Source organism: Lactuca sativa, chromosome 8 (genome assembly GCF_002870075.4).
Source record: "Lactuca sativa cultivar Salinas chromosome 8, Lsat_Salinas_v11, whole genome shotgun sequence".
Lineage (NCBI taxonomy): Eukaryota > Viridiplantae > Streptophyta > Magnoliopsida > Asterales > Asteraceae > Lactuca > Lactuca sativa.
Window position 1 is genome coordinate 130,369,521 of NC_056630.2, and position 72,089 is coordinate 130,441,609.

The window sequence follows — 72,089 nt, forward strand, 5'->3', positions numbered from 1 at the left end:
AATAATTAATCTTATAATATCATAATTGTATAAGGGTGTATTTTAAAGCATTTCAAAATACTAGTATCTTAATGTGTATTTAAAATTTTCGAAAATTAAGGCTATTTAATTTAAAATTTTAAACACCAAAAAAAAAAAACTTTGATTTAATAATTATCAAAATCAAACAATTAATTTGAACTATTAAATCTTTAAGGTTTATCATAAAATCAAACTATTAATTTATTTAATCCTTTTATCCCCTATATTTTTTTAAATATATATGAAAGGATAATACAAGATCTTCAATTATCCAGTTTAAACAATTAAATTGATAATCACAAAGATAGCAATATCCAAATCCCTAAAATCTTGGGATCTTATCTTGGGGGGGGCAAGGGATTTTCGAAATCCCTAGGGTTTCCTAACCCTAATTTCGAAATTTGGAGGCTAGGCAAAAAAGTTTAAGAACCCTATCAAAAATCGCCAACTAGGGTTTTGCAACCCTAATTTGCGAAAATCACCATGCCTTAGGGTTTACTTGCCATAAACCCTAATTTGTCAAATTCATAATATGTATCAAATCCAATTGAAAACAAAAAACCAATGGCTCTGATACCACTGATAGGTTTAATACAAACAATCCTATGTGTGCATGCAACCCTAGTTGGATCTATGTTTTCACTATAAGACATACAACTTTATGAACACAAAATAAAACCTAGCATGCTTCTATGATTTTCGAAATTTACATAGAAGTGTAGTAGACATACCTTTGTTGTTATATAGCAATAACAACTAGTTTCCTTGATCTCTTGAACTCTCTTGAACTCTTGAAAGCAAGCACCACAATTGTAGTGCCTCTAATGGCTTACAAACACCCTGAAGCAAGAAGGCAACTAAGAGAGAGAAGGGAATGATGCTAATTTCGGCCCTAGGGTTCCCTTGGAATCAAGTGGCCTAAAATTGAAGCATAGGGCATGTATTTATACTGTAGGGTGCTAGGGTTTTTAGTCTAAACCCTAATGGACAGCTTAGCCACCAAGCAACCCAAGGAACCTTATGGAATGATGCCTTGGACGAAAATATGATGATCCTTCATCATAATTTCGTCCCCCCTTAGTCCATTAGGTTTCCTAGCCCAAAACTCAACTATCACACATTTGACAGTTTATACCCCTTTATTTGTTCCCTTAAAAGACACAAAAATAACTTAAGGAACTGAATGAGCAAATATGTAATATATAGTAGGGCTAATGTGTCATTTCCCATATATATATATATATATATATATATATATATATATATATATATATATATATATATATATATATATATATATATATATAGGCTTATATCATGGAAGCGGTGGTCGGAGGTGGCTGTCACCACCGTTACGGTGGTGGTGGTTGCGGTTTTTGGTTAGAAAGAAGGAAGAAATCAAAGGAATATCGAAATTAAGGTACCTTTAATGAAGGATCCAATCTCAATCAGAGGGTTGAACAATCGACGGTGTTGTGATCGCCATTGAGGACGCATGATGATGGGTCTCTGGTGTGTGGTTCAACGATTGTGCAAAAATAACAACCATTCTTCCCCTTTTTTATTTGCAGGTTCGGGATTATGAATGATGACGATGATAATCTTGGGTATGAAGAAGATCGTTGATGGGGATCGGTGGAAGTGGTGAGGCGTTGTTGTAAACCGAGGGGGTGGTCGTCGATGGAAGTTTTTTATGGGGGAATAGGGTTTTTGATAGTGAACGATCGTATATAAGAATGAGAAGAAATTAGGTCAAAGTCAAAATAACTAGCATAATTATAGGAAGTATTTGTAGAAGTTATTTATAAAATTACTTTATTACCCTTATTTATTTATTTAATTATTTAATTTTTTATTTAATTTTGATTGACCCACATTTATGCATACAATCACACAATAATTACTTTGAACACCTGAATCTAGTTTTATATATATATATATATATATATATATATATATATATATATATATATATATATATATATATCAGTTTTTAGGGTTTTTTGTTATTTTATTTGAAAGATTATTTGATTTTAAGGGGTTTTTTAAAAATTTATACAAATCAAGCCAATTTCAACATGTTTATTTAATATGTTGAATTCGAAAAACAACAAACATGTTCCATTTACCAAAATAATTGGGTTGGATTTTTAGTTCTCAAATTAATTAGGGGTTTTTTGAAAATTTAAACAAATCAATCAAAGTTCAACAAATTTATTTAATAGGTTGAAACATGTCCTATTTACCAAAAAAGTTGGGTTAGGTTTGTAATTCTTAAAATATTTACTTAATTTGTTGAGTTATATATAAATTTTCAATCTATTGAATTAAACATGTCAATCCATTTATGACCTAAACCTAATATCCTGTTAATGTAAATAAAATAGAAGTTATTTGATAAGTACATGTTTTATTGAAGTATATAACGACTAATTGATGTGTTTTTGTAAGAGTTTATAGTTTGGTTATTAAAAAATTATGCAAAAATTCAACATGTAGGACGTATGAGTTATGACGTACATGGCTATAATTCTACCATCTACGTAGCTTTGTGCCATCCGCTAACTTAAGATATTGGACAGAACGAATGGGTAACGAAAAAGGAGCCCAGGTGCCTCATCCCTCTTTAATTTTGTAGTTAATATTATGAACTTTTTTTTAATATAAAATCGTAAATGAAAAAGATAAATCCCCGTTAAAATAGAATTGACACCAATGTATAATATTTTACAAAATTTGTTCAAAGACACAAGAACTTGTTACATTATTATTAAAGAAAAAAAAAAAAAAAGACGACAATACCAGCTGAAACCAACATAGACATAGTCACATAAACATAGCAGCCTAATGAAAATGAGATGAAGGTGCACATAATTTGAAATGCTTTTGTTACTTGTCATACTGACTTGGAGTATTCCTAAAAGATGTATCTTCAGTAGACTGAATAAAGCCACAAACAATAATCGTCCATTTAACAGACCAAAACCTTGGTCGTTAAACTAAATCCGATTTTATTATATGAACAAAAACATATATAGAAATTATGCTACGGCTACAGACAAATAAATATACATCAATCATGTAATATGCAAGTTGATAAAGTGAGATATACATTATACCTGGGCTTTGCTTTGGCCATTTAACCTGAGATTTCTATTATGGACTGTTATACGTGTGGAGTCAAAACTGCAAGAACAACTTGCTTAAGAACAAGTTGTTATTGACTTAAGTAAATCGCATACTTATGTTGTAAAAAGATCCATCTCATCTCATATTGTCATGATGTGGCTCGCTGCACAACTTCCTTTAACATGATGATGTCATCACGTGGATGAGCTTCTTCCACCCTAACCTCCACCTCATCCCCAACATGTGACCCTATTGACACCCATGTAGATGCCTGAAACCCAACCTGCATAATAATAGTATGCAACCAAATAAATTATTATTTGTGAATTGAAACAATGATACTTGATTAAATGTTTGGTTGCTTTACCTCCAAAAGCAGTAAAGTTGCATTCCGATCTTTGACAAATTTAAGGATCAAGGCGCGATACTTTCTTTGTTTGGGTTGCTGTCTCAGATACTCTAGAATCCAATAGCGTAAGCTGCTACCAAACAACTTCTTTGCTATTCTAGCATTCATGTTCACAGATGCAGCCATCCCTTCCAGTTGTCCAGCTGTAAACGGAATACCATCGCCTCTCAGAAACGCCTTCACCTACAAACAAATTTTTAAAAATTAGTGACACAAAAAATATCCTTAATTAGTTTTTTTATTTACCTGATAATGAGCAAGAAGGTCCATATATCTACGAATGGGAGACGTAAACTGGACATAACCAGGGATCCCTAAAATCCCATGGCGTATGGCCTTTCTGTAATCCATTTCAGCAGCACGCATGATTTTGATGATAGCAGAGTTTCGGACCGGGCCTTCCGGAAGATGATCAAATGCTGACGTGTCGATATTTGATTGGGGCTGGCCTCTGTAGGGTAAAGGGATCTTGTTAGAGGAACCAAATCTGGCTAAAGCTTCCCCACACAGTATCATCATCTCAGAAACAAGCCTCATTGCGGGGTCCGTTTGGTCTTCCACATATAATCGAATCGATGGTTCTGGATCATCTGGATTTTCCACTTTTATTCTAGGTTCCAATGACCCCGTCTCGAATGCACCCTATTAATCGTTTATAATTTTCATAATTATAAAAAAAAAATAAAACTATACTTAAATGACCAACCTGTCCTCGTCGCCATTGAAGACGTAGACTTGCGGCTTCAGAAAGAGTCCTGAGTTCCAACTCTTCTTCAAGATTTAAATGAAGAAGCTCGGATGCACTCTCGTATGTTAACATATAAGTTGGTCGAATAATTGAATTATTTACTGTGTATTCTGCAATGCTGTTACCAAGTATTGACATTGTAGTAAGCTCACAAAAATATATTTGTAGTAAGGAACTGAAATTCATATTGTTTTATTACCTGCCATCGGAATGCAAAACAACTGATACAGAAACAGCCCTGCAATTTGTTCCTTGTTTCAAGCTCATTCCTTCCATGGCGAGTTTCTCAGGGAACATCGGATACGTGGCAATTGGTAAAAAAACTGATGTTCCTCTTTGTAATGCTTCTCTACAGTTTAACAAACAATATCTAACATTAGAGTTTAAATCCTTTTTATGTAGACAATTAAATGTACCTGTCGATCATGCTTCCTGGCTGAACAAAGCTAGATGCATCAGCAACATGTATCCAGACGTTGATACGCCCATCTTGTAACTTTGTTGCACTCAGTGCATCATCAAGCTGTAAATTTTTTGTCATTTCAGATACTGGTGGTAGATTTTAATTAGATTAAAATGATGAAAGCATCTTAACCTCATCTGCTTCGTCCACGTCTATTGCGTATACTTTCAGATGTGTCAGATCTATCCTATCGTCCTACCATCAACATGCAGCAGTTAATATCTTAGATTCATGATCATGATGTTCAACATTATAGCTTGAAATAAGAAGCAAATGTACACCTTGTCTGGATCAGGTGATTCTAGAAGAAGCTTTTCAGCAGCTGACAATATCTTATCTGGAAAATCAGTACGTATGCTGAATTTCAGGAGATCAAGATTAACGTGTACTGGGAAATATCCAATATGTATGAGGAGATTTACTGCTGCAGCAGCTGTCTTTGCTAATCCCATTGCCTTCAGGATCTGATAGATGTAAACATAAAAAACACAAGACTCAACATTGCCTTTTTTTGTCTATGTAACACCCAAACTTTTAACAATTTATTATTCTGTATAATAAGTTGTTGGATTTTTATGTCATTTTGTGTACAGGTACTGAGAGATATGTAATGATTCAATTAAATTAAAAGTCTAAAAGTACAATGCCTTAATGAGAAAAAGTAGAGTATGTGTGATGCTGGTTGTCTGAAATGGTGTTCTTCAATTAGTTAAAGACATTCAAAGATGGGTAAGCAGGTAGTTGGGTTTAGGTGATTAAAACACTAAACCCACTATGAGATGATTCATGAAAGTGATACCTTGAGTCTTTAACCCCATTAAGGGGATGTGACTGAATACTAACACAACACTGATATGAAATAAAAATATGCTAGAAAATTACCATTCCCGCAATATTCCTTTGGCCATCATCTTTACAAGCATCTATAGCAAAAGCCTCAAGAGACTCGATTCTGTGCCAAATTCTCTCATCAACTTTCCAAGAACATTTGGAAGGTTTGCCACGTGGAGGCATTGCTTTTGCAGATTTTAGTAACTCTAGAAACTCATCAAATTCCTTATCGGCTGCCTCCTTGGCAACCAATCTACGCCTAATTTCTTCTACCTACATTTTTTACCCAATCATATTTAGTTTCAATCAGTCAATATAATTAAACAGACATCAGAAGAAATAACAATATCATTATATATATACAATGGGAATCGATCAGAAGGCATACCTGAGCAGTTGTCCGAGGACCATAAACAGAATAAGAGCCTCTACTGTCAAGCACAGTGAAATAAATTTCATCTCTTGATAGCAACAGATGTGCACAATAGCTCTCAACAGGTGCAGCACTGCCAAAAATCATCTGTAAGAATGTGAAATGGTCAACGAATAGACTTTAAAAGTCAAACATCACATTTAAGCACACATACCTCAGCCAATTCTTCAACTGTTACCGACTTGTTTGTTTCAAGAAGCTCAATCCATGCAAATTCAAGGAGTGCAGGATCCTGCAACAAATTACATAATATCCATAAGACATAGGGGCGTACATCATAGTCGTTGTATACTTGTATCAAATTCAGCAAGATCCAACCAAGTTATTCTGAGCTCTCTGATTGAAGTCTGATATCTCTGTGGTGCTGACATTATCAACACCTGGAACTATATAAGTGATCTGTTGTGGTTTAATGGAAGTTGTAACACCATTCTGCATGTTATAAACCAGAAAACAAGTCTTAACTCTTAACACCTAATATTCAACATGTTGCAGTAACTGTTTGTCTGTTTCTATACATACCTGATCAGAGACTATCCAGTTCTTCCTTCCATCAGGTTTCTGAGTTACTGCGAGCAATATCCTTTCAGAATCTTTCTTAAACTCTAGCAGCAGTCCTTTCTGCAGTACTTGCTTCCGCAATTTATCATCAACAAGCTCTTTACTGCTTGTTAATACTGATCTGAAAAGTGATTGGATAATGCACATGATAGACCAACATGTATTCAAGTCAATTTCAGTAATGTAAACTCCCAGATGACTATGTAGGGATTTCACAAATCACAAGGTAGAAATGATCACCATGCCAAATGAAGTTTGTAGATATTTTGACTTGAAGGCATGGACATGGACCAAAAAAGTTTGCTCCATGCCTATCAAAGCCACACAAATTATATACATTAATCTAACTATAGCATTTTGTAAATTGCATCGCAATAGTGGACATGGTACATTAATCATATGCTTGACCAACTTGTTTTAGATAATATTAACAATTGATATGACTGGATTGCTAATCTAGACATTAGCAACAAAAATGCTACTGATGGTTTGATGTGGAAAATGGTTAAGATGCCTTCCAAGTTCTAACTTGACGACAAGGATGAAAATTGATCTGGTACCTTGGCAGCAAGATAGATTGAAAAAAAAAAAAAAAAAAAAAAAAAAAACATTTTTCGAAGATGACTCTTTCATGGCTCAATGATGTGGATGATGAAATATATATTTGTGATTGGTGAATGATATGATACCTTTTTTATATATATATATTTACTTATTATCTTTAATACTATCATTGTCTGTACATTTGGAAAATGGCATGGTATGGCTCATGCTCCGCGCACAGTCACTGCTATGGATCAAAGCACAAAACGATTTAGCTAACCTATAGGTTTTGAGAAGGAAGAAGAAAATGTCATCAATTATAGGGGAAAGGAGGAGTAAGCAAGTAAAGCATATATGGCAACAATTTGCAAGACATGTGACTACTCGGTATGCATCATACCAAAACACACTCAATTGACGACAAATTGAAATTCATAATGATATAAGAGAGGAGATGTACTTGTTACTGGCACGAACTGTCCTCCGCCGGCGTAAGGCTTCAAACTCTTCAAGCACGGTATCTACGAAACTTTGGGCGGAATAGCTTCTACTGCGACCGCCTTTTATGTTATGACACCCGAACACTAGCGGCTTACAAATTGAAAAACGAGAGAATTGCATATACTGAAAAGCTCGAATTTGGTGGTATCGGAACGCTACCAATGGCAGGGGCGATGGCGAAGAGGAGGATATGAGAAGTGAAATTGAATTCGCCGTTCGGACCACCATGTTTGAGCATGGAAGGTTGACAACGAGGAGCAGAGCCTGGAGTGTTGGTTCCGGTTTTCGTCTTGTTGATAAAGCTTGAATGGGTATGGGGCAAACCGGAAAGAGCCGAAGGAGCGAGTTGGACCTTTCAGCAACGTCCGAAAATAAACCCGACGACGGACCGGGTCGCAGATAAAATAATCATATTAGAGGTTGGATTATTTGCGTGTTCAACGTCATTATCAATTTTTATAGATACATTTACCGTAATTTATTTTTTATCTAAAGGGTAGTAATTATATATTCTTTCATAATTTATAATAATTTAATACGAAGCATGGTTATCAGTTTTCATTTATATATAATTGTCAAGTTGAATGCTTAGGACATAACATTTATTAGAAATTAGATATAATATTGGACTTTAATATAAAGTAGTAAAGTAGTGTTGTAGGTATTTTTTTTTTCACAATTGATCGATAAAAATAAACTATCTTATAAGTTAATTTATTGTTGCTTGGTAAAGTCATAAAAGTAATTTATTAGAGCTCATAAGATAGTTTTTTTAATAAGCTATTTTCAATAATTTTTGAAAACTTATCAAGTTCTTATAATTTCCAATATATCTTTACTTATTTATAATGCTAGTTTTTACTTTTTAATTATATATCTAAATTTCTATTTGTATTATTTTACATGTACATTATTGTTTATCAACTATATTTCTTATCAATATTATTATTTTATAAACTAGTTTATTAGTAGTTAGTTTTCCAACTGAAAACTAAGGTGTAAGTGTTTATATTTTTAGTGTTAACACCATAATTTGAGTTTTAATGGAAAAAATAATCTTAAAGCATCGATATCTTTTTTCCATAGACTACGATTATTTATTTGAAGTTTAGTGCATGAAAAATTATCAAAAAATAAACGGAATATAATGTTTTCTTGAAATTAACCATTAATTTTATTAAAGAATGTCCATAAGTTTTGGGATATTTTATATTTGGTTTGATTTTAATTTTCTACATCTTCAATAATTTGATTTTAAGGTCATTTCCAATGTATTGAATTTATATGAGTTCAATGGATTGATACATGTATATTCCATTTATTATACAATTTTATCTATTAAACTCTAATCTCCATTAAACTCTATACAATATAATAGATTGCAACATCATTTATCATTTTCTTTTTTACTTATTGATATTTTTTAAATAATTAAATAGCATAAAATAAAAAATAAAAAACTACAATTAAAATTAACATTAATTAAAATTTTGAATAAAAAATAATTTTAAGATATATATATATATATATATATATATATATATATATATATATATATATGTGTGTGTGTGTGTGTGTGTGTGTGTATGTGTGTCTGTATGTGGAGAGAGAGAGTATAAAGCCCCGTTCTATTGAATCATAGTCGAGGGTTTAAGTATCGTCGTAGATATAAATAAATTTAAGTGTTAATTTAGGAGTAGATTATATGTTATATGTTAGGTGCATTTCATGTACCCATTTTGTAGTTTTATTTTATAAAAGTACATTGCATATAGGCTTGAACTCATGCATTTTGCACGTTTTCGGGATTTTTCATGAGGCAATTTCATTCAAATATTTTTGTGATATTTCAGGGACTTTTGGAGGAAGGATATTGTTGGAGGAGGTAAATAAAAGTTGCGGACAAAATTTCAGGACCTGCGGAGCACTGAGGAGCAATATATCAAAGAAACGAAGATTTTGGCTTTACAGACGTTTACACGGCCGTGTAAATGGAAGCCTTGCGTTTACACGGGCCGTGTAAACGTAGATTTCTACGCAATATATTTTTGCGTTTACGCGGGCCGTGTAAATGACAGTGTTAATTTACACGGGCCGTGTAAACATAAACATGGGTTTTAAAGCAGTTTTTCACCATTCTTAAAGGGGGGAACCAACTTTTTAATGGGTTTTGGTCATAAGACATCCTATGTGCTCATACAAACCCTAAAGCTCGGATCTAGGTTTCTCTATTGTACATACTTTGAATCCAAGACTTGAACCCTAATTCTAGCATATGGAAATCAGAATTCACATGTAAATAGGTTTAAGAACATACCTTGATTGTTATATAGCAATAACAATCCAATTCCTCCTCGAATTGACCTTGGAAAGCAGAGAGTCACAAGTGTCACTCCTCTAATGGCTCACAAACACCATAAGCAAGTGGAGAAGGTATAAGGAGAGAGGAGGGAGGTTAGAATTCGTGTTTGGGACTTCTTGGGAAGGGATACACGAATTCATAACCCTAGGGGTGTTTATATAGGTGTAGAGATAGGGTTTCAGTCATTATCCTTATCTAGTTGATTATCCATTAAGCAACCAATAAGATAATCCTTGAATCCTTATCATACTCAAATTCTAAGGCTTTCCATCCTTAAATTCGTCCACCATACTTATAAGATAATTCTTACCTTATTTTGTAACTATCTCATAATTACAAATCAGCCCCTCTAGTTTAATTAATTACATTTGATCACAAAACTAATTCTTAATTAATTATTGACCAATATTAATTAAACAAATATGATTTCTCCTTTAATATATTATCCTTATAACATATTAATAAATCATATTATCCTCTCTTTCTATTTATTTCTCCAATCAAGTTGCTTTGGTGAAGGCAACCCAAAAGGACCATGCACCATCGGGTCAAGTACATACCAAAATAGTTATGGACTTAGACACTAATCCAACAGTCTCCCACTTGGATAAGTCTAATAACTATTCTGCGTATGACTTCGGATCCCGATCTGCAATCGTAGCTTTCCAAAGCCGCTGTCAACTCTGATCATATCAAATACGCGTGTCCTTAGATAAGGGATCATATATTCCTCCATTCTAGATATCATATGAGATGGATTTTAAATCATTCTCTTTGTACTATATCTCGATTTTCCGATTTATGACGACTGACTAATTGAACAAATCAAATTAGCCCTAGCCCGGCCGAGCATTTACGTTTGTCATCACTAAACCATCGAGGGGCCCAAAGATATCGCTTTTATCCTACTTTGGATAAAAGGAACGGATAAACTTTGATACAATGCTCGCTTGCACTCACGCACCGAATCACACACAACAATATGTTTTATAACACCAAGTTACTGGTGCGTTTACATATTATCAATGTGCAACCGATTTGCAAGATACAACTCACACATCTCGGTTTCAAGAATATAAGATGTTATCGTCTCACTAATCACTCGTGATACAATCCATGGAGTGATCCAAGTGAGCGTGGGTCTAATCCAATGCTCAAATCACATTCATAAGCACTCATGAACGTTGCAGCAAACATTTGCTTATGTCTAATACTTTTCTAGACATTCCACACACCAATTCACGACAGTCTTTATTCATATCTACTTCCAACATATGAACGACTGTGGCCCGTTTGAATGATTCGATTATTCTTAATAACCTCAATTATTCTGGAAGTCAAAACATGCAAATGTGAAACACAAGAATAATACTAATCCCATATGGCCTCAACCTTTGAGTATAAATAAAACTCCTTTTATTTATCACCATATCGATTACTCATTATTTGTCGTTTCGGGTAATCAACTTCTTACTTGAATTACACACTTATCCCATGCTCCTAGCATGCACACAATGTTTACCTATGGTTCTTACTTTGTGAAATAGATCATATTGAACACATTTCCAATCCTTCTCATTTCACAACTCCAAATCCGTTTTTCATAAGTTAAAGAATATCAAATTCTTGTTACTTATAGAATATGCTAGATTCTATCATTCTATGCAACTATCCTTTCGTAATGTCGCTGTAGCAAAGTCACAAAGACTATTGCCAATTACAAAGTCTTCTATCGGAGATTGTTACAAGACAATTCCATAGATGTGATGTCTCTCACTCAAGGTACATTCTTTGAACATCCTTTTGCATAGAAGTTTCTAATCTAATCATAGATTTCTCAATATTCAATTCCCAATATGGATACACTTCCATATGTTCCATATGACAACTCATTCTTAATAGAATCTTATCTATTCGTAATGATGTCGATATGGTCCATCCAATATGGAAACATTTCCATATTTTCCAATACTATACTTCCAACTACTCACAAGCGACCAATCTTCGTCGAACTTGGATTGTCCTTTGATAGTTGTTTGATTATTATAGTCAAAACCAATTCTAGTCCCTTTTCCCTCTAGATGCGCTCGACATTTGGAAAATTTTAGAATGGTCAAACATTAAAGCATTTGCAATCGATCCTATACCCGAAGCGTATGGGACACGACGCATAGTGTTTTATTTGCTATGTTCTCAAAATTCGAATTGTGAAGAAGGATGCCGTAATCATAATCGAAATTTTAAGAACACACTTTGTACCTTTGACTAATTTTATCAACATTTCTCAACCTAAACCTTTAGATTTGAAATGAAGCATAATATTCTCTCCCTTAATTATAGCAAAACAACTCTTCAACTATTGCGACTTTGCAAAGTATGACTCTTGTTTTCTATAATTAATATTGCTAACCTTGCAATACTTTCCTTAATAATCATACAATCATAATTTTTATGCTCCCACTATCTTGATGATTATTATAAAACATAACACTTATGCTCCCACTAGCTTCGACATGTATTCATGAACATCTTAACTTTCAGAAACAATGCTTATTGAATTTCTTAAGTTCATGTTTCTAATACTTAGTGCTTTGATAATCTTTTATCAAGGATTCTTTATACACCTTTGCCTTCGATAGTTCATATGTGTGTCTAAACAATTAAGACTAATTGCCAAACCTCACAATTCAAATTATGGAAAGGGATGCCGTAACCATAGTTGAATTCGAGAATGCAATTTCACTATCTTCTTAAAATCTTTCTTAGTGAAAGCATTTCCTCACAATCATTTTCATGAAGGAGGAAATCTTATGACACTTAGATTTTAAACGGTGTAAATGTTCCTATCCATGTGAATTTGTCAAAATCAACGTTTACGACAAATTCAAACTCATATGGATCGAACTTTCTTAATCTTGATTTCTTGCCTCATGGTAGCACAGCTGCCCACCACGTCTTCCAAGTAGTTAAGCATCTCACCTTTTCTTATCAATGTACCTTTCATTGATTAAGGTGCCTTGCCTTTTATGCATTCAAGATGAGAACCCATAGAACTCATATGCATAATTAACTCAATTGGAACAGCACATAATCAAAATAATGTCAATACGATAGGTTGTCAACCTCAACTCGTGTGCTAGTGATGATCGATGAGGTTTATTTGATTTGTTCTTGAAACCTTTCAAGACCATTAAGACTCCCACTGACTCCTTGACATATAAGATTCTCTTGTCAAAAACCATTTCTTGACAAACAAATATTCAAGAGTTAGTGTAGCTTTTATCAAAACACTTCATAAATTGGTCCTAGTTGGTCTTTGTCTTATCTAAGACATCACAACTTACCACATTTAATGAATGTTTTAAACCTTCTTAATACTTTTCACTCATTGTCACAATCTTAACTTTAAGACTTGTCATTGGAACGAAGTATGATTGACTTCTTGATTTAACCATTTCTTCAATTCTTGATTCCTCTTCTTAGACATACAATTGTATTAAGACTCACTTAGAGGATCAATTGAGATATGGTTCTTAATCATTAATACCTATCATAAAGCATAAAAGGTACTCTCCCATCTTCTTAGAATGGAGAAACTTTTATCTTTCTGCCTACTTGATTCTTCTTATTCGTTCTGCTATTGATCTAAACCCTTTAATCAATTCAAAATTACACTTAATCTTGTAAGTATAATCATATTTACTAAATCTTTAGTAAATCATGACGAATATAATTGTTACTCTTATGGTGGTCTTGATCAACACGCAACTTTGTGTATTCGATCTCCTAGTCCTTCACTTGACACTTTGTCAACGAATTGGTCTAATTTCCAAATATGAATTTCTCATTCATCATGCAACCAAGTTGCATGATTCCAAATTTCTGTCCAATTGAAACTTTGGGCGATGAGAAACTCTCCCTATTTGGTAAATTCTTGACATTTCCATAAACACCATAAATAAGAATCATATCCATTTGTTGTAGAAATATGCAAACACCAATTTTCATAACGATTTCATTGCAAGGAAATAAATAAATAAGTCAAACAAAAATTTTATTTTATTTATAAAAGCAGCGGAAAAACATTTGTCCTTACAATGCAAAATCCATTGAAAACTATGTATTTCAAAAGAAAATTTTCTAACAACTCTATCATAACTTTCTAAGATCAAAATCTAATCTTCAAGTCCATGCGATCAAGATCCATTCCTTGTGATTAGATTCATCTTGCTCTTTCACCAAGTCTCCTTTCTTTTCACCGATCCTGTAAAACATTCAAATGCAATCTTATTACATTATGTATTAAGAATTAATGAATAGGAACTTAATGGAGTTAGATAGTGGATTTTACCTGAAGCGCAGCCATACTCTTTGACTCTCCCAGCTTCTGGACTCTTCAGGCTTTTTGGGCAGACTTGTATCCAACGCCCTTTCTTTTGGCAGCAAACGCAGGTCGGTTCACCTAGAACGTCCTCGGAAGTATGGTCGGTTGACTCTCCCAACAAATACGCTCCATTGCTTCGCCAAATCATTTCTGATTTAGTAGCAATGAGCATGTAAGTTAGGTCAATGAGGTTGTCATCATGATTCATCATATAATACTTTCTTTTGAACTCATTATATGATTCTGGAAGTGACTGCAAAACCCAATTCACAGCCAACTCATTCGGGAATGACACACCCAACATTTTCAACCTATCAATGTGTGATTTCATTCCTAGAACGTGGGCACACACGGGTTTACCATCTTCATGTGGAAAGCTTGTTCCACGGGATTTGGGAAAACCATAGTTGTCGAACTTTGACATCTACAAAACGGGAGAAAACGAATTCAAGTTAGTTGATTGATTGAGTCCTTAGTAAATCACCCAAATGAGATACTAAGGCTAGGACCCAACACAATACGCTACAACCTAGAAAAGGGATGCCGTAATCTAGTTGCAGAATATTTGAAGGTAAGTGAATGACGATTCACTAATTTCCACCATGAAAAAAACGAAAAAGAAATTTAAGTTTTAAATCTATGAAAACTCCTAGATCCTTTGAGATACAATGAACTTTCAATGGCATGTTTAAATCTCGATATGCCCCTCTTGTTTGTGACTGGGATGCCGAGGATCACAAAGCGGGTGTGAATAACCATGCAAACTTACATGGTGCCCTCACATGTTACGGTCGCCTATTCGATGTGCCGGTAAACCACACACGCTCCACCGAACTATGACAAACATTGAGTCACCCTTTGCTACCTTTGCTTAGACCCATTTAGTGTGCCGGTTAACCACACACGCTCCACTAACGTCTTCGCAAGGGCACAAAGTGTAATTTCATGGAATTGCATCAATTCACTTTTGCCTAAGTAACTAAGATTGGGAATTTTATAAAAACATTTAGTTACTTTAGTAATTCATTATACTTATAATGGAAGGTTTCGTCCTATCCTACCCGTTCGGCTAACGACCCTCCACTAGTCAAGAGTGCGGTGGGTAAGAGTGGATACCCATTCAATCGCCATTTTATAGGCAATTTCCTTAAACACCCCTTATAGACCAGCTTCGTGAATGAGGCCTACTAACGGTAAGACTGACTTTTACTCATACATATATATAATGTTAGACTTTTAATGTTATATATAGTATAGGGTGTATTTTTCACTTTTAAAATATTAGGTGGTTCAATTTAACAATTATACTTTTAATTTACTTAAATTGTAAACCTAAACTTTTATGGATTTATTAAACCTCTTTTAATTATACACCTTAATTAATTAATAAAACCATAAGGGTGTATTTGAACCTTTTCAAAACTATACTTGAGTTTTAGAATTTAACATTCCTAATTAAACTTTTAATCAACTTTTAAATTCCAAAACTTGAGGGCAAGTTTTGAAACCTTTTTTCAAAACATTAGGGTTTCAACTATTTAAATTTCAAAACAACAAAACTTTTGGGGTTCAAATTTAAACTATAAAACCTAAAGGGCCAAATATGAAACTTTTCACAACAACAAGGATCAAATAACAAATAATTCAAATTAACATTTAATCACATAATTATCCATATTTGATGATTTCTTGCAAAACAATTTATCAATTTACTTAAAATAATTAATCAATTATCTTATAAGGAAACAATTATCCTATTAATTGATAAATATATTCAATTAGATTAAAATTATAGTCAAATATATCATATAATCGGATTAATATTAATCTAAGATGATAAGGTAATTATCCCAATGCAAAAACAGCAAGAAATCCCGAGATAAGCACTGTCTGACGCATCGACTCGCCGAGTCACCCTCTGGAACTCGCCGAGTAGGGGCAACTCGCCGAGTCCACAGTGGGACTCGCCGAGTCCATCAAGCAGAACACCAAAAATCGAATTTTTTAAACATATCAAGCATCAATACAATAGAAACCAGTCAAGGCTCTGATACCACTAATGGGTTTTGGTCATAAGACATCCTATGTGCTCATACAAACCCTAAAGCTCGGATCTAGGTTTCTCTATTGTACATACTTTGAATCCAAGACTTGAACCCTAATTCTAGCATATGGAAATCAGAATTCACATGTAAATAGGTTTAAGAACATACCTTGATTGTTATATAGCAATAACAATCCAATTCCTCCTCGAATTGACCTTGGAAAGCAGAGAGTCACAAGTGTCACTCCTCTAATGGCTCACAAACACCATAAGCAAGTGGAGAAGGTATAAGGAGAGAGGAGGGAGGTTAGAATTCATGTTTGGGACTTCTTGGGAAGGGATACACGAATTCATAACCCTAGGGGTGTTTATATAGGTGTAGAGATAGGGTTTCAGTCATTATCCTTATCTAGTTGATTATCCATTAAGCAACCAATAAGATAATCCTTGAATCCTTATCATACTCAAATTCTAAGGCTTTCCATCCTTAAATTCGTCCACCATACTTATAAGATAATTCTTACCTTATTTTGTAACTATCTCATAATTACAAATCAGCCCCTCTAGTTTAATTAATTACATTTGATCACAAAACTAATTCTTAATTAATTATTGACCAATATTAATTAAACAAATATGATTTCTCCTTTAATATATTATCCTTATAACATATTAATAAATCATATTATCCTCTCTTTCTATTTATTTCTCCAATCAAGTTGCTTTGGTGAAGGCAACCCAAAAGGACCATGCACCATCGGGTCAAGTACATACCAAAATAGTTATGGACTTAGACACTAATCCAACACTTTTTACCAAGGTGTCGACTTTTGGAGTGGAGAAGGCGAATTTCTTGAGGATTTTGAAGTTGATTAACACTTGGGAACATTTGATTTCATTTTGTAAGAACTTTAATTTCATTTTCTAGATTTGTGATCTTGTTCTAGCCATGAGTGGCTAGAACCCTAGTTTCTCCAACTTCATGTCTTGATTTTTTAGTTGTGATTTCAATCATGTGATTTGATGTTTGCTTCTAATTCCTACCTAGTGAATTTGAGTTTGTTTCAATTGAATGTTTGATTCTAATTGTGATTCTTATTGGCCATTTGAATTAGGGTTAGGTCATTCAAGTTATCAAATTGCAAAATCCGTAATTGTTTTGTGAATTGAACTAAGTAACAAATACTAAATTGATTTCCATTGAATGGATTTAGTGTAAATCTTATTCACATACACTTTTACACTCCCGAGCTTATGAGGAGTATTGGGTGTTGTTGGGAACATTCACATAAAGCTTCATGCAATCTTCCAATCTAATTCAAAGAGCTTGTTTAGATTAGGTTAGTAAAGTTAGGATTAATCAAAGAGCTTGTTTTGGTTAATTATTGTGGTGAATGGAAAGTGTTAGAGCTTGTTAACACTTTCAAGTACCAACTTAGGTGTAATTGAGTAGATATCATTTCATCCTTGGAATCACATTGTTAAATTGTCTTGCATAGAGTTGGAGTTCTCACAAATCCTGAATTTGTTTCATTTAATTGATCATTTAGTTATTGCTTTATCCTCTTGTTTAAATCCTTGCATACCAACCCCCCATTTATGTGACAATTATTGTACCTTCCGCAAAAAGGTATAAACACTTGTCCCGTGTCTCTGTGGATCGATCCTGCTTACCTTGTACTACATTATTAGTTCATAGTAGTAGTGTTTAAGGAGTCATTTGTACCCTTTATTTGTTGGGTTTGACACGCCTAACATTATATCCGCCGATTAAAAAAAATGAATCCTAGTCATTTTCCTAGAACGAAGGTTTTGAGTTTATTAAGATTAAACTCCTCGTTAACACCCTTATTAAACTCTCATTCGAGATGGTTAATGGACAATTAAAACTTCAATTTGTTTCATTATGGTTGATTAAGACAAAAATAAATATGAAAAAAAAAAAACAAATTTTCGATTAGTTTATTTTAGAATACTTTCAAAGTATTTTTATTATGTTTATTGTATTAAAATATATTTTTCGAACTAAAAACTAAATGAAAATATTGTTGCTTTTATTGCAATTTACAGAGTAAGAATGGTAATTGTGTTGAGTCTTTGTTGAAAAAGAGGGTGTTTGAAAATTAAAATGGCCAATGGGTAATGGTCATGGCGTTTGGGAAAGTGTTCTTCCAAGTTGTCCTTTTTACCAGCACCGCCCCACGAAACTCCATGACCTTTCCAATTCAACACTGATATGATTTGCCCTGCTGCCTTGCCTAGCTGTGAATTCATTCCCAAAAAGAAGAAAGTGAATTCCGACACAACTTCTTTCTTCGTGCTTTTTTTAGAAACTTAATTCTTCTTGCACACGATTTTGGTTCTTCAGAAAACATTGATCCCCATCTTTCCGATCGTTTCCCAACTTCATTTTTCACTAAAAGTGAATCCCGACACAGGGATCTAAATACTATCTTTCACTTTATAGGCACTAATCCTTTGATCATCGTGTTTTTGTTGTTGTTGCTCTACTGATTGGTCTATTATTACCAATCTTGTTCATGAGCAGATCATATAAAGTTGAAATGGGGGCTGAATTGTTCAAAAAGTATGCTAGCAGTTCAATGAAAATTTTCTACAGATCACTTCTTAGGCATCCGTTTCTTGTGGGTATGGTTTTTATTTTGATTTGGATGCACCGGTTGTTTCCTTTATTCTTTTCGTTTCTATTATCTTCTTCTCCTGTTATTGTCTCTACCGCTGTTCTGCTTGGAACTCTGTTAAGTTTTGGTCAGCCGAATATACCAGAAATCGAAAAGGAACCCAAATCTGGACAATATGAGATTCAGAAATTGGAAAGTAAGGTTATGAGTCAAACTGAAACTGTCGAGAGAGATGGAAACTTTGCTTCAGAGGAAACTAACATCAGTAGAATTGAAGTCGGAGAGAAGTCATTGTTTAATTCAGTTAACGATGATAATTCTTGTGTAGAAGTGAACAAACCTCTTTATTTGGTTGATGATGGTGAGTTTGTGACCGAGGAACAATTTGAGGAAGAACATTTAGTAGACGAAGCAAAGAATGAAATAGATGAAGTGAAGGTTGTTTTGGGAAGTCATTATTCTCCACTTAAGCAGTCAGAGGATGAACACATCGTCTTGGAAAGTGATGATAAATTATGGGAGGGTTCTGCTGATCCGTTGAATTCTGATCCTGCTTTGCTGTGGAAGCGTGTAGAAGGAGACGGCTATGATGAAGATGAAGACGAAGATGATGATGATGATGATGATGATGATGATGATGATGGTGAATCAGACTCGGGATCTGATCTTGCAGAGAGCTCATCACCAGATGCGTCAATGGCTGATATCATTCCAATGCTTGATGAGCTTCATCCACTTCTTTCCGAAGAACAAGAAATCCGTCAAGAGCATAATGATGATGAAGATGGAATTATAGACCACGAAGATTCAGAACATTCCCTTGAATCGAGTGAAAGTAGCAGCGAGTCTAATGATGAAGATGGTGATGAAAACCATGAAGACGAACAAGTTGGACAAGAAGAAGAAGATGAAGAAGATGAAGAAGAAGATAAAGAATCTAAACACACTGACAAAGAAGATGAGCCCAGATCCGCGATTACATGGACAGAAGATGACCAAAAGAATCTCATGAATCTTGGAACATCAGAAATGGAAAGAAACCGGCGTTTGGAGAATCTCATTGCCAGAAGAAGGGCACGAAAAACCATGAGAATGCAAGCTGAAAAGAATTTGATAGATTTAGAAAGTGCTGATCTTCCATGGAGCATTCCTCCAATTTCAACTACAAGAAGCAATCCTTTTGATTACGATTCCCAAGATAACATTCCAGGGTCTGCACCTTCTGTTTTGTTGAAAAGAAGGAATCCATTTGATCTTCCATATGATCCGAATGAAGAGAAACCTGATCTTGTGGGAGACACTTTCCAGCAAGAATTTTCAGGTTTTCAACCAAAGGAGCCGTTTTTTCGCAGGCATGAAAGCTTCAATGTGGGTCCCTCAAATTTTGGGGCTTTGAGAAGTGAAAGGCAGGAAACTAAGCTAAGACCTTACTTTGTACCTGAGCGTACTTTTCAGAGACAATTCAGTGGGATTAGTGACTCTAAGGTCAGCTCTGTACCTGATACTGAATCTGTATCTTCAGCTGATGATCTTGAAAACAAGGATCATGAAGATGAACAGTCTCTAGAACAAGAACTGGTTTCTGAAAAAGATCAAGAACATGAACATCCAGAGTTGATTTCTGAAAGCCATGAAAGACCTTACTTTGTACCTGAACATGTTGCTTCATTAGCCTATGAAAGACAATTAAGTGGAGTCAGTGACTCCAAGTTGAGCTCTATACCTGATACAGAATCGGTATCTTCAGCTAGTGATCTTGAAAATAAGGATCATATAGAAGATGACCACCATTCTCTAGAACACGAACTGGTTTCTGAAAAAGATCAAGAACATGAACATGAAGAGTTGATTTCTGAAAGCCATGAAAGACCTTACTTTGTACCTGAACATGTTGATTCGGTGGCTTTTGAAAGACAATCAAGTGAAGTTGGTGACTCCAAGTTGAGCTCTACATCTGATACAGAATCTGTTTCTTCAGCTGATGATCTTGAAAATAAGGACCATATTGACCTTTCTCAAGAACCAGAACTTATTTCTTTTGAAGATGATATCGATGGCAATGTGGAATCTGTTCAAGTGAGGGAAGGAGATGAAAGACTTCATGAGGATGAAATACGTGTTGGGAATGTGACGAATCAACAAGAAGTAGTGAATGTGGTCTCTTCTATGGAGATTATGGCAGAAGCAGTTCATAGCAGGGCATCAAGTCTGTCATCATCTGATGAAGTAAGTGAACAGGTATATAATGAGAAAGACGGCGATGAGGTGGCAACATCAGTTTCAGAAACAAGTTCTTATTTTGAAGAACATGACAGCTTAATAGAAAGGTCTGAGATTGATGTCACAAGTTTATCAGTGGAAGAGAGTCACCCAAAAGAACCTGTATATGATACGAGTCCTCGATCTGTTACTAGGAATCTCTCATCTTCCTCAATTTCTAATGATCTGCAAGCAATTTCTGAGAGACATGGTTCTTTTTCTGGTCAAGATTCTCAAGAAACTGCTCCAAAAACTGAGACGGATTGCCATGGTAATGATGTAGAGTTGATAGATTCATCAGGAGCAGATGAAGTTGGATCAAGGAGCATAACAAATGTAAGGGAATTCAATATCCAAACACATGGTATGTTATGATTTTATCAGAATACTGATGATGTTAATACTTTGACTGTTCAGCGTGATCTTAATGACTTGGAGCCCTCTGTGGTGGATGATCATCTGCATAAAGATGAAAGCTTTCAGCACACAGATGATCAACATCAATCATTGAGTTCTGCAGATGTTGGATTGGACATGGATGCATCTCATCAGCCAGAACAGGTGGAAGTTTCCTCATCAAATTCTAATGGAAGATCCCATGAAAACACTCAACAGGAAGAAGTTATATCTCAACCAGAGGAGAAGGATCCTGAAGAACTGCAGGTAACAATATATGAATATGTCCTTTTTGGTCCTTTTTTTTTTTTTTTTTTTATAAATCTATTAGTTTATTACTTTATTGAAATACAGAAATTATCAAAATTTACCAAACACTCAAACAACTGATTATCTAATTGTTATAATCTTGAATAATAGAAGCACGATTAATATCCGTTTGGTGGTGCTATCATAGAAGTTGTTATTTAATAGCTTACAAGTTCTGTTTCTAGACAAAGTTCTAATAGAAAACAGTAATCCAGGAATATCAATATAGTAACAATGTAACATGGGTAGAAAAATTCAACTTCAACTCCCCTGATCTTTCTAAGTGACAGGTTCAAGAACTTAAACAAGGTGAAGTCAATGGTGAAACATATGAAAGCCCTAACCCTACCCATCACCAATTTGTATCTGAAGAAGAAGAAGCTACATCACAGCCACAGGAAGAGTTCCCCTTGTTAGACACATCTGCAAACGAGCAATCAGAAGACAATCCTGAATTAGTGCAGGTAAGATTTTGATACTCCAAATTTATTGAATAACATTTCCAGTTTGTTCTTTTTTTTTTCAACCGATACATGCATCATGATATCTTTTGTCATTGGATGAATATGAGACTGACAATCATAAGAATAACTTTCATTCCAGGTGCACATCACTAGCAACAACTTGGATAATTTGCAGATCGAAGAACCACAGATTGACATTTCACGAAGCTTTGATTCTGTATTGAATGCTAAATTTGATGTGGTTGAAACTGAAGAACCAGGAAACCGAGTGGGTCCTAGTATTGAATGTAATGATGTGCCTGATAACATTGAGGATGTAGATGAGATTCATGGGATTGATGAAAATTTTCTTGTGGAACTGGATGCTGTAGGCGATTTCAGTGTCAATGATTTGGTATCAACTTCAAATGAGATGGAACAGGATCCACATGCCTATGATCATGTTCTTGAGACTAAGCTTTCTGCAGATGAAGATTCTTATTCCAAGGATCTAGGATCGGTTTTGAATGTGAGGGAACAGCTCCCACATGCTTTGGATCATGATCTTGAAACTAAACATTCTGGAGATGAAAATTCTTATCCCAAGGATCTAAAATCAACTTTGAATGAGATGAAAGAGGACTCACATGATCTTGAGACCAAGTGTTCTGCAGATGAAGATTCTTATTCCAAGGATTTAGGATTGGAACAGAACCCACATTCCTTGGAACGTGATCTTGAAACTAAACATTCTGAAGATTTAGGAGCAACTTTGAATGAGATGAAACAGGACCCACATGATCTTGAAACCAAGCTTTCTGGAGATGAAGTGTTGGGATCCACTTTAAAGGAGATGAAACAGGACCCAGATGCCTCTGAGCATGATATTGAAACCAAACATTCTGGAGATGAGGATTCTTACTCCAAGGATCTGGGATTAAGTTTGGATGATGAGATGAAACAGGGCCCACATGATCCTGAAACCAAGCTTTCTGAAGATGAAGAATCTTACTCAGAGGCTATAGGATCAACTTTGAATGAGATGAGAGTACAGGACCCAGAGGCCTCGGGGCATGCTCTTGAAACTTTCTATTCTGTAGATGAATACGCTTTCACCAAGTTTGTAGAATCTGCTTTGAATGAGATGAAACAGGAACCACAGGCCTTGGAACATGTTCTTGAAACTAACCCTTCTGCTGATGAAGATCTTTACCCCATTAATCTTTCCAAGACAAAACTTAAAATGGATGAAGAACAAGTAATGGAGTCCCAGAATGAGAAGGAAAGTAACAACATCGAGGTTGCAGTTGCCTCTGAAGGTGAAGCATTCAAGACAAAGTTGACCAATGAATTAGTGGTGGCATTGCCCCAAGAAATCGAGTCTAATTCTACTAGTGCCTCAATGGTTAACCATGGAACAGAGAATGCATCAAGCACAAGTAATACGGATAAAGAATGACAAGGAAAGAAGCAGCTCATATATAATATGGTTTGGGGTTTTGATTGGAGATGATGTACTAAGCTACTCTATATTAGTTTCAGTTTTGCTCATTGAGGCTTTCTGCAGTTGGGTTTTGAAATTATGGATTTTTTGGTGGAAAATTTTTGTGTTCTTTTGAGTGTTTTTGGTCTGATGTATTCATTTTTGGTTGAATGTAAAGTTTGCTTGATTAAGGTTAGGGGTGGTTCTGGGGGTCTATGGACCATTGGTGTGTATGTGTTGTATTGCGAGTGTAAAGTTATGTAGTTGAAAGATTTATATACCGTGGCTTGTGTTTTCTCCTTTTTTTTTTTTTTTTTTTTTTTTTTTTTTGTCATCTTGCATGAATGAGGTAATGTCATGGAATGAAGACGAGTTATTACCAATTTACTCTTTCGGTCCTTAAAGTTTTAAAAATGACGCCATGACAATTAAACAGTGAATTTCAAACTATCTAGATCAGCAATTGTTTGTTTTGCCAGTTGCATAGCATACATGACATATATGTGTCATCCTATGTGTGGCAATGTCATGTGGAGTTGGGAGTGTCTGAAAACCCTTCTAGCACTCTTTTAAAGAACGTCAAAAGATACCACAAGAGTGGAGGGGTTTAATACTATGATTCTTTATAAGAATAAATGTAATGCCCAAAGTTGGTGCAACTATTGAGGCCTAAAGTTTTTTTAGCCATGCGATGAAACCATGGGAGATTTATGCAAGGGTGTTTGTATCTTATGTGGATGAATCAATTTCAAACACATCAACATTCATCTAATGGTTGACACATGAAAGCATGAACAAAAAAAATATATTCAATTTTGCCACATAGTATATGCCATGTTACCCATGTATGTTGGCAATCAGCAAAACAGGCAATTCGGTATAGATGGTCTTATAAAACCAGGATATGTTGCTTAGTGGCAATAGCAACAATCTTTAAACTCTAGTGACCTAAAAAGCAAATTAGTAATAAATTGGTTGTCATTCCATGACATAAGTCATAAACCCTACACTACAGTATAGCAGTAATAGACAAGAAGTCAAAAATTAAGGAACATGGAACCAAAAATATGTCAAAAGTATAACAGAAAAGCATTATAATGACAGTTGTTTGCAAAAAGACCGATTTCAATCCCTAACTACAGGAGGCAAAGGCACGACACACCCCTCCTGCAAAGTAAAATAATGGGTTCAGGTTCACTAACTGAATTTATATAATAACTCTCTCTTATCATTCATTCTTCCTGAGCTGCAGATGATTCTGATTGGACTTCTTCTTCTTCTTCTGGAGCTTGACCCTCCGGTTCTGATGGGCCCACTGATTCAGTGTTTCCAGGTCCTGGCCCAGCAGAAACTTTCACCATTGATGGACGCAAAAGCCTCTCACCAATTCTGAACCCTTTGCGAAATTCTTGAATTACCACACCTTCTTCATATTCGGTTGACTCCTCACGCATAATTGCTTCATGCAGCTTTTACCATCAAAAAGACAAATGTCAAAAACACTAATCTACAACCATTACAATTTCTCAACATATAGATAAAGAGGAACTATTTCCATTAATGAAAGAAATTTTAAATTATGTCACAAGGTATTTAGGTTTTCAATAACCCTCACAATGTCAAACCAATGAGTGTGACATGCCAAAATGAATGAAAGAAAATAATCAGATCAACAACAGACTTGAAGTGGCACACCAACCACACAGGAGCCCACTTTTGAGTTTTGACCTTTGAGTGAGTTAGCTCGAATCAATCAAGACTTGGTTTGAGCTAAAAACATGTATTTTTAGGTCTTGATAAAACCTGAATAAAGTTTTTCCATCCTTTGAAAAAGATCATCAAGTACTCGACTGAATTTCGAGCCAACTCTGGCTCTGGGATTTGCCTGCAGCCAATGATCAAGTAGGCTTAATCATTTTCTTCACTTTATTTTTAGCATCATATTTTATCTTATCCAGACAACAACACTTAATGTGAAAAAGAAAGAAAAAGAGGAATTACCAATGGATCAAATGGTTGTCCGGTTGTTTCCACAGAAACAACACCAAGAGAGCCTAAAATCTCCACAAATTGCTTGTATATACTCTGGTAGCTGTTATTAATTTTCTCCTCTTTTTCACCCTCCACTTTTATTTGTGCTTTAGCTCTTTCAAAGTTGTCCAGAACAGCCAAAAGACTCTCAACAACTTCACCTTGAGCATTTGCTACCAATGTGACACGTTCCCTTTCTGTCCTTTTCCTGAAATTGTCAAAATCTGCACTTATCCTAAGAACTCGATCTTTTGCAGTTGAAAGCTCATCCGATAGTGTTGCCACTTGTCTTTCTAAAACCAACTTTTCATCTTCAATTGACTTCAAATGACTTTCAATTTCAGCTATTTTTGACTCGTTATTATCTGCCAATGCCTCTTTGTATGACTGTAGTGATGCTAAAATGGATGCAGGCGATTCTTCCACTTCACTACCATCACTCTCGCTTGAGTCAACCTCTACAGTAGCGTCTTCTGTATCCTCCGGCTATGAATACATTGGTCAGCATGACACGATGTTCAATAAGTGAAGAAAAAACTAAACTTGATAAAGGAAATTACAGATGATTGATTAAAACATAATATTAGCATTACACTGTTTGTGCAAATATTGAATCTGAGAAATTCCAAAACCGTAAGCGACTTAATTTCTTCTACATATACTAGGTTAAGTTTTGGAAATCAAAATTGGGTTTTAAAATCTGGAAAACATAAGTCACAATCAAAAGTGAAGTACTTTTGAGATTACGTGCGCCAATATCGGATGTCAATTCGAATCACTAGCCTAAAACAAATTAACAGTACCTGGGATTGAAATTCTTCGGTGGCGACGCCCTTTTCATCTTCAGTCACAAGGGTTTCGTCGTGTGAAGAAGCGGAGCAGAAGAAGAAGCCAACTGGGAGACGAGATAACTTATAAGAGGGAGAGATTGAGGAGTTGGAGGACATAAGGGGAAGTTGTGTTGGCCATGACTGTCTGCTGCGTTGAAAAGATGCAGAAGAGAACTTGGAGTAGCTGGTAAAGCGATTTGGTGTTAGGGGCAGATGGAGGGTGGGTGTTCTCTGGAAGGTGGTGGTTGTGGTAGCGGCAGCGGCCATTAGAATGTAAAGGGAAGGGAAGGGAAGACGATGGTGGAGTTATGGATAGGGGGATTGGTAATGCTTTCTTTGAGTCGCGCCCAAAAAAATATTTATAAATGGCCCTTATATCGTCTTAATTGTATTTTAGTGCACATAAATTCTCAAAAAAATTTATGAATTTATTTTAATTTTTGATTCATAATGCTACCACACAAATAACTAACAAAAATATCCGTGGATTGGGATTTATCCTTTTTATTTTGGTTTTTCGGGATTTTCTTCATCTTGTTTGGTGGCAATGGTGATTTTGACAATGGATGATTGTTAAACGTCTGTTTAGTGGCTTAGATATGAAAGAAGTAAGGATAAAGCTGTGATTACACAATGACGGAAGGATATATGAAGAAAAACTTAATAGTGACATTGTGATTACAAAGATTCACACTTGTCTTCTTAACAATATACATAGTACATACAAGGAATAGTGTTGGTGTCCTGAATCCATCAAATCACCCACGATAGATAGATAGATCGATACACTATTCAAACAAAACTACTATTAAACTAAGAAACAACACTAGTACCAAACAAACACAAGAAGCCATATATCAATCAAAACCATGTCTCCTAACAAGTAACAAAAAGTAAAAAAGTAAAAAAGTAAAAACTGAAATGGCTCTCTCTCTCTCTCTCTCTCTCTCTACATGATATCTCCTTATCACCAAGAAAGAAATGTTGCTAGAAAGGAGCGGAGCTTGTTCTTCGCAGCTGGTACTTTGGTTCTGGTGGTGGTGCGCTTGGTATAACATTCCCCGCCTCCTGCAAATACAAACCACATCACGTCATATTAATCACCAAAATAAATTCATAATCTTATTAAATCGTCTAATAATCAATCCAGGCTAACTAGTCTCTAGGTGCAATGAATATGATACATGTTTTGCTCTTGGATCAGCTCAAAACAAGAATTGAACGCACAAAGGGATTTCCCAAAACTACTCAAGCTCAAGCTCAACATAGAGACTATTCTTTTGATAAACTTGTTGCATATTTTTAAGGAAAATGAAAATCTAACAAAAACAAAGACTTTGGAAAACAAGCATACCTTCTGTCTCTTAAGTCTTTCGTTTTCCTCTTCCAAACGTGAAATCTTGTTCTCCAGTTCATGGGTGTAAGCCTGTTCAACAACCATAAACAAATCTCTTACACCTTCTTTACAACTTGGAAAGAAATTAAAGGAAAAAAAAAAAAAAAAAGGTAGCTACCTGCTTTCTTGCTCGTGAGCGTGCAGCAGATTCTCTATTTTTGATCATTCTCTTTTGCCTCCGTTCAACAGTCTTCTCCATGACATCTCCAGAAGCAACTCTTTTCCTTCCAGGAGTCTGTGTATCCGATAAATTATGCATCAAATGTGAAGGAGAAATAGCCATTTGTGTCTCAGGATACCCCATTTCCATCATTGGCAAAGATTGTTGAACAGGATGATGACCTGTCATATACACATGTTGTGGAATTGGTGCAACCTGATACTGCTGCATCCATTGTGCTTGTTGATGTCCATGTCCCACATTTGAATCAACTCCTCCTATAACAGAACCACCACCACCTGTATTTTTCTTTCCAGGAGAAGATCCTGCAACAATCCCTGCTTTCACCAAAAAGTCCTCCAATGTCATCTCACCTAGTGTCGGTCGTCTCTCTCGACTACCCTTCTTATCAGCATTATTGTTATTACTTTTACTCTTATGACCTTGTTGGATATCTTGCCATACTTCATCCACAGTTCTCATTCTTTGATCATGAGAAAGAGTAAGGCTTGACTGGCGAGCTAGAGATGAAGGTTGACCTTGACCCACCCCATGGTGGGTGTAATCCGCCTGCCCACCTGTCAACGTCATCATACCTTGATTTGCTTCAGCAGTCCAAACACTTTTAAGAAGCTCGTCAAGATTCATACTACTTAAGGGTTTTCCAAGATCTCCTAATTGCTGTTGAACCTCATCTAAAGTTAGGTTATACAATGAACCTTGTCTTGCCAATCCATCTGGTTTTGGTAGTTGGGGCTCGCCACCACGCCCGTTTGATCCCATTTTCTCAGTCTACACTCCGGATGTACCCTCTATTTTACTAAACAATCGATCAAAAGTGATAAACCAAAATTAAGATGAAAACCCCTTCGTTACAATCGATGAAACAAGTGCGGATTGATAATAGCACAGTTCAATTCAAAGGGGACGCAAAGGGTGTTCTAGTTACAGTCCCTGGATTCCGACCCCAACCCTCCTAAAGAAATGCAAATCGGGCATAATCATCACAAACAAAGTGTTGCAGGAGATGCAAATGAACAACAACTCACCGAAGAGGAAAAACCCTGACCATCGAAGAGCAGATTTAGTTTCTTCTTCCATGCAGCATCAGCGACAACAAATCTTCAAGAACGTTCTTCGTATCAAAAGAAACCATTTTGTTCAGCAAATCAGAAAATCTAGAACACGAAGTATGGATTTATAAATTGGGTTAATCCAACATAAACGAAACATATGACCACATTCTAGATTCTCGTACTGGTAGAAGAATGGGTGAATATAATATTATTATAGTTGTAATCTATTTTCTCACTTACCCCACCACCACAATTGGGGAGAGAAAATTTTGATGCCAGGTTGATAGAAATTCCAAGTATATATCTGCTGACTATGAAAATATTTATTTAATAAAACGTCGGAAAAAAACAGAAATTGCACGCCCAAAGATCTGATCTTGAATCTTCAAAACGAAAAACGAAAAACTGCCCCCTTCTTCTTTCACTTTTCCTATTTTCGATCTTTTGCCCTTCTTTTTCACGAGTCAAGAGGGGTTTGGTTGGATATGTATGCAGATAATGTAATCAAGCCAAATAAACTTATGAATGTCAATTTCATTATAATCTCATTTCAGATTTTTACCGTTTCTTACTTTTCTAACTTAATAACAATATGGTTGTAAATAATTTTTTACAGTTTTATAATAGAGTAAATAACATGAATAATAACTGTGGTTTGGCGGTAATATGGTAGTTTGGTCTTTTTTTTTTTTTAATTTCAAAAGACGGTTGGTCTCCTGAATCATTTTAAAATTATATTTTTTCATAATTATTTCAGAATTGATTCAAACATATTTTGAGTCTCAATGTTAAGAAACAAAGACTCCTGAAAGTCACAAATGTAATAAAGATTTGAAAAAACACACCATTTTATTAAAATCATTAATAACATTATCAAAAAACATAAATATACAAACAACTAATTTAAAGAAAAAAATATCTTTTTTGCCTTTCTAAATGCAAAATTATCGATAACACTATTAAGATCAATTCTATATATCATATCTTCGTTTTTATATAATGATGTAAAACCATTCAACATTTCTTATGATATTATGATAAAACAAACTGCCAAAACCACCTTGATGTGATTTCATGATCGGGAATTGGCGTGGGGTGGTTTTTAACGCAAAAGAGTTATCGGGTTTGCGATTTCTAAAGTTTAGGGGGGTATTTTGTTTGGGGTCCATGGTTTTTTGGTTATGAAATGTTGTGTGTTTTTGTGTATAGAGAAAGAAAAGAATTGTGTAAAAAATATGAGTGTATAGTGTGGTTTTTATAGGTAAAAGTTGTTAAAATTTATGTTTAATTTTATTATTTATTTATTTTTGGAAAAGTTAACAGTTCAACGGCTATATATTCGGTCAAACAAAGAAACGATTTTGTTGAGCATGCACCGTCGTTCTCCCACCATAAACCAAAACGAAAACGGCCAACCACAAACAAATGTGCACGACCGTTGTTCGTGGCCAGCTGGACCACGAGCATGCTCGTGCTAGGCATATCGAAAGGTCTTACAATTATTCATTTTTCAGGCAAAATGTAGATGCATAATCATTAGTATATTCTCATAACTATGTTATAAACTTTTAGTGTTTAGCAAGTTCTTCTCTAACCGTAAATTATACAAACGTTTGTCTTTTATAGGAAAGAGATGGTTAGCATATTATGACATATATAACAATGGTGATGTTTAAAAGTTTATGTATTTCATGTAATTATTTTTCCCTTTTCTAATTTCATTATTTTAAATAACGCATTGATTTGTAATGAAATTATGATCATCAAAACGATAATTTACTATTTGCTTATACAATTACTAAAAATGTATTAAAAATGTATGACATGTAAATTTAACCTCCTTTGATTTATACAAGAATTCTAATATTTTTTATTTTATATTGGAAATATGATAAAATCAATAACTAGAATAAAAAAATAAAAAAAATAAAATAGAGGATTATAAATTTACTTTTTGGAAAATTAATAAGAGATGGGAGCCCCTAATTGTCTAAAAAAACTACTCATTGTGGCTGCTTTGCATAAAACGACACATTTTTATTTTTAACCAAAAACAATAATTTACTTTCATTTTAATCAAATACATCAACATGCATATATTTTGAAACCAAAATGCATTAACCTAAAACAACGATGCGTTTATGTTTTTGATCAAATATATCACCGAGATGAAACAAACCAACCACTTGTGTATGTAGCTCATAAACTATTCACCGTTCACCGGAAAGGAAACAATTCACAAAATCAAACTATATGCGACCCTCAAAATAGAACGTTCAGAGACTATTCGCCGTCGCCGCTTTGCACGGGTAAACGACAAGTTTTTCTAAACATAAATCCAATTCTTATATCTTTCTATATCTATTTATCCCAAAATCACTAGAAAATGTCATCATATTCGTCTTCTGAAAAATTTCAGTTTAAGATTTGTAGTTTTTTTCCCTAAGTGTTTAGGATTTCTTTAAGTTATGTTATGGTTTTTTAAAGTAAGATAATGTCTTTTTTTTGAAGTAATGATATGTTATATTTTTTTTATTATTGGGAAAATGACACATACGTCCTATGAAGTTTCTAGGGTTTATCCTTTTAGTCCCTAAATTATTTTGATGACTTTATGAGGGAACCAAGTCCTTTTTGTCCGGTCAATTAAGTCTTTTTGGCTAAAGTGAAGGGGTCACCCGGTTACCCCTTTGCCATATTGACATTTATTGACCAATTTCCCTAAATTGACTTTGAATTTTTTCGATTTGTTGACCAAACTTGCCACATCACCAACTGTGCTCAGTTTGAGTTCTTTAATTTGGAGAGTTTTCAAGACTATCACGTCGATGTGAAGATAAACACCACCATATTTGTATAACAAACACAGTCGAAGGAGATTCGAGATGTTTTGCCCTGATGGGCATCACTGGAATGAACATGACCTCAAAATAGCTTTGAAAACCAAGATTTTGCCATGGTGCTCTTGAACAAGTAATCCTATGTCTCTGATGATCAAAAAACCAAAAAGCTAGTGGTTTGATAAGAAACAAATGTTGGTGCTTCCAACGAGAGGCAATAGTGGCGGTGTGCTATGTCTATGATGAACATGAAACAGAAGGATGATATATGCACTGTAGGAGTTAACGGTTGAAGGAAATTTCTGGAAATGAGAACTCAATATCGGCTCAAGGAAGCTTCTTTGATGAAGGTACTTTTGACTAGCCCTTACTCCATCAAACCCTATTCATCGCAAAATCAAATCTCAAGGAAGTTAGACCATGCTCACTACAGATAGAAAAAAACATAGATCAACCTGTTCATCTTTTGTACACATAAAAAAGGAAGAGAAATCGAATCGCCATCACCGTCCCTCACTTCATTAAACATGTTCGTCTATTCATTGTTGTGTTGCCATTTGGTGGACGAATAAATGGAAGAAGGGAAAGTGGACATGGGATTTAGGGAGGCAAAGGAGGGAGTACTGGGATTTGAGGGATTAGAGCGATTGGAAGTGTAATTACGGTTGGGATTTGTGGAATCGAAGATTCAACTGGTGCGATTTGGTTGTGGAGGTGAATTTGTGGCATTAAGTTTAGAGTTTTTATTGTGGGTTTTTCTTGTCGTTGATATCCATTTCTTTGTCATGGATGATGTGGCAAGTTTTGTCTATAAACTTGCTAGAACAAGTAAATGGGACCAAAAAATAGGTTGTCCAACAATCATTTCCTTTAGAAAGCCACGAAAATAATTTAGGGACTAAAAAGGTAAACCCTAGAAACTTCATAGGACGTATGTGTCATTTTTCCTTTTCTTTATTAGAAATAATGTTTTCATTTAAATTAAATTCTTAAAGAAAATATGGCACCACTTGTAACGACCCAATTTTCACATCCAAAAATTTCGTTTTAAAACATTACTTTAGGAGACATTAATAATTAAAACATTGTTTGATCAAACCATGATACAACGTAAACCGTGTCTAAAAGTCAAATCATACAACCAATCAAAATATCAGAGTATAAATCCCAGAGAATCTCGTAAATGCGGAAACCAGAGAGTGTGTGTGTGACATGCTGCTACCGTGCCGGCTCCTTTCCCCTAGCTGAGGAGGTACCTGAAACCAAAACTAAAATTGTACGCACAAAGCTTAGTGAGTTCCCCCACCGTACCACATACTAAATAATCTCATAACATACATATATCGTCAGACATATCTGGGTGCCCGACCTACCCCTTCGGCCCTCTCGACCGGACATTGCCTAACATATCTGGGTGCTGGCCTCCCCTTCGGTCCTTTCGACCGGATACTGCCTAGCATATCTGGGTGCTGGCCTCCCCTTCGGTCCTACCAACCGGATACTGCCTAGCATATCTGGGTGCTGGCCTCCCCTTCAGTCCTACCAATCGGATACTGCCTAGCATATCTGGGTGCTGGCCTCCCCTTCGGTCCTACCGACCGGATACTTCGGGGACTATCTCCCCCTACTGTCACTAGCACATAGCATCATATCATACTAGCACATAACATAACACAGGTAGTGGTAATACCTAGATGAATATCACAGAGACAAACATCTACAAATAACTCCTACTGGTGGGCCGGCATTGTGGTCATAGACCCACCGCTACTGGAAGGTAACTCACCTCGAAGTAGCTGCTGATCTGATCGGGAACTGACTGCCTGCTGCTGCTCCGGAAATCCTCCGGCTGCAGTTCCCACAACATACTCAATCAAACACTGCTCACTAACCTTTGGGTAAAATGACCATTTTACCCCTGACCATGCCCTAAGTCAAAGTCAGAGTCAACTTTCAGTTGACCCGACTCGCCGAGTTGGCTTTCCAACTCGCCGAGTCCCTACCCAAACGACTGCCCTGAATCCCGATCCTACTCGTCGAGTTAGGCGACGACTCGACGAGTTCACCTTCTAAACCAATATTCAAGTCCTTCATCCTACTCGCCGAGTTGTATGAACAACTCGTCGAGTTCATCTTCATCCGACGGACACTTATGCTAAGACTCGCCGAGTTGTATGAACAACTCGCCGAGTGTGTTCTTGATCTAATGAGATTGCCTTGAACTCGCCAAGTCAGGGCATTGACTCGCCGAGTACCTACATAGATGAGTTCAGCTTCCGACTCACTGAGTCACACCCCGTGACTCACTGTTCACTCGACACTACGAAAAGGGGACAAACTCGGAGACTCGCGAACAGACTCGCCGAGTCATATGAACGACTCGCCGAGTCGTTGCCATGCACCCATTAAATACACAGATTTGCTCGATTCCAGTCCATGCCATTCACAGATCTGGACTTCTAGGACACGAATCACACGTAAAGTTTTCAACTTTACGTGTGGATATTCACCAATATGGATTTTAGGGCTCAAAATGTCTCAAAAGGGTAGATCTAAGGTGAACAAGCACATGGGGCCATAAAGCTAACAGATCTGAGCTCCTAGAGCTCAATCTTGCCTAGATCCAGAGGCCAAACATCTTATTACGACATATAATGCACATACAAGCTTGTGGATTTGTCCAAAAAAGACCTAAATGAAGTACTAAGCAAAGAATCATGGGGAAAACGGGTTATACCTCAAAGGAACTGCTGGAAGAACACAATAATGCCTGGATGGCTTCCTTTCTTCTGGATCTACTTCCTTCCTCCTTCAAAACCTTCAAAAGCACACAACAAAGCTTCAATTCTTCAAAGAACAAGCATAAACGAGGGTTGGGAGCTCTGGGGAGAGAATGGGGGCTGGTCTGGGGCGGATAAGTCACTTAAATAGGGTGCAAACCCCTGAAACTTAAGGTTTCATCCAACAGCTGTGACTCGCCGAGTCCAGGATATGGACTCGCCGAGTCGCCAACTTAAACGTGTGTCGGGTCCCGCATCCACTCGGCGAGTCGGACCTATGACTCGCCGAGTCCAAGGCTAAAAGAAAGGAAATACTCAAATAACATTTACGTACCAGGAACCGGGTGCTACACCACTCCCACATTTTTGTGATAAAAACTGACGTGTCACTTACGTGACAGTGAAAAATTTGGTAAGAGTAACCCTATTTTCTCCGACCTAATTTATAATAGTTAAAACTTAAAAGTCTTTCGTATCTCTTTGTGTTTTCACCAAAAAAAAAAAAATAATAATGTTTCTAACGTGGAAAAGAATTAAAGCCAAACTATATATCACTTTTAGAGTAAATTACAATTTTGGTCCCTATGGTTTAGATAGATTCACATTTGTGGTCCAACCTTTGGAAAATGGTTAAGACTTATCCCTGTGGTTTTCCAATGTTGTAGTTTTGGTCCTTAATCCATATAAATAGAATATATTGCATTTTTTAATTTCTTTTTCTATTTTCTTTTACTTACTTATAAATTTTGATAATATAAAAAATAAAAAATGTCCGCTATACCAAACCACCCACCCCTACCCCCACCCCACCACAACCCATCATGTTCATCTCTCTCATTCACCACCATAAACATCCTCAGAGTTTTATTCATTGCTGCTACTTCATCTCCCAACATCATCAAACAACACTACCACAAAAAAATAAGAACACATCTATTTTAATTCATCTCCTCCACCTCGGCACAAGGAGATTCTATAGTGGTGATCATGGCTGGTGATTTTCTCCAAGAACACAAGAAGACAATGCACACTTGACTTATTTCCAGTAAGTACCTCCCCTCCCATCAACTCCTTTCCATATCTCCTTTTGAAACCACCCATCACCATCCCTTTGCCTTTGATTCATCACCTTCATATTTCATAGATCCTTCGTCCCCCCCTTCAGTGTCTCAACCTCTCTCCCTCCAGGGACATGTGTATATCTTATCTCTATAGTCAATTTCTATTTCTAACCCTAGTAACATACCAATTATGACAAATGGCTCATAGACTCAAAATTGCATTGTCTGAAATTCAAAATTATCATATCCTCGACACTGTATCAATCATCTTCTCCATCGTCGCCATCCTATTCTTCATCGTCGTTTCCCCCATCTTGGTGACTCCACTGCTTCCTATAGTAGCAAACCCATCATCTGCTCCACCAACGTCAATCTCAAACATCTACCAACACTATGATTCTATATGGATTAAGAAGAAGAATGAAAAAAGAAATGGGAAGAAAAAATATGGGGTAGAGCGGCACTCTTGAACAGGGTGAAAGAAGACCGAAAAATGAAGAACAATGGGAGAGAGACAGTGAGGTTGGGGTGGAGGGTTAGGGGTGGTAGGCCCAAAATATATTTATATTTTTAAAAAGAAAAAAAGAAAATAGAAAATGAAATTAGAAAGGACAACATAGTCTATTTATATGGACCAAGGACCAAAACTGTAAGATTGGGAAACCACAGGTATGTGCCTTGTCTATTTTCCAAAGGTTGGACCAAAAGTATGAATCTACCTAAACCATAGGGACCAAAACTATAAGTTACTCTAAGTTTTATAATATGGTTTTAGTATGGCCGTATTTTATTTTCTATGGACATGAAGTCTAGTACATTCAAGAAGAGACCGAGAAAAAAAAAAAAAACAGAATTTTGTAAAAAATTTGACGAAGTTAGTAAAAAAATGGGGAATATGCTTAATTGTAAGTTATATTGTTGTTTCTTAATGTGAATTCTAATTTTCTTATAGATTACTTACATGTTTTTCTAATTCTTTTTAATTGTTTTTAAAATGAGAATTTTTGAATAACCAAATTTGATATCTTGGATCTGTATTCGAAAATTCAGAGATATCATAAATCTACTATCTTTTTGGATATCCGATTTTAAACACCATAATCTAATATCTACCACAACTTTCCTAGTTTCCGTCTTTTCAATTATGGTGTTGATCCGTTTTTGATTTTTTCTCTCCATTCTCTATAATCGCTGGAAAATGAAAAAATATGGATATATATATATATATATATATATATATATATATATATATATATATATATATATATAGAGAGAGAGAGAGAGAGAGAGAGAAAAAAAAATATGTTCAAATGTTCCTGACAATTATTGTGTGCATGTATGCACCAATGAGAATTCAGGAAATAATTAAATAATTAAATAAATAAATAAGGGTATAATGGTAATCTTAGTAAATTTAATTATGGTAAATGAATAATTCAATTAATATATCATAAAATAAGGGAACAAACACTACAAAACCTGCATCCCTTTATCAATTGTGGACTAAAATATAATCACGTATCCCTTCTCAAAACCCTATTCCTCTCCATTGAAGGTATGAAATTATAGAGATTCGTGGTCGGAGTTTGGCATTTTTGAAACCCAAAATACCCCATATGATGTTTATGTCTTTGATTCGAATGATTTGCTTCAACCTGAAATCAATGTGAGAAGTTTTTCTCCATCCCTCCTTCATTCTCGTTTCTTGTAACACCCATAAAATTTGAGCCAAATTAAAACATTTTAATTCATTCAAAAGTCATTAAGTTATTAAAACTTGTTTTCAAAAGATTTTAAACATCAGAGTATCCCCAGAACCAAATCGTAAAAATCATGAAGTATGAGGAGCGGTACGATCACGTCTTCGCCTTGCCATGATCTCCTGAAGTACCTGAAACAATACACTGAACTGTAAGCCCGAAAGCTTAGTGAGTTACCCCCAAAATACCAGCCACACATAAACATACTCATAACATATCACAAATAGAACAACCATGCACATTGGGTCTACTGTATGACTAGTCCACCCGCATCGGGCCTTCAGTCCACCTGGTCCACCCTCTGAGTCTAGCCATGTACATCGAGTCTACAATGTGATTGGTCCGCCTGCACTGAGCCTTCAATCCACCTGGTCCACTCTCTGAGTCTACAGTATGACTGGCCCGCCCACACCAAGCCTTCAGTCGGCTTGGTCCACTCTCCGAGCCTCGACACGTCTAGTCCGCCCTCTTGGGGCCTTCAGCCTATCCGGACCGCTTGTTGGGCCTTCGGGATATCCGGTCTGCCCTGGGTATGTTGGCCTACAACACAAAGCAGGACCCGCCTCAACCCAACCCCCGTCAAACAACCATGTGCACATAAAACAATTAATCACATAAAAAATTCTTAACCAGACAAACAGTCTAACAGATCACATAGCATATCAACATCCTAACCAGGATTCCGACCTAACCAGTCACTAGCATAACATTACCCTATATACCGGGGTACCGACCTTAACCAGCTCACTAACATAACACCATCCTAAATACCAGGATGCAGATCTAGCAAAACAATAACATAACAAACAATACCCGGATTTCCATCCGATAAAGGGTCGGCCTTGGTGCCGTAGACCCTATCGATATAGTGAGGATAACTCACCTTGCAACTGTCTAAACGAACCACGAAAACACTGACCCGAAGCACTGCTCCAAACTCCAACACCTGACGCCATCAATGGACCAAGACATAAATACTTAAAATACCATAACACCCTAAAGGTCAAACGGGTCAAAGTCAAAGTCCTGGCCAAAGTCAACCTTCCCGATTGACTTTACTCGCCGAGTCAACCTGTCGACTCACCGAGTTCTCATACTCAGAAAACTCTCATAGCACGACTTAACTCGTCGAGTCGCCCCAGGACTCGTCGAGTCCAACGATCTCTGAGTTCCATCCTGCCCAACTCACTGAGTCACCAACTGACTCACTAATCTGAGGCTTTAACCAAAAGAGGTTGGGTTCTGCGACCATACTCGCCGAGTCCAAGGCAATCTTCAACAGACTCGTCGAGTTGTTCTTCTAACTCGTCGAGTCCATGCTCATGATCATACAACTCGTCGAGTACACCCATGTGACTCGCCGAGTCTCTCCAGTTCTCAATCCAATACAGAGGCTTTTCGATCCATGCAGGGGTTCCAATCCATAAATCCACTCTTCTACAGACTAACCCTCGTTTAAAGTGGCAAACTTTACGTGAAACCAAGGAGATATAGGCCCAAAATACACTAGGGATAGGGTTAAGGACTAGGGGGATTCACCAACAACTCTTAGACAAAAGTTTTATGACATTTTGGACCATCACAAGCCTAGATCTGAGGTAACAACCTCATATCTAAGCCTCTAACCCGAAATAGCTCTCAATAATACCAAAAATGCCCCAAATCTCAAATGATAATAGATCTAGATGCAAAAGAGCCCAAGCAACAGATTATTACCTCCAATATAAGCTCCAACTGAAGTAGATCCCGGATCTACACCACTCCTTCGTAGCAAGCCTCTTGATCTTCAAGCCCCTTTCCAAGATTTTCTCCTCCAAAGCTCTATTCTCTCTATTAATGGAGGCTCACTCGACTTTAGGGTTTATGGATCTCAAAAAGGTAGCAAAGAGGCTAAGGGTGGGTTATAATGTGCTTTATATAGGGCACAACCCCGAGGATTAGGGTTTTCTCATTCCAGCACCAACTCGTCGAGTATAGCTTCCGACTCGGCGAGTTGGCCACTTAACCCGCGATCAAATCTCGCTCCGACTCGACGAGTAGCATACCTACTTGTCAAGTAGCTTCCTTAATTTACAATTAGCACCCTTCAACTGCATGCTTCCGAACTTGGGATGTTACATTTCTGTTTTTGGTATGGCTACGAAGAAGCATTAGTTTATCCAATGAAATGCCCAAATCGATCCTTTGGCTACCATTTCAGAAGTTGGGGATGCAATATTGATATTTATGGAAAATGTGAGCCTTGTTCTCTCATTATTATAACTTCTAGTTTTTTCTGTAAATCTAATTGTTTTTTACATGTGTTTCAATCGAGGTTGTCAATCAGTTCTTACACTTGTTTTTTTTACATGAATTTTGGCTTGTTTGATGATAATGCCTAACATGTGTTTGTTGAAATGCCTGAAAGAGAATATAAAGAATATAACCATGTGGTATGCATTTTGTCAGAATTCCTAGCAATGAGTGTTTTATTTCTAGTTTTCTTTATGTAAATCTAATAGTTTTTTACATGTGTTTCAACTGAGGTTTTCAATCAATTTTTACACTTGTTTTTTTACATGAATTTTGACTTGTTTGATGATAATGCCTAACAAATGTTTGTTGAAATGCCTAAAAGAGAATATAAAGAATCTAACCATGTGGTATGCATTTTGTCAGAATTACTAGTAGCACATGTTTTATATAGTATTTATATGCTCATAGAATGAATAGGTTTTTGCATTTTAATATGGAAAAGAAAGAAAACATGGTAAATGATAGTGTAAGAATTGATTGAAAACCTTTCAGCAAAGCATTATGGGGATGATTTCTAACCCTAAACACAACTTTAGGGATGAAGGAAAAAAGAAACCAAATTATGAGGATAATTTCTAACCCTATAGTTTGGTTGGAACTTTCTTTTTTGTTTATGTTTTTAGTTTTTTCTCTAATAAGAAATTTAAAGGCTTTTGCTCTAACAAGAAATTCGAAAAATTAAAAGTATAATTTTTATGTATAGAGCAGTGGTCATGATTGGATAATTACCACAAATTTTTTATTATGGGTGTATTTGACATCAATTATGCCGGAATGAAAGATCAAGTTCTAATTCTGTCAGAATGGAATCTCGATTTTATGGCATGGAATATGAAATTACTCGTTAGTATTTGAAGGTATATACTCTTTTATTGTAAATATAGTCACATTCATGTCTTTATTAATTACATATGTTGTATGTTTCATCAAATGAAGTATAAAGACCTAAGCAAATGATTTTGCCCGCCAATTGTTTGCTAAAATGTTTGAATTGAATATTTCAGCAAATTTTTTTGTAATCTTTGAACTATCATATCCCTCTCATACTAACTTGGAATGATTTGAAATTTTTTCTACATGTTCTCCTTTGTGTTAGCTACAAGTTAGGTTCTGAAGTCATTTTAATTGGATTAATATTGGCTGAGTTATAGTCCTTCGAACATTTGATGTTACAACTGTATTTTTAGCACTTTTACTTTGTTTAGAAATTTTTTGTGATCTTTGAACTATCATATTTCCCACATTCTTACTTGTAATAATATGAACTTTTGCCAATGTATTGTCCTCTGTGTTAGTTACAATGTAGGCTCTAGAATAATTGCAATTAGATTAAGTCAATTATTTGGATCAAGTGACTCGGGGAATACTTGATCAAATGACCCAAGTATTACATTCTGTTAGAATAAATTAAAAGTCTTTAATGTCTAACACATTCTATTAGAATTTATAGTTTTATTCTTTAGAATATACTAAAAGTTTTAATATTTTAAAGTTGATTATGTTTTCTTTGTGGATATAGATTTTGAAGATGCTGTCATTGATGTAGAAAAAGAAGAAAACATGGAGAATGAGAGTATTCTAGCAGAGTGTATAATGTGTTTTTGTTAGATTTTGATGTTTTTATTTTTAATTTTTAACCATTCTTAGTTTTAATCTTTAAGAATAAATGTAATTCTAAACCATTAGTAATCATTTTTTTCAGAATGAATGTAATAATTATGTAGTCTTATTCTTTACGAATTAATGTAATTAGTGATTCTTAAAAAATAAAATCCGTATTCTTTAAAAAATATTATTCTTGATAATATGTTGTATAATTTTTAAGCATGTTAATTATAAAAAAATATATATTGAATGAACCATATTCTGCAAGAATAAAATCGAAAATATATTTACTAGTTTATATTTGACTCTCTGTTATTCTGACAGAATAAAATCGGATAATATTAGAAATTATAATAGAATTAAATTTGAATTAATTTAAAAAATTAAGATTTAAAAAAAGGATATTAACTATCCATTAAAATCTGGATTTTTTTTAATATAAGTTAATTGATCAAAACACTCTTCTGCTGAAATTTATATGATTATATGGTACATGTTACCCTATTGTAATATCGTAGACTCTCAAATAATGTTCATTGATTTTATTCATCTATTAATCCAGAATTGTAACACACAATAGATGTAAGAAACAAAATAACCTTTATATATATATATGTATATATATATATATATATATATATATATATATATATATATATATATATATAGGGAATAGTGAATATACCCTTAAGGGTATATATGATTAGGTACCCAATACTTAAAACTGTGTCGTTTTGTTATCGACTTAGTTTGAAAGAAAAATTGATACGCGAACACTTCTTCATTCTTAAAAACATTGATACATCATGTTCCCATGATCATAGGTACCCACATCTATTAAACTCCGTAGTTTTAATAAAATGGAACTCGATTCCTCCTGGATTTTCTGCTTCTATAATCAACAATTTAAAGAATTCGGAATTCACAACAAAAATAAAGAGGTTCAATTCACTGAACACATTGATTGATTATTGGTATAATTTTCTGAAAGAAAAAACTATTTCGTTGATCGATTGATATCATTTCCAGAACACATCGATTCCTGATTAATACCACACACATGTTTTCGATTTATTTTCCGGTTTAAGGAGTCACAGTCGGCCATCGTTCCAATTGGTTTGCCATGCATTTGATTAATCTGTCGCTTTACAACTTGCTTGTCCAACCAGGTTCGTGAATTGCACTCTTGTGTTGGACAATTTTTTGATATAGTTTGTAGCTCATGAGTATCTGAAATAAAACAATCTCATTTTCGATTCTTTTTTCCCTTGTACACTGTGTATAGAGTGAGTTAGGTCTAATGGGCAATGTGGAATCAACATCACTACATGTAACACATTTTCACTATAAACTGTAGTATATGCAACTCACCCACCAGGTGCTCGATTAAATGTCTCAGTGAAATTTTCTGTGAATATTTCTTGAAAAGCATAGGCTGGAATGGGTATTATCAAAAACCAATGACTGAAATACCCTTGTGAGTGCATATGTCATGGCTCTTCCAGATTCTTTAAGAGCCGAAAGGTTACTATTGCTGCTTAAATCTGACAACGAGGTTGTGGGCACTTCCAAAACAAGAAAAAAAGAAATCTAGTTGCAGTTTACCGAAATACCATCCTAGTCCTCTACTCCTCTACACAACCTTACTAATGAATGAAATACCCTTGTTGTAGGTTCCATGATCTGGAAACCATTTTTGCATAATGATTGAGATGTTAAGAGCCGAAAGATTTGGATCAAAGGATCTTAACAAAAACAAACCTGTAGAGAGTTCGATGTTCATATTCACCAAGGATACAACTTCAATTTGTGATTCAGGTGCGACTATTGCTCTTCATTTTGTCAAATTTGTATGTCATTATTTTCCTGTTAGTGATCTAATAACGTTTTTTTTAGGAGAATGAACAAACTTTGTGCAAAGTAAAACTTCCAAGGCCTTGTTGTTGGAATATTTTCCTTCTCTTCATGATAAAGTGTTGTAACTTAGTTGTTCAAAAAGAAAGTTACTTGTAAAAATAATTAAATGTTGATTTTAGAAATATGATAATTATATTAACAATTTTTTACTTTTCATGAATCAGGTAGATGAAGCATTGCAAGAGAAAAAATGACCAGATGTGATTTTTTGTGAGCAAATGAAAATTTTCATGTGATTCTTGACATTTTTTACTTTCTTTTTTGGTCAACGATGTATGAATAATTTGGAAAGTTTTTATGTTCCTTAACATTTTTAATGATTTCGAATGAAAATTGTTGATTATTTTTGATTTGTGTGTTTAAAATTGAATGTTGGTTGTTGTTATGGGTTAAAAACAAAAGTTTGTTGCATTTATGGTTTGTCCCTTGTTGGATGATTTTCCCCCTGTCTTAAAAAATCGAATTCAACCAAGGTGCTTGATAAACTGCATATGTTGACCATCTTTCTGGTTCTGTCATGTATTCCTCCCTGTTTTGTTTTACTGGTATGCTTTTGAAGGCCAAGCTTCGATTTTCATTAAAAGAAAGGAGGTCCATATATAGAACAACCTGCAAACTAGAGGGGAGATTAAAGAGGAAACACATGATGGAACTTAGGAAGTAGTACAAGATTAGAGACAATAAAAAAACGGAACACATGGTTTTCTCCGACTTTTTCCCAGTTAAATTTTTAACTTTTTCATACAAAGTCATTGGAAATGAGGATTTAAAAAAGATGATAACACCCACCAAATAAAGCGTCATACAAAAATGACAACTGAAATTCTATTATAACAACTTGTAAATTATACATAAAAACTTATACATCGCTCAAGACTCAATGCTCCATCATTAACTATACAAAATTAATGTAATCGGTTGTATCTCATAGCAAAAAAAACACAATAGAATGAAGTAATCTGATAGAATTACATCATAAATGTCGGAATCATGCACAAAAACATTGTTAATATCTTTCTCCATACTTAGAATCTACATAAATCTTCAACTAACAGCTAATTATCTCACTAAATTGAAAAAAGTAGTGTTATGATATGAGATGACATTTTGTCAAACATATGGTGGACTTTTTTTTTTTTTAATAAAGTTGCAAATGAAAAAGAGTTGCCTATAGAGAATAAGTCTCGATTCTTTAAGAAGGCTAGAAAAAGAGTAGAACTTACACATATTCAATCAGAATCATAAATCAATTGTCGACACCAAGTGAATATGTCTCAATTCCTCAAAAATCAAAACTTCCACCAATAAGAAATCAAATAACTTTCGAATGAATACGTCTCGATTCTGAGGGTTCAATCGTTCAGAATAAATAAATAAATAACTTGGAATAAATTCATAAAACCAGAAAAGAATGGGAAAAGAAATTGATTTAAGCATTGATGTTTGCATCATGCAATCATTGACTTAAGGAAATCAATCGATGTGATCATCAGTATGCGGCTTTTTTCCTTTGAGTTCTGTGAAATCCAATCGACATTTTTTTATTTAAAGCTATGATCATGGAAACTTGATGTATCAATGTTTTTAAGAATGAAGAAGTGCTCACGTAACAATTTTTCTTTCAAACGAAGTCAATAACAAATAACAAAACGACACAATTTTAAGTATTGGGGTACCTAATCATATATACCCTTAAGGGTATATTCACTATTCTCATATATATATATATATATATATATATATATATATATATATATATATATATATATATATATATATATATATTTTGAAGTGATTGAAGGTAGAAACTAAAAACATTTTGGACTTGGGGACTAAAAAGATAATAATTATCATATCTTCCTAGGAAATAATGGGGCAGCTTCCTGTTTCCCCTGAATTTATGTGTCCCCACGTCAGTCTTCTTTGCACTCGGTGATGCTCCATTTATTTTCGTCAAAAGAACGTCATTGATGTTTCAACAACCTTCGTTTATCGGAGGTTATAATAAGTGCGCCATTTTCGGATTATTCTACCGAGTTTTCCCATTTACTTTTCGCACTATAGTTTCTGTTATATCCAGCGATCTTTCATTTCAAAAGCTTCATGTTTTTTCTAGTATAGGGGTAGTGGCCAAGATCAGTATGCTGTGTACAAAGGTACATCGGATTCCCGACTGGTTTTTTTGTTATTCTTTGAGTTTGATTTCTATGCTTATGTGTTAAAACCCTAGTGTATTTATTGTGTTTTTTCGAGTATCTTGTTCTATAGTAGATTGCGAAACTTCGTGTGTCTGTGTTAACGGTGTCTACTTAGGGCTTTGAAATATGATTAGCAACTTGAATGTATTGTCGAAAATCCAAGTTGAACCCAATTAAAGGTTTTCATCAAGTTGACATAAATGGATCCGAGATTTGGTAGAATTTATACTTCCTCAGATGAAAACGGGAATGGAAATGGACGAAGTATACCTGTTTTTCGGGACAATAAGAAATTAAATAATGGTCCTATGTTTGAGAATAGCTTCTCAAGTTATGTTCCAGTCAATGAAGGTAGTAGGTATCGAGATTCCATTTACAGTCAAAACTTCAGAGGATTACATGTTCCCCCTTTAAACAATCTTCCTGTGCCTAGTATGACTCCAAGTCCTGAAGATGAGCTTCATGAAGATTGCGATTTATCAGATGCAATTTTGGGATATATTACTCAGGTACTCATGGAAGAAGACATGGAAGATAGATCTTGCATGCTTCAAGAGTCTTTAGATCTTCAAGCTGCAGAGAAACCCTTCTATGAAGTTCTCGGCAAGAAGTATCCTCCATCACCACCCCCATGGACTTCATCCTCCTCTGAAGGTGGTTTGACTTCTGTTGACCACCATAGAGAAAGCCTAGTTGGTTTCCCCTTCTCAACTCAAAACAATTACAGTGGTTACTTACATGATGCTACAAATCTACACAATCTTGGACCTCAAAATGTATCATACACAACATCGTTTGGATCTACAAGCAGTGTAAATTATAACGTTGACAGGGGTTTGGGTTTGGATTTGGATTCTCCTGCAAGCACTTCTGATCATTGTCACGAGAGTCAAATGGCATGGCAGTTTAAAAAGGGCGTTGAAGAAGCAAACAAGTTCCTTCCTTTTACCAACAAATTGATTGTTTCTTCTAATGGAGACGTGTCACTATCATCAACAGTGTCCAGAGTAAGAAAGAATCCTTTTGGGGAAGATGCAACAGATTTAGGACAACAAGAAAGGAATATCAAACAGGCAGCCATTTTTCCTGATTCCACTTTAAGATCCAAAGAGCTTGACTTGATTTTTCTGTCAAGTATGGGAGAAGGTAAGGTTGCTTTAGACTCATTTCGTGACACTTTACGTGTAGAAAAATGTAAAGACACATTAAAAGATTGTGAAGATACAAGTTTAAATCAAGGGAAAGGAAAGAAAGGCAAAAGCAAAAGTCGTGGGAGGAAACAAAACAGGAAAAAAGAAGTGATAGATTTGAGAACCCTTTTGATTACTTGTGCACAAGCTGTTGCATCTGATGATAGAAGAAAAGCAAATGATCTTCTGAAACAAATCAGACAACACGCGTCTCCTTTTGGTGATGGAACTCAAAGGTTAGCTCACTGTTTTGCAGATGGTCTTGAAGCACGTTTGGCTGGAAATGGAAGTCAAATCCATAAAGCATTAGTCAGCAAGAAAACATGTGCTGCTGATTATATAAAAGCTTACCATTTGTACATGGCATCTTCCCCTTTCAGAAAGATTTCAAATTTTGCTTCCAACAGAACAATCATGGATAAATCAGCAAACGCCTCAAGAGTACACATCATTGATTTTGGTATTCTTTATGGGTTTCAATGGCCTACTTTTATTCAACGTATTTCAGAAAGAGAAGGTGGGCCACCTAGGGTTAAGATAACTGGTATCGAGTTTCCACAACCTGGGTTTCGTCCAGCTCAGCGAATTGAAGAGACAGGTCAGCGGTTGAAAGCGTATGCCAAGTCATTCAATGTGGAATTCGAGTATTTTCCCATTGCTAAGAGATGGGAAAATGTTAGAGTTGAAGATTTGATGCTTGATGAAGGTGAGTTTTTGGTAGTGAACTGTATGTATCGAGCTAAAAACTTGCTTGATGAAACAGTGGTTGTGGATAGTGCAAGAAATGTTGTTTTGAATCTGATAAAGAAGATAAACCCTGATATTTTCATCCATGGAATCCTAAACGGGTCCTACAACGCCCCGTTTTTCTTGACCCGTTTTCGTGAAGCTCTTTTTCATTTTTCAGCTTTATTTGATATGCTTGAGACGAATGTGCCACGTGAGAACCCTGAAAGGGCGTTGCTTGAAAGAGAGATTTTTGGGAGAGAAGCTTTGAATGTGATTGCATGTGAAGGCTGGGAAAGGAGTGAGAGACCTGAGACTTATAAGCAGTGGCATGTTCGTAATTTGAGGGTCGGTTTAATTCCGGTTCCTTTTTCCCGGTTTATTATAAACCGGGGGAGGGAGAAAGTCGGTTTATATCATAAAGATTTCTTGATAGATGAAGACAACAACTGGCTTTTGCAGGGGTGGAAAGGAAGAATTGTTTATGCTATTTCTTGTTGGAAACCTGCTTAAGTGTTGATGGAACTCAGTTCAAGGTTTGTTGTTGTTAATTACTAATTAGAGATGAATATTTTTGTAAGCATGTTGTTGGCTTCTTTTTACATTTTTTTTTATAAAATGTAGCTAGCTGCATTTGATTGAATTTTACTTAACCTGCTTGGTGTTAATGAATGCTTAACTAACTCCATATACTAGTTTCTTGAAAGTTGCAAAGTTTTGAATGATGATTGGCTTGTTTTGAATTATGATATGCGGAGCCCTTGAGTTGTGATGTTGTTCTTCTTAACATGTATATCGTTATACCTGTGTTTTGTATGACGGAATCGGATAAGGAATGGAATGGTTCATTCCATTGACCATTGGGATGGAATGTCCTCATTCGTTGATGTTGTATTCTAAAAGAGAGGATGGAAGGGGAAATGAAAACGAATTGACAATTATAGTTATATTCATGTTCTTGAATTGGAAAGAACCTATTAGACAGTTTTTACTTATATGTTCTCGAGATGGATGATAAAGGAAGAAAAGCCAACAGCTTTACCATCTTATGCTTGTCTTGACTCTTGATTGATAGTCGATAATTGAAATGAACCATTGATTAAGGTACAATAATAGGAGAGAGTTGACCAATGAACTTATTTGGTCATTAAGCTCTTTCTCGATAAAGTAAATAAAATTTCGTTTGGCTTGTACTTTTATATCCTATTGGTTTCGGTTCAGGAGTGAGCAAAACCGACGAAACCTAATCAAAACCATTGGTTTTGGGTGCAGATTTCAAAAGCCAAAAAAATCAACCCAAAGCCCATAAACCAACCCATTGGTTTCGATTTTGAGTTCAAAAATGATCCACTAAACCGAATCAACCCATAACATATATTTCTTATTATTTAATATTTAATACATACTTTAAAAAATAAAAAACTAAAATATGGAACCTAACCCCGGTAATTGAGGATTTGTGTTTTTATGTTTTGGTTGTAATTGATTGGTTGTGTTTTATTGTGTTTTACTTTGATGGTGTTTTTATTTTTTTATTTTTTGGTTGTAAACTTCTAAACTTGACGGTTTTAGTATTTCCTTGACTATTTAGTTGATTTTGGTGTTTTTAATTGTTTTAATTGGCAAGAACAATGGAAGAGAATCTGAGTTATTTTGTTGATATTTGCCGGAAATAGGTTTAAAACTAAAACCCACAGCTTTAAATCTAAAACCCGTAAACCTATGGGTTCAAACAGATAAACCAACCTAGAAACTGAACCAATTAAGAAGCCGAATCAAATGGATTCTAAAAACCGAAAAATTAATGGGTTGGGTTCAGTTTTGCCTAAAGTCGACATATGTTCACTCCTAGGTTTGACCGGTTGAAAGCAAATGGGGATGTGGCGACTTCATTTCGATCGTGTTTTTACTCTAAATCTATGGGTGTGGTAACATACCACAACTTTAATTTTTTTTATTTGTCACTTCAATGTCAAGTTATTTACCCTTTCATCTAAGAAATAGTCTCGTTCTCTTTGTCTATAACTTAAAAAAAAAAAAAAAAAATATTATTTATTAATTAAAAATAAATGAAAGATTAATTTACAGGATAAAAACAAAATCAACATTAATAAAAAAAACATTGCACTGTTTTAAAACTTATAATTTCAAATTCACATAACAACAAAAAAAAATTATGCTAAATAATCATTCTTCGTTTCTCTATTCCTCATCTACAACACGATAGTTGAGTTATGTAATTATATTCTATGAAGATTGGGATATGTATGTTCGTTATGTATTTCTATTCTATTTGCCATGTATTGTGGAGCAATATAATTTCTTTTTCGTCATACGAACATATCATATTTTTTCGTCTTCTAAAATCATATTATGTAATATGATGTATGCATACATTACATCTTTCATTCTTCACAGCCCCCATGAATGTCTCAGGTTATCAATTATGTGCCAATGTTTCTTAAGGACATCAAAGTCTCATTCAACATCCTTTCTAACTCTTTGAGTTGCCTTAAAACTTTATTCGTTTTTTTTTATCATTTGGACTTGTCCATGATTTGACAAATATAGAATATACACTATATATCCTAATGACAAGAACATACTCATACTTATATGATGCTTATGGCTGTAAACGAACCGAACGAACATGAACAAAGGCTTGTTCATGTTCGTTCGTTTAAGTTAGTTGAACAAATGAACGAACACGAACGGATAAACGAACGAAGTTTTCTTGTTCGTGTTCATTCGTTTAACAAATTGTCTTGTTTATGTTCGTTCGTTTATGTTCGTGAACATGCTAAACGAACATAAACAAACGAACATGAATGAACAAAGATAAACAAACACAATTGAACATATATGAACATAAACGAACTATAATATAGTAATGTAATAAAAAACAATTGAAGATATATGAACTTAAAAAAACTTAAACAAACAAACATAAATGAACGTTCATGAACGTAAATGAACGAATGAGACCATAGTTCATGTTCGTTCATTTAACTAAATGAACGAGAATTTGTGTTCATGTCCATTCATTTATTAAATAAACGAACATAAACGAACTTCCCGCCGAACAATTCATGAACGGTTCGTTGAACGTTCAGTTCGTTTACAGCCCTAATGATGCTCCATTCACTTCAAATGGATAGACATGTGTAGTTCCAATATAGATGTTGAATATCAACGACTATCAATAACATTAATATCATTGTTGGAGCTAGCATCAACAAAGAATGCATGTCAAATCCATAAATTTTGTGAAACCACTGCTTCTAAAATTACTTTTAGGTGTCCATGATCACTTCACATATATTGGTTGTGCCATGTATTTAGGCAATTAGCTCATTACCAATTGAGAGAACCAATGCTTCCATGTATTCTAGGAAAGTCATGTATGTTTACATTTACATGAGCCACATACAATTTTTGAATGTCATTGAATGTAAGCTTATGCAAAATATCGTGCATTGAAAATCCTAATGACACATTTAAAAAACATATAGACGCTTTCTTGTGTGGTTCGCACATACATCTTCAAAAACCTCATTCCATGAATTAGATGTAGTGTTGTATGTTAATAGACTAGCGTGGTTGTGATTTTTTAATGGAGTGAAACCTTTTTACCTCCATCAAATTTTAATTGGAAAACTTGATACTTCCTCTCCAAATCATCAACTATATGTAGGAATAAATTTTTGTATATTCAAAACCGTCTTCGAAACCGGTACGCTTCATGCATAACATACTTGACAAAGTAGTCATGTACGAGATGATCATGTGTAAAACAACTTTTGGTTGTTTGTTTCATCATTCTCTCTCAAACTTAAACTTCCGACTGCAACATTTCTTAGAATTTCAATTGTTTATTTCATCATTCTTACAACAAACAACGATTCCTTCATCGCCCAATTATTCGACAACTATGAAGATAATGATGGCATTTCATTCACAATTGAGAAATGAAGATAGAAGTATGCTTAAAATCCTAACGTATATGTGGTGTGTGTGTGTATATATATATATATATATATATATATAAGTTGGAATATTGAAAAGTAGGGGAGGGTTGTCGCATTTTTCTACCGCAAAAGGCAAAGCAGTGTGGTGGAGCTTTGGGGGGTGTTTACCACATACCACCACAAAAACCTTACCTTCACCTAAGTGGCTCACCTCTCCATACCCTACAACTAAACCCTTGAGAAAATCACTTTGTTATATTCATTCCCCTTAAAGTCACTTTTGAATTAAAGAACCCAAATTTAAACCACAATGGAAAATGTTGTTGTCACAAAACTCGACGACCAACAATCTACTTCCCATTTGTAACACCTTATCGGTAGGTATCCCCGTTTGATTTAGTTTCCATCCAACCAAAGAAAGAATTTCTTGGACCTTTGATATTCCTAAGAGAAGGTTCATATGGACACATTCACTGGTTAGTTCATATTTGTAGCATGATTTATGGTTATGTTTGTGCCTTGATTTATCCTTAATATGCATGGATTTAAAATTACTTTTGTGAGTTTTTATCTTCGTATTTTTTTCTTATCATATTAGGATAAAAATGTGAATACTTAAACATCGATGGAGGTTGAAAACTAATTTGAATAGAAACGAAGAATTATAACATCTTGTTCCGAATCGATTCCTAGTCTGAGGCTGTGGCCTGAAGATCAGTCATCATAAGGATTAGGGATTTTGAAAAGGTAAGATCTAGGCCCATTTGGGTGTGGGTGATGTATTAGAAGTGATTTGGGTGTTTGGTTCGTGTTTTGGAGCCTAGGGGCATTTCAGTAAAGTGTCGGTTGGGCTTTTGTGGAAAATAAAATTTTGTATGGAAGGTCTTAAGAAAGGTATGAGTTGATAGAAGTGTAGGGCTTCTCGTTACCTTTCCATTGATATAAGGATCGTCGGAATCGGGCTTATAACGAAGAAGTTATGGCCTTCGGAAGTTTCATGGTTTTCAAGCTTAGCCGAGTACATGGGGCGTACACAAAGAGTACGCGGGGCGTACTAGTGAAGAAGGTAGTACACGGGGCGTACCTTGGAGTACGTTGGGCGTACTGACCAGGATGGTCGCGAATGTTCCCCGGAGTACACTAGGCGTACGCCAGTCAGATCAGAACCCTATTTTAGGGTCTTGGACCCTATTTAAGCTCCTTATCTCATAACCTAACCCTAATATCTTTAGCCTCCACCCTCAAAAACCTTAGAAATCATCCTTAATCATTCATGGAGGCATTTTGAGCTTATGGAGTCCATTTCTGGAGTGTTTGGCCCATTTCAAGAAGGTGGAGTTTGATGCAAAGATGGGGATCAAGGAGAAGCTTATGGATCTGGCTTTTGTGACTCATCATCAGTTTGATGAAGGTATAAAGCTCTGAACTTGACCATTGAATGCTTAGATATATTATGTTGAGTTTTTTGATCTTTTTGGTCCCAAGAATGGAGCTTTTTGGTTTCAAATCCATTTTTAGGCTTTGGGTTGCCACCCTTGCTGCTAACTGAGTCCCTAAGGTAGAAAGTTGCCATATTGGAGGTCTTAATGGGTTCATGCAAGAGTTGTGGTCATTTTCATGGAAGTAGATTGCTATACTTTGAGTTTGGGTTCATGTGGGTCATATAAAGTCACCAAGTCAGTGACTTTATGGATTAAGACGTTAAGTAGAGCTCAGATCTGTAATTTGGTCCCTTGGTTTGAAGAATTAAGTGCTTAATAGCAAAAAGGACTTAATAGAGGAGTACGTTGGGTGTACAAGATGGTACGAACAACGTACAAGTCACGAACCTAGTACGCGTTGCGTACAGCTGAATACGCCCTGCGTACTCAGTTAGAATGGGTTTTGCTTATTGGGCTTTGGTATGGGCCAGCTGTTGGGCTTTTTTATCTTGGGCCCATTGGGCCATCAGTTTGTGGGCTGTTAGTGATGTTGGAAAAGGCCCCGGAAGGATTTGGGCCCAATTTGGAAACTTGGGCCATGGTTTGGGTCATGAGTTTTTAGCATTTTGAGCTTAAGTGTTTGGATTATTATTGGGCCATCAGAATATAGAGTGTGTTGGACTGAAAAGAAGGATTTGGGCCTCATGGCAAGACCCATGTAGAATTTTGGGCCCAATTTGGAAAATTGGGCCATTGATGGATTTATGGACATTATAGTATTGGGCTTTTGTTTTGGGTTTGGGCCTTAGTTTTGGATCATACTGGGCTAGGGGTAGAATGGTCATTTTACCCCGCATGCATGGATTAAGGATTATGGTATGGGACCCAATTGCTAATTGGGTGTATTGATTGGTATTGATAGCTTAGGAAGTGGACAGGGCAGCAGTTAAGGATTTCTTTCAGGAAGCTTCTGCATTCGAGGTGAGTCTCCTCACCATACCAATGGGTCTAAGGCACCAAGGTTGGCTCATTTATTTAGTTGTGATGATTATTAGGAATGTGCTATCGATACATTATGGATTTATGTCAAGACCATGTGGGGGTTCCCATGGCAACTAGTTATATGTTGTATGCTAGTTGATTGTGTGATATTTGGTATGCTAGTTGTCTTTGTGATACTTGCATGGAAGACCTCGGGGGGTTCCCGGGGCACCTAGGTATAAGACCTTGGAGGGTTTCCACGGCATCCTAGGTAAAGAGCTCGGGGGTTCCTGTAACGCCTGTAGATTAGGGCTAGTCAATTTAAGGACAATAAGCGTCAAAAAATGAATTTTTTGATGGAAGATTATTTTGAAAGAATAATCTTAGTATATGTTACAAGGATCCCGTACATATAAAGAATGCTGAAATCCGAGTTATAATGAAGAAGTTATGACATGTCGAAGTTTCGCGATAGAACCGACACGACGCTGAATGATGTAAAAAGTGAATTTACGTTAGAGCGATTTTTAGCCTTATCAATCTAAACGAAAGTTGTATAGTTTGTTAAACCGTGAGCGTGCATAAAAAGAACGTCCAAATCTGACTTCGTATGAGGAAGTTATGATTTTTCTAAGTTTCGACTTAGCGGTATGCAGCCCGAATACTCGATTTGAGATCGAGCGGTTTTTAGCAAAAACAATATAAACGAGAATTGAAGATCTCGTTATTAGTAGTGCAATGATAAAAAGACAGACGAAAACGGACGTCGGATGAAGAAGTTATGAATTTATAATGGAGTTTTCCTGTCCCGGCATACTAAAATAATATAATAAAAATAAAGTCAAAATTAGCCGACGGAGTCTAAACGAAAGTTGTAGATCGTAGTCTCACCTACGCGGGGATATAAATAACGTTGAAAACGGAGCTCGTATGAGGAATATATGAATTTTTGAAATTTATTAAATAATTAAAGTATTTAATTTAAATATAAATTTGCTATTATCCGAAAGTGGGGGGGGGGGGAGTCACCGGCCTTATCCACATTACGCCCAACGTAAATCGTGAATCCAGCCCCTATATAAAGGGTGCAAGGCTGCCTTATTCCTTTGCTCATTTTCTCTTCTCTCTCTCTCTCTCCCGTTTTACCTCGATTTTCGTGCAAGAAATATCCCGAGCCCCGAAGCAAGTCCTGAGGCCCCGAAGATCCCGAGAAGTGAAATTCCTAAGCCGAAGTTTTGCCCGCGAGAAGCCCGGTTTTTGTGAAGATCTTCCAGATCTACCGAAGAATACTACTTTTACAAGCCGTAGTGCTATCCGAGCATCGTCTAATCAAGTGAGTGTATAGTTACTTTCTTCTAACACATAAATATAAAGTATTAGCTATGAAATACGTGCTATGTGTTATATATTATTTTTCTATTTGAGATGAGCTTGGAATTGATGTTTTTATACGGGTGTTAAATGATTTAAACTGTGTTTGTATTTATATCTACAAAAATGTTGGGTAGAACATGGGTAGATGGAATAGTTGGTGACGATGTGACTTCATGCCTATTGAGTAAGCCTTGGTGACGATGTGACTTCGTTCCTATTGAGTAAGCCTTGGTGACAATGCGACTTCGTGCCTATTGTGTAAACCTTAGTGACTATGAGACGTAGTGCCTATTGTATGAACCCTGGTGACTATGTGACGTAGTGCCTGTTGTATAAATCGTGGTAGCAAATGGACTTTGTGCCAGTTCCTTAGGTAAATCCTTAGGAATGAATGAATGAAGGATAGTTGGTTCTTAGGGTAAACCCTTGAGAAAATAAAGGAGATATGGGGATGGGTATTTGGGTCGATTGTTTGATAATTGAATATAATAAATGTATTATTGTGGGTTGAAAACCCTATATGCTCACCAGGCTCCCAAGCCTGACCCACTCAGTTTGCTTTGCATTACAGGTAATGGCACAAGGGTATAAGTTGGTGGACTTGACGAGAGATTTTGGATTATAGATCAGTAGTTAGAAATAACTGTTGTAAGGTCTATTTTATATTGTTTATGCTTTTGGTCTGTATCGGAACATGACATCCCGAGGTTTTATTATTTAATGAAAATACATTCTCTTAAGAAACGTTTTGATAAATTTTATCATATTTTGTTTTGGGAACAAATTCCGCAACTCTTTTAATCAAAGGGTTACTCTGATTTTATAAAGCAAAGCATAAACAAATCGGTCTTTTCTGGCCGTGAAGTCGGGGATGTCATAGTTCCCAAGGCGCTAGGGTTTAAGATCATGGAGGGTTTCCATGGCTTCCTTAGTTAAGACCATGTGGGGGTTCCCATGGCATTGGGCTAAGGCCATGTGGGGGTTCCCATGCACCCGGTGTAAGACCCTTGAGGTGTAGCACCCGGTTCCTGGTACGTACTCTTTGTGATTTATATTTAAAATGGTGCATTTTTGCCTTGGACTCGGCGAGTTGAAGGACCAACTCGCTGAGTAGGAGCGGGATAAGACACGGGGTCTGAACTTTGGACTCGGCGAGTCAGGTCCCGGACTCGGCGAGTAGACCCTGTTTGGGCAAAAACTCTAATCCGGGTGTTTGCACCCTATTTAAACGCTCTAACTTGGCCTCCGTTGTCCCTAACACTTCCAGAGAGCTGTAGAACGAAATCCTAGCCCCCATATTGTTCTTGAGAGTGATTTTTGGCTTTGTGAAGAAGGTTTGAAGCTTAGAAGAAGAAGGAAGAGGTTGAAGTGTTCAAGGAGGGGAGGTAGATCCGGAACCTACACTGTGAGAAGCTTCCATTCAGGTAGAAAAGTTCTTACCTTGATCACTAGTTCATTAGATCCCCTTTTTGTCCCAAGTTAGTGGTTTTCAAGCCCTAAAACCTCAAACTCCATGTATTTATGCTCTATGTTCTGAAAGGACTTCAGATTGGGACCTTATGGACATCTTAGAAGTGTAAAGTCTCTGTGGTTGGAGTTATTGAGGTCCCTATTGAGTGTATGACCTCTTAAAGAGCTTGGATTTTCCTTCTTGAGCTTATAAGGCCATGCATGCACGTAAAGTTTGCAACTTTACGTGATAAGCATGCCCTAGGAGCATAGATCTATGGCTTAGAAGTGTTGCATGTCTCAGATTTGGTCTGTATGGGAAGCGGGTTGAAAGGACTCGGCGAGTCCCGAAGTGGAACTCGGCGAGTTCTATGAAGATGGTCTTAGACTCGTCGAGTTGGATAAACAAACTCGGCGAGTCCTATGAAGATTGCTTGGAACTCGACGAGTTGTTCTTCAAACTCGGTGAGTCATATGAACTGTCACTGAGTAAGAGGGGTTTAAGTGTTGAAGGTCCAACCCTTCGTATATGCACGCGAAATTAGGAATTTAACGTGTAGCAATAGTCCCAGAACCCCAAATCCTCTTAAGGGATGCTCTGGTGAGGATTTGGAAGCGAGTAGGAGATCTGCTCGTGGGGACTCGACGAGTTGTTCTTGGACTCATCGAGTCGGATCACGATTCGGTTCTATAGTCTCGAGTAGTGAGTTAAGGGTGACTCGGTGAGTGGGAAGAGGGACTTGGCGAGTAGGACCGGGTTAGTAGAAGAAGGACTCGGCGAGTCTGTGCCACGACTCGGCGAGTCCAGTCAATTGGAAGTTGACTTCGACCAAGGAGTTGACCTTGGAACAGGGGTGGGTCAGTCAATTGACCTAAGGGTATTTGTAACAGCCCAAAATCTCAAGTATGGTTAAATTGCATTTTGGGGTATTTTAAAGGGGAGACTCGGCGAGTTGGAGCCAGACTCGCCGAGTAGGATCGCAGAGTTGGTCGCGGGTTCGCGACTGGACTCGACGAGTCCAGGTATGGACTCGGCGAGTCGACGCTGTTCAGCAGAAACCCTAGCCGTTTCGTATTGGGTCGTATTTAAGGGTTGTTATGTCGTCATTTCACGTCTTTTGGCCGATTGTGGAGAACCCTAGACGACTGTGGCATTTGGAGCAAAACTTGGAGGCCATTATGGACTTTGAAGGAATTGTGGTGCAAGAAGAGGAAGGATTTCGGCCAAAGGAAGAGCAAGGGGGTCGAGTTCTGAGGTTTGGGGACGCAGAGAGTATGTTTTCAGGTAAGGTTTCGGATCATTCCTGTTATTTTGATGTGTACACGAATTTAGGGTTTATGAAACCCATTTGGAGATTTGATGGATTATTATGTTGTTATGCAAAGGTTTCTACCTTAGTAATAGGATGATTAGAGGTCCAGAAGTCCCATGAGTGTGTATCTCGGGAAAAACGTATCTCAGGAAGCAGTTGGATCGACTGCATGGCGTGGACTCGCCGAGTCGGATGATCAGACTCGGCGAGTAGCTTGAAGATTCACTGGGACTCGCCGAGTTGTTCTTCAGACTCGGCGAGTGGAGTCGGGGTGGCCCCGCGATTCTTCCAGGAGTGACTCGTCGAGTCAAAGAGGATACTCGACGAGTAGAAAGGGAATCTCAGAGGATTGAAGGACGACCAGACTCGCCGAGTCGCCAGGGAACTCGCCGAGTCCAGTCGAGCTGACATTGGACTGTTGACCAGAGTTGACTGGTGTGATTCTTAGGGTCAGTTAACGTGGAAGATAGAAGTATTAAATAAGGGATATATGATGTTACAGGGAGCTTGCAGCTCGGAGGATCAAGTGCAAGGGATTTTAGGAGTTGCTATCTTCTAGTGACCGCGAGGTGAGTCTTCTCACTATACCTCACCCGGAAGGGTTTGATTGTGTGACCGGAAGGTCAAGTATGTTGTGTGTTATGTTTATATGCTATGAATGGAAAGTTAGTTGCTACGCATGATATACATGCTTATATATGGGCCGGAAGGCAATGTATTATGTGACAGAAAGGTCAGGTATGATATATGATATATGTGCTTTATGTGTTAGAGTATTTGTATTATGTGTTATATATGTGTGATGGACCGGAAGGTCGGCGTGGGTAAGGCCGGAAGGTTTACCCAGCAGGGACGGAAGTCCCCTGAGACACATGGACCGGAAGGTCGGGCCGGAAGGCGATATTATGTGGATCGAAAGATCCGGGCCGGAAGGCGTATGTGCGTAAGGTATATTGGGGAACTCACTAAGCTTCGTGCTTACGTTGTTTATGTTATGTTGTTTCAGGTTCTTACAGTAACGCGGGATGGCAACGGTTCGATTGTACACACCGAAGAAAGAGTTATGTTTTGGAGGATCCTGGTCTTCTATTATAATGAAAAAGAAACCATGTTTTGGAAATTCGAATGTAAATAGGATTTTAAGCAAGTGTTTTTAATATTAAATTGATTATTTAAATGAAAATTTTGTTTTTGGAAATCACGGTGTTACAAATTGGTATCAGAGCCTTGGTTTGAGGGATTCGGACGCGCCTACGGGTAAATCTGGACTCAAACTGAGGAAGTAAGAAAAAGTTTTCCAAATAAATGGTTTTCTAAAAGTGAATAAGAGTTCAAAGAGAAAGCAAGAAAGAGCAGTGTGTACAATCATCCAGAGCCAAACGGTGATTTCCCAAAATACCCTTACTTTTGTATTATGAAATATCTATTATGCACTTTATGAGACACTATTGCATGCTAGAGACAGGCTAAGTACTTCACATCTTAGGACTAGAGTGGCCTGATTTGTGATGCCTTAGTCTAGGGTTTGCTGTTATATGTGCGTTATGCTTTTATGTGTATGTGATGAGTGAGAGTATCTAGTTAGAACGCACAAGGGGTAAAGCTACGGAGTACAGAGGTACTTCCGAGGATGAGCCGAGAAGGTGGAGCTACCACAGATGGGGAGTCCTATGTATGCTTCAATGCTCGAATGCTGCTTGCTTTGTGCTTTGTGGAGTTATCGATGATGGGAGTCAGCTACCAAGTGAGTATGACGATACTCAGGAGGTAGAGGGCTGGCATCATTGGGAACTCTTCAGCAGCTGATAGCAAAGAAGTGGGAGGACAGCGGAAGGGACTAGGGAGTAAACCTAGCCAGATGAGTGCGCTGGTAGAGTAGAGGATTTCGCTGGAAAGCGAGCACGCGCGATGAGATTGGTGAAAGAGCAGGTTTATCAGCTACTTAGGGACTCTGGAATGGTCCGTGTGGAAAGTATGGGTAGATGTGGCAGGTAGTATGGGCCCGTACTACTGAAAGCAGAGGACCCATACTTGATACAGGGGGCATTCTGAAGGTCCTAAGGAACAGATTGAGGGGTGATGTTATGGTTCGGATACCATACATCGGAGCGGATACAGAGTGATGTTATGGTCAGGGCACCATACATCGGAACAGATTGAGATAGATGTTGTGGTTCGAGTGCTATACATTGGAGCAGGTTGAGGAATGGTGCTATGGTTCAGGTACCATACACCGAAGCATGATGAGGAAGGATGTCATGGGATGAGTACCATGGTTCGTAGTGGATGATGCTTGTGGCTATCTTGTTATCCGGTTATCGATCGGACGAGCACGAGCGAGCGGGATGCGAGGATTCGCGAGATCCGGCGTGATGAGGTTGCTGCATTGTTGCGGGTTGAGTCGCTAGAATTGTTTGGGTCGATCAGGACCACTATGATTGAAGTAGTTTGATGAGCGATATGCGGCTTTCGCAGAGACGGCTGCCGCGGCGGTTACAGCGGCTGTAGCAACGGCTAAGAAAGGGACTAGTCGGGGTTTTCGGTATCGGGACTTCTATTATGCGAAGCCTCCCACATTCGATGGAGTTCAGGACTCGATTGTTGCTATGAGATGGTTATCAGACATGGAGGGGTGTTTCTCCACGAGTTTATGCCCTGCTGATCAGAGGGTGGGGTGTGCTCTGAACCTGTTGAGGCTCGGGGCGAAGGGTTGGTGGAGATTGACCACGAGGTCATTTTCCGATGCGCAGAGGGCTGCGGTTTCATGGGATCAATTCAGAGGGATGTTCAGTACTCGCTATGTTCCGCGAGATGAAAAGGAGAGATTGGCTCGGGAATTCCTCTAACTGAAGCAGGATTTGGAGTCGGTGACTGAGATCACCGGGATGTTTATTGAGAGGGCGATGTTTCGCCCTGAGTTCGCTTCGGAGCAGGCTCAGATGCCCGATATTCGAGTAAGCTCAAGGGGGTATCAGACAGTTCGTGTCTGCGCGGAGGTGCGAGACCCTGTTGGAGTTGCAGAAGGCCGCCATGTGGCGTGAGTTAGAGGTTAAGTTGCAGTTGCGTGAGCTGGGACAGGCCCCGATGCAGTCGCAGTCGGCGCCGAAACGGTTCAGGACCGTAGACGTTGAAATGGGGGATCGGAGCGGTCACACTTGTGGGAAGTGTGAGAGAGATGGCACCGGAGCTTGTTGGCCCAATGGTGCATGCCGCGAGTGCGGAAAGGAGGGGCATGGTGCACGGGGTTGTCGGCAGTCAGTGCCAATTCGGGATTCCAGGATTTGTTATCAGTGTCGGCAGGTTGGACATTTGAGGGTCAAATGTCCACAGCTTTTGCAGGATCGGTGCAGGCTCTAGCACCGGCCACCTTGAGGAGTTCAGGAGGAGGACAGGATGGAGTAGAGCCCAAGGGCTCAGGGTTGTGCTTATCGGATTGCGGCAGAGGGAGATGGAGCAGTGCCGGAGGCAGCTGCGGGTATGATGTTGTCTTGATGTCTTGATTAGCTTGCGTTGTTTGTGGCGTATTGTTTGTGCGGGTAGTGTGGATTTCGATGCGGTAGTCATTGTTTCGCGGGATTGGCATGGTTATGGATTGGTGCTTCAGGTTTCGTTTTGGCATTCGTTGTTCCCTGATGGTTTGGTATGGTTATAGTCTGGTGTTTTAGTGCCGGTAACTTTGTGCGGTTTTCGATGCGATATTCAACCTTTGGCAGGTTGTGGGTTTGGTTATGGGTTATTGCTTGGGAATTCCGTTGGTCATCGTTCGTGGGGGTCGATAGTGGAGATGCGGCACTGGGTTGAATGACGGGTAGCATCTGCAGTTGTGGAGTGGATAATTGAAAGATCGGATTCTTTTGAGCGGATTGATCAGGGAGGAGATGTGTTTTGCTGGGGGTTGCTTACGCTTGTGGGAAGCAGTCAGTGGGTAAATGTTCTCTCTGTGCAGGATTGTTCTGAGAGGTCGTTAATGACGATCGGTGGCAGTTAGTCAGTGCTTTAGTGGGGGAGAATTAGAAAATTCTCCGGGAGATCGATGAGTATGTGAGGGTGCTTAGCTGCCGGGATTCAGCAGGGTTTGTCAGCGCAAAGTATAGGCCGACGAGAGCGAGTGTTGGATATGCAGGGCGAGATACAGACCTAGGGCATTTGATTGTGGAGGCCTGAGGGGAGGTCGGGATCGAGCTTGAGTAAGTAAACGGAATTTTGCGATCAGAGTATTGGTACGTTTGAGGTACGTGATGGTTGTACTGCATTAATCCTACGGGATTATGTTGTGCATGTTTCTAGAGCTGGAGCCGGAAGGTTCCCAGAGTTAGAACCTGAGGGTTCGCAGAGTTGGGTGTACGGACCCACAGAGATATAGCCTCGAGTGGCTAGTACGTGTTATGAGAGTCGGTCCAGTCATACTGGAGACTCTGTTGGTATTGCTGGATTAGTTTGAGATTTACGGATCACGTATGTTGCAGTGTGATTGCATTGGAAGGTCTGGCCCTGGGTTGTTGATCTTGTTTAGCGGAGGCAGTGATTTTGATGAGTGGAGAGAGTGCATGGGATTGAGAGCCCCTGCAATGAGAACCAGAGTATGTGAATAGCAGTTACGCAAAAAGGGTGGTGTCGCTTGGGGCGAGCACCGTGGCACCGGTTGGAGTGGCATTATGTTCAAGAGAGTTCCGTGGAAAAGGAAAAGAGGAGGGTATGTAACTCCGAAGGGGGTGCAAGTTCACGAAAGTGAAAGCTGCAGAGCAGAGTTATGGTTAGAGTACTTCGAGTATGGTTCTGAGCATCGTGTTCGCGGCAGTGGAGTAGGAACCCATCCGGTTGGGATGTCTGTTGAGGCTCAGAAGGGATGCATGGAGAGAGAAAATTTTAAATTTTCAGTGTGAATCTGATCAGAGTGTAGGGTGGGTGTAGTGGTTCATCTTGGGAGATGTTCGAGGATATCATCAGTGTATCGGGTCTTCCAACCTACGAGTGTTGGGGCTAGTTCAGCATGTGTATATGATGGCAAGAGGAGAATTTGTGAGAGTTACTCTGGGAGTGAGAAAGGATCTCTCAGTGGGTCTGGGATGGACAAAGTGGGCTTTGGATCGGGAATCCGGTGGTTTAGGGCTTCCTAACCCTCATTGGTCGAGTGATTGTTGGGGTTTAAGAGCAGAGTTGCATCTTGGGTGGTTCTCGGTTACAGGGAGAGATGGACAGTACAGAGTTTGGGCTTCAGTCGACAGAGCAGACTCAGCAGGTTAAGGAGAGTTAGTGATCGTTTAGAGTTAACAGGAAAGTTATGCAGGCAGACGCCGTTACGAGTATGTGATTCAGGTCAGCGACTTCGTATTTCTGTCGGGTGCTTCGATTTAGGAAGAAGGGTAAATGGAGGGCCCCGGTATGTTGGGTCTTTTCGTGAAGGTGCGAAGGTAGGGAGAGTGGCCTATCGTTTGGAGCTGTCAACGGAACTGGGACGGATCCATGACACTGGTATGTGTCGCAGTTGAATAGGTGTATAGCGGATGAGTCAGCAGTGGTTCTACTAGAGAACGATTAGGTGGATGCGAGCCTGTGTTACGTCGAGAGGCCAGTGGCCGTCGGAGATCGGAAGATCAAGGTTCTGAGGAACAAGGAGGTATCTCTGGTGTTGGTTCAGTAGCGGCCTCGGGAGAGATCGGTAGTGTCTAGGGAAGCCGAAACGTGTGATGCGGGAGCAGCATCCAGAACTATTTTTCAGAGTGAGACTTCGAGGGCGAAGTCTAATTCTAGTGGGGGAGAATTGTAACAACCCAAAATCTCAAGTATGGTTAAATTGCATTTTGGGGTATTTTAAAGGGGAGACTCGGCGAGTTGGAGCCAGACTCGCCGAGTAGGATCGCAGAGTTGGTCGCGGGTTCGCGACTGGACTCGACGAGTCCAGGTATGGACTCGGCGAGTCGACGCTGTTCAGCAGAAACCCTAGCCGTTTCGTATTGGGTCGTATTTAAGGGTTGTTATGTCGTCATTTCACGTCTTTTGGCCGATTGTGGAGAACCCTAGACGACTGTGGCATTTGGAGCAAAACTTGGAGGCCATTATGGACTTTGAAGGAATTGTGGTGCAAGAAGAGGAAGGATTTCGGCCAAAGGAAGAGCAAGGGGGTCGAGTTCTGAGGTTTGGGGACGCAGAGAGTATGTTTTCAGGTAAGGTTTCGGATCATTCCTGTTATTTTGATGTGTACACGAATTTAGGGTTTATGAAACCCATTTGGAGATTTGATGGATTATTATGTTGTTATGCAAAGGTTTCTACCTTAGTAATAGGATGATTAGAGGTCCAGAAGTCCCATGAGTGTGTATCTCGGGAAAAACGTATCTCAGGAAGCAGTTGGATCGACTGCATGGCGTGGACTCGCCGAGTCGGATGATCAGACTCGGCGAGTAGCTTGAAGATTCACTGGGACTCGCCGAGTTGTTCTTCAGACTCGGCGAGTGGAGTCGGGGTGGCCCCGCGATTCTTCCAGGAGTGACTCGTCGAGTCAAAGAGGATACTCGACGAGTAGAAAGGGAATCTCAGAGGATTGAAGGACGACCAGACTCGCCGAGTCGCCAGGGAACTCGCCGAGTCCAGTCGAGCTGACATTGGACTGTTGACCAGAGTTGACTGGTGTGATTCTTAGGGTCAGTTAACGTGGAAGATAGAAGTATTAAATAAGGGATATATGATGTTACAGGGAGCTTGCAGCTCGGAGGATCAAGTGCAAGGGATTTTAGGAGTTGCTATCTTCTAGTGACCGCGAGGTGAGTCTTCTCACTATACCTCACCCGGAAGGGTTTGATTGTGTGACCGGAAGGTCAAGTATGTTGTGTGTTATGTTTATATGCTATGAATGGAAAGTTAGTTGCTACGCATGATATACATGCTTATATATGGGCCGGAAGGCAATGTATTATGTGACAGAAAGGTCAGGTATGATATATGATATATGTGCTTTATGTGTTAGAGTATTTGTATTATGTGTTATATATGTGTGATGGACCGGAAGGTCGGCGTGGGTAAGGCCGGAAGGTTTACCCAGCAGGGACGGAAGTCCCCTGAGACACATGGACCAGAAGGTCGGGCCGGAAGGCGATATTATGTGGATCGAAAGATCCGGGCCGGAAGGCGATATTATGTGGATCGAAAGATCCGGGCCGGAAGGCGTATGTGCGTAAGGTATATTGGGGAACTCACTAAGCTTCGTGCTTACGTTGTTTATGTTATGTTGTTTCAGGTTCTTACAGTAACGCGGGATGGCAACGGTTCGATTGTACACACCGAAGAAAGAGTTATGTTTTGGAGGATCCTGGTCTTCTATTATAATGAAAAAGAAACCATGTTTTGGAAATTCGAATGTAAATAGGATTTTAAGCAAGTGTTTTTAATATTAAATTGATTATTTAAATGAAAATTTTGTTTTTGGAAATCACGGTGTTACAGTATTTATGAGTGGCTAATATATGTTTATGGATTTGTAGCCGGAGGATCACCGGTGCAGCAGCCAGACGTCTAGCAGTCAGACTTTCGGTAGCTACTTTCGAGGTGAGTTTCCTGCCAGTAGTAACAGGTCTAAGGCACCAAGGCCGGCCCGTATAGACGATATGTTAGTGTCGGAGTGTGGGCAGAGCCCGTATCTCATGGTTGAGTTTGATTATGATATATGCCAGTATGATAGAATTGTTTATACTCGTTGTCTGTGTGATACTTGTATGTTATGGTTTAGCAGCTGAGTATGGGCGAGGCCCGTATCTCTCTGATAGTGGAGTGTGGGCGAGGTCCGTATCTCTCAGATAGCAGAGTGTGGGCGAGGCCCGTATCTCTCAGATAGGGGAGTGTGGGCGAGGCCCGTATCTCCCAGATAGCGGAGTGTGGGCGAGGCCCGTATCTCCCAGCTAGCAGAGTGTGGGCGAGGCCCGTATCTCCTAGCTGTTCATTATATGTTTGTATGGTACGAGGTATCATGGGGGAACTCACTAAGCTTCGTGCTTACGGTTTATAGTTTTGTTTTCAGGTACCTCTTCTTCAAGGGGGAAGGAGCTGGCGCGGTAGCGGCACATCATACACGCACCTTGTTTTCCGCACCATGAGTCATTATGGGATTTTGTACTCTGATAGTTGATTGTTTTCATGTTTCGGTTTTCAGACACGATGTATGTTATGAAATGGTTTGACCAGACAGTGTTTTAATTACAATTGTTTTCTAAAGTATTGATTTAAAAAGAAAATTTTTGGACGTGAAATTTGGGTCGTTACGTGAGGGTTTCCAGTGCATCCTTATATGTTTGCATGTTTAGCTCGTATGTTTGTATGTATGATTTGATTGGTAGTTAGTGAAGACCATGTGGGGGTTCCCATAACAGTGGGCTAAGACCCTAGAGGGTTTCCAGGGCACCCAGAGTAAGACCCTGGAGGATTTCCACGACATCCCTATATGTTGTATGCATGGCTTATATGGTTTATGTAGCCTTTATAGCTCATATGGATTATGTGATTATGTGGACTGTGTGGGGTATGCTATGGGGAACTCACTAAGCTTCGTGCTTACAGTTTTGTTTATGATTTCAGGTATCATTGTTTTGGAAAGGAAGGGCTCAGCTTGATCGCAGCACACACACCAATGTTTTCTATATTAAATTGATTTTGGGATGAACTCTGATAAATGTTTTTAATTAGTAATGTTTTGGAATACTTGGATTTAAAGATATTTGTGTTTTGACTCTAATAAAAATGAAATTTTACCCTCGATTTTTGGGTCGTTACAAGAATTAGGGGCAATGATGAAGGTTGAAAAGAAATTTATAGAGCTAGAAGTTTTGAGGGTTCAAGATCAATAAAAGTTTCAAACGCATGTGATGGAGATTAGGGTTTAAGTCTAGATGCTTAGGACCAAAATGAAATGGACAAATATGTTTGTGTTTTTTTGTCTATGTGCCTTATCTTATAGTTTGTTCATGGTTTAAAATTGATAGTCAGGGCCTATCTTATATAGTTTTGGTGGGGGAAGGGTTAGTACTTTTGTCTAGGGTAATACTAGCTAGTAGATGGTTGTTAGTTGTTAAAAATGATCTTTTAGAAGAATGTTCAGATTACAAATTTTTACCTAAAATATCAAATGCAAATATTTATAGGATCAATTGAAAGGTTCCTTTTTGTGCAATATTTAATTGTTGGTAAATTTTGGTGTACTTCCATGGAACCCATACACAGAGAGGGAACCGAACCATTTTATATTGAAGTTGTAGGTGGTTCAGAGACAAGCAACATGGATCCACATGTTAATGTTTCTTGTGTTTCTTTAGTACTTTCAAAACACAAACATTGAAAGTGGAAATGGTGTAACAACCTATATTTTTCATAAACATTAAACATTTAAATTCTGGGAAATATCAGATTTTACATGTCATCACAAAAACCAGTCTAAAAAATCTTTAAAAGTATTCCCAAAAATTGTAACGCCAAGTTGTGGGTATGTTTCTTTTAACTAATTTAATATTTTGGATGTTGGATTCTTGGTGGCCACGACGTGGTGATGGAGTCCCATGACGTGGCCAAGGCCAAAGTTTTGTGGTCACTAAGCTAGTGTCACGGCGTGACATCTATTCATCACAACATATTCATTGTTTAATAGCAAACCCTAATCCAGGGTTTGAACCCTATTTAATGGAATGTGATGGCTAGGGTTGCCCACCATCAGCCTCAATCACTCTCCCTTAGCCTCCAAGAGAAAACCCTAGCCTTCATTGCTAACCTTTGAGTTTTTTGGGTGTTTGGTGGTGTTTTTAAGAAGAAGAAGACACCCTTTGTAACACTCGTGTTTCTAGCCTAGGCATTTATATTGAGTTGATAGTCTAGGTTAACCTTTGTAACTCATTTTGAAGAAATGAAAAGGAATTATGTGAATATTATGTGAATTATGTGTTTTATGCTTAATTATTAGGGTTTAATTAATTAAGAATAAAAATAAGCGTCAAAATTAAAGTGTGAGATAAGCTCGATATCTTTACATAAAGTTGTAGTGGTCGAAACAAGGATTTTGGGGATATAAAGAATGTCGAAATCCGAGTTATAACGAAGAAGTTATGACCTGTCGAAGTTTCGCGACAAAACCGGCACGGTGCTGAATGTCGTAAAAAGTGAGTTTTCGATAAACTACTTTTTAGCCTTAGTAATGTAAACAAAAGTCGTAGTATTCGTTAAACCGAGAAGTTCGATAAAAAGAACGCCCAAATCTGACTTCGTATGAGGAGGTTATGATTTTTCGAAGTTTCAGCTTAGTAGTAGACAGCTAAAAACTCGAATTTTAGATCGAACGATTTTTAGCCGACACAACCTAAACAAGAATTGAAGGTCTCATCATTAGGAGCACAACGGTAAAAAGTCTGACAAAAACGGACGTCGGATGAAGAAGTTATAAATTTTTAACGGATTTCCTGTCCCGGTATGTTAAAAATAATAATATAAAATTTAAAGTCAAAATTAGCCGACGAAGTCTAAACAAAAGTTGTAGAGCGTAATTTTAGCTACGCGTGCATATAAAGAACTTCAAAAACGGAGCTCGTATGCGAAAGTTATGGATTTTAGAAGTTTTGGCGCGAAAATCGAGAAAATTCGCATAGTCACGAGTTGCCACGTCACCCTCGCTGAAAAAGTGCCACGTGTCCTGCTGAGTCACCAAGCTGCTGAGTCACCGAAGCTGCTGAGTCATGCGAAGCCACATGTCGGATTCTGATTTGACCAAAGGGAGGTCCAATCCGAGGCTAGCATATGGACCGAGCCTCGCATAGCCTAGCTCCGAGCCTCGCATGTGTGATACGACTCCGCGTTCCAATCAGCGAATGCCACCGAGACCCTCGCACGTGCTGAACACCTGCGCACCAAAACCAACTTCGGACACACGCCTCGGTCCAATCACAGACTGCCAGCGAGCCCTCGCATGCGCAGACCATGTGCGAGCCACCCCCCTGCGAAGCCTCTCAGCCGTCAGATCAGAAGACTCTCAGCCCTTGGATCAAGACTTCGGACCCTATAAATAGAAGGGTACCTGTGAAGGCTCTTGGTTACTTTTGGAGTTTTGCCATATTTAGCCCCTCTCTTCATATTTTCTTCATCTTAGAATCCCCCAAAGCCCCGGTATCGATTGTAAAGCCCGGAATATGCCATGAAGTGCCCGAGAAGCCCAGAAAATTTATTTTTTCGATTTCGAAGCCCTACCTTTGCAGAGCCCAGTTTCTCAATAAAACTCCCGGTTTTATTAGAAACGATCGTTTTAGGAAACGAATTGTTGCCCGATTATCATCAAATCATATGAGTGTATAGTCACTTTCATTTTACACATAGAAATGAAGTATTTAACTTATAATACGTGCTATGTGTAAATATATTAATTGTTTATTTGAGGTGATTGTTGAGTTGACGTTTTATACAAGTTTTAAACTGTATAAGTATTTTTATCTACAAATATGTTGGGTAGAACATGGGTAGATAGTGATGTGTGATAAAATAAAATTTGAGGAGAGGCCTCGATGTGTTTTGAGATCAAGTCATCTAGCGGAGTTTGGATGACGACACAGACTTTCTAGACAGTCCAGTGGAAAACATTAGCAGGTCCGCAACCTGTAGGTGTTAATGAACTAAGAGTGTTCATTCGCTGTACTCCATCCCCCTCATGGTTTCCTTTAGGACATGTATGGCTGGGGAAACCCCTTAGCAGTAGTGTCCATCCCGATGATATTCTTTAGGCTAGGTCCCTTGTGATAAGTGTTTAGGGACATAAAGTAAGGATAACGGGAACGGGTAATCAGGGTTATTGTTGATTGATGAACTTAGTAAGTTTATTATTATTGTGGGTTGAAAACCCTATATGCTCACCAGACTCCCAAGCCTGACCCACTCAGCTTTTTATGTTACAGGAAGTGGACCCCGAGCATAGTCGGAGGACGACGAGAGATTTTTGGATTATAGGCCAGTAGTTGTAAATAACTGTTGAAAGGCTTATAATGTCTTGTTTATGCTTTTGATCTGTATTGGAACATGACATCCCGAGGTTTTGATATATATGGAAAATATATACCTTCTTAATGAAGGATTTTGATAAACTTTTATCATATGTTGTTTGGGGACCAATTCCACAACATCTTTTAAAAAGATTTCTTTGATTTTATTTTAAAAAGCATAAATTAAATCGGTCTTTTCTGGCCGAGAAATTAGGGGATGTCACACCCTTGGGCTTTGTTTCAGCAAGCATCTCTCCCTATCCTCTTGTGCATGTTTTTTGGACTCTTGTAAGTCCTCATGATCTAACCTTTATGTTACTTATCTTTAGACCTAGCCCTTTTGTCCCTTAATCTTCATGGTGTGAGAAATTGGAAGGTGGGATCTCATAAAGCTGGCAACTTTATGTATCTATGTGGTCATTTTAGTGTCATATGTTCCAGATCTGAGGATCTATCGAGTTTTGGTCCCATGCTTAAGCTTAAGTTCCTTATTGCCTTGTTTTTGACCTAAAATGGAAGGGACATGCATTGGACATGCATGTCCATAAAGCATACGATTTTTATGGCTTATTGGGTTGAGGCAATACTGCTCTGTGTGGAAACCAACAGACCTGGGAGCAATCTAGAAATAAATTGAAGGCCGAGAAAGCAAGTTAGACTTATGTTGTGGACTTGAGAGTAATCCAGACATGATCTATGGGTTGGGAGGGCAATACAGAATTATTTTATGGGCTCAGGGGTAATCCAATCCGATGGTTGTGGACCCAGTATACATGTCGTTATATGTACGTGTATGTGTTGGTATCTTGGGGGAACTCACTATGTTTTGGCTTACAGCTTGATTTTATGGTTTCAGGTACATTAGAGGATAGGGGCAAGACGAAGGCGTGATTATACACATCATACTGAATTTCGTTAACTTATGATTTTGGGATACTCTTATTCATGATTTTGGTTTTGGAAACTATGTTTAGGCGTAATTTATGGATTTTGGAATGGTTTTAAAACAAAAATTTTGTCTTGATTTTTTGGATGTTACAGAAATATCAACAGGTGTCACTAATTCCTATCCTAACCATAACTAAAGCAAATAATGATAAACATGAAACAAAAGTCTAGGCCGGTGTCCTTGATGCTTCTAAGTCCACACACTCTATGGTTTGTTACATGAACCTGTAAACACATGGAAACAATATATGCCAAACTCTGGCGAGTTATAACATAACATAACATACAACATAATCATAACATAATAATCATTCTTCACATATCTAACTAGTCACCTAAGTGACAATACATCTACACATTTACCAGATGTTAAACAACCGGACTTCATCGTTTTGTTGTTTCGATGCAAGACTCTAAGCACATTCTTCATAGGGATCCTTTATTCTAGCTCATTGCATGCATGTTGTTAGGGTGCAAAGTCACTCTTGGATGTAGTGTTTTAGGCTTACTCTCTTGTATGTGTAAATGGGTTGAGTCTTTCCTATAAATAGGAAGTGAGTGACTCCCATTATGTAAGGAATCATTTTGGAGTGTTAGACTAGAGAGAGAAATTGTATACAAACCCATTTGTATAATCTTTCTAGATCTAATAAGATCTTACAAAGAATTATTTACTCCTTGTGTTCTTGAATTTGTATGATGAATTACTAGATCTTTTCTATTCCGCACATGCCATCAGAATCAACACCACTTTAATTGGTATCAGAGCGGGTGTTCTTGATTTTCATCAAGAATTGATCCTTGATGGCTATTTTG

The 72,089-nt window shown here is 37.4% G+C and overlaps 5 protein-coding genes across 8 annotated transcripts; 2 read left to right on the plus strand and 3 right to left on the minus strand.

Annotated features, from left to right (window-relative positions):
* Positions 1–2,933: 2,933 nt before the first annotated feature.
* On the minus strand, positions 2,934–7,976 carry LOC111917084 (ribonuclease II, chloroplastic/mitochondrial). Its single transcript, XM_023912748.2, has 14 exons — positions 7,599–7,976; positions 6,557–6,716; positions 6,353–6,466; positions 6,189–6,266; positions 5,990–6,121; positions 5,653–5,874; positions 5,052–5,234; positions 4,903–4,965; positions 4,724–4,830; positions 4,507–4,656; positions 4,266–4,425; positions 3,806–4,201; positions 3,518–3,742; positions 2,934–3,433 (listed from the first exon to the last, which is right to left on the minus strand). The coding sequence occupies exons 1-14, from the start codon at positions 7,865–7,867 to the stop codon at positions 3,299–3,301; spliced, it is 2,394 nt and encodes a 797-aa protein (XP_023768516.1). The 5' UTR covers positions 7,868–7,976; the 3' UTR covers positions 2,934–3,298.
* A 10,572-nt stretch (positions 7,977–18,548) lies between these two features.
* LOC111917085 (uncharacterized) lies at positions 18,549–24,260 on the plus strand. Its single transcript, XM_023912749.3, has 4 exons — positions 18,549–21,666; positions 21,748–21,993; positions 22,326–22,499; positions 22,639–24,260. The coding sequence occupies exons 1-4, from the start codon at positions 18,970–18,972 to the stop codon at positions 23,935–23,937; spliced, it is 4,416 nt and encodes a 1,471-aa protein (XP_023768517.1). The 5' UTR covers positions 18,549–18,969; the 3' UTR covers positions 23,938–24,260.
* A 745-nt stretch (positions 24,261–25,005) lies between these two features.
* Positions 25,006–27,174, minus strand: LOC111917086 (uncharacterized). 2 transcript variants are annotated; one of them, XM_042897133.2, is made up of 4 exons: positions 26,796–27,174; positions 25,963–26,478; positions 25,765–25,846; positions 25,287–25,430 (listed from the first exon to the last, which is right to left on the minus strand). In XM_042897133.2, the coding sequence occupies exons 1-4, from the start codon at positions 27,087–27,089 to the stop codon at positions 25,423–25,425; spliced, it is 900 nt and encodes a 299-aa protein (XP_042753067.1). In that variant the 5' UTR covers positions 27,090–27,174; the 3' UTR covers positions 25,287–25,422. The 2 variants fall into 2 exon arrangements, with proteins under 2 accessions (XP_023768518.1, XP_042753067.1); XM_023912750.3 differs by lacking the exon at positions 25,765–25,846 and having other exon boundaries at positions 25,006–25,430; positions 26,796–27,173.
* Positions 27,175–27,467: 293 nt separating this feature from the next.
* On the minus strand, positions 27,468–29,923 carry LOC111917087 (ABSCISIC ACID-INSENSITIVE 5-like protein 2). 3 transcript variants are annotated; one of them, XM_023912752.3, is made up of 4 exons: positions 29,695–29,923; positions 28,337–29,556; positions 28,177–28,248; positions 27,468–27,890 (listed from the first exon to the last, which is right to left on the minus strand). In XM_023912752.3, the coding sequence occupies exons 2-4, from the start codon at positions 29,159–29,161 to the stop codon at positions 27,810–27,812; spliced, it is 978 nt and encodes a 325-aa protein (XP_023768520.1). In that variant the 5' UTR covers positions 29,162–29,556; positions 29,695–29,923; the 3' UTR covers positions 27,468–27,809. The 3 variants fall into 3 exon arrangements, with proteins under 3 accessions (XP_023768520.1, XP_042753069.1, XP_042753068.1); XM_042897135.2 differs by lacking the exon at positions 29,695–29,923 and having other exon boundaries at positions 28,337–29,354; positions 29,428–29,688; XM_042897134.2 differs by lacking the exon at positions 29,695–29,923 and having other exon boundaries at positions 28,337–29,688.
* Positions 29,924–45,597: 15,674 nt separating this feature from the next.
* Positions 45,598–48,514, plus strand: LOC111917088 (scarecrow-like protein 9). The gene has a single exon (XM_023912753.3). It carries the CDS (start codon positions 46,111–46,113, stop codon positions 48,337–48,339), a length of 2,229 nt encoding a protein of 742 aa, XP_023768521.1. The 5' UTR covers positions 45,598–46,110; the 3' UTR covers positions 48,340–48,514.
* Positions 48,515–72,089: the final 23,575 nt, after the last annotated feature.

Coding starts and splice junctions, on each gene's coding strand:
- LOC111917087 (XM_023912752.3), bottom strand. CDS start 29,161: ATGGGATCAAACGGGCGTGGTGGCGAGCCCCAACTACCAAAACCAGAT. Junction 28,249..28,336: donor GCTCACGAGCAAGAAAGCAG/GTAGCTACCTTT, acceptor GTTGTTGAACAG/GCTTACACCCATGAACTGGA. Junction 27,891..28,176: donor AAAGACTTAAGAGACAGAAG/GTATGCTTGTTT, acceptor TTGTATTTGCAG/GAGGCGGGGAATGTTATACC.
- LOC111917085 (XM_023912749.3), top strand. CDS start 18,970: ATGAGCAGATCATATAAAGTTGAAATGGGGGCTGAATTGTTCAAAAAG. Junction 21,667..21,747: donor GATCAAGGAGCATAACAAAT/GTAAGGGAATTC, acceptor TTGACTGTTCAG/CGTGATCTTAATGACTTGGA. Junction 21,994..22,325: donor AGGATCCTGAAGAACTGCAG/GTAACAATATAT, acceptor TCTAAGTGACAG/GTTCAAGAACTTAAACAAGG.
- LOC111917088 (XM_023912753.3), top strand. CDS start 46,111: ATGGATCCGAGATTTGGTAGAATTTATACTTCCTCAGATGAAAACGGG.
- LOC111917084 (XM_023912748.2), bottom strand. CDS start 7,867: ATGGTGGTCCGAACGGCGAATTCAATTTCACTTCTCATATCCTCCTCT. Junction 6,717..7,598: donor ACAGTTCGTGCCAGTAACAA/GTACATCTCCTC, acceptor ATCACTTTTCAG/ATCAGTATTAACAAGCAGTA. Junction 4,831..4,902: donor ACGTGGACGAAGCAGATGAG/GTTAAGATGCTT, acceptor AAAAATTTACAG/CTTGATGATGCACTGAGTGC.
- LOC111917086 (XM_023912750.3), bottom strand. CDS start 27,089: ATGGCCGCTGCCGCTACCACAACCACCACCTTCCAGAGAACACCCACC. Junction 26,479..26,795: donor CCGAAGAATTTCAATCCCAG/GTACTGTTAATT, acceptor ATGTATTCATAG/CCGGAGGATACAGAAGACGC. Junction 25,431..25,962: donor GACAACCATTTGATCCATTG/GTAATTCCTCTT, acceptor TGATGGTAAAAG/CTGCATGAAGCAATTATGCG.